We start from the raw sequence: 72,089 nt of genomic DNA, 5'->3' as shown, positions 1-72,089 counted from the left end.
AATTGGACCAGAAGGGGAATTTGACAGGGAAGTTCTGAATCAGGTAGAGGAAAGGCTTTTTAGGGCCATTAATAAATTTGGTAAAAGACCTACAATTGATGTGGGTGTATTTTAAGGAAATTTGAAACCAGATGAGTTGATTGACTAGATCAATGAACTGGAAGAATACTTTGAGTATGAGGATATCAGGGACCTAGACAAGGTTAGGTTTTCAAAGGCCAAACTAAAAGGCCATGACAAAATCTAGTGGCAAGAGGTTCAATTGGAAAGAAACAAAAGAGGAAAGGAGAAGATCACAAGGTGGGATTGCATGGTGGACAAATTTAAGAAGCAGTTCATTCCTGTGGACTACAAGCTTCATTTGTTTAAGAAGATGCATGGGCTAAAGCAAGTAGGGAGATTAGTCCAAGAATATACAGAGGAGTTTTATCGACTTTTGATTAGAGCAGGGCATGTAGAAGCAAATAAGGAGAAGGTTGCTCATTATATCAGTGGGTTGCGACTTAGCATCCAGGAGGAATTAAGTCTGGTAAGAATGACCAGTGTTGAAGAGGCATACCAGTTTTCCCTATGAGTTGAAGAGAAGTTGAATAAGAGATTTGAAGGCAGACAAAGAGGGCATGGCCAAGGAGGAAGGGGAAGCAGTAGATCATTTGGAGGTCGAAATGAAACCCAAAAGAAAAATGAAGATGTGGGTACTAGCAGGAATCAGAGGAATGAGGGTTTCAACCGCTCCCGTGATCAAGACTTTGGAAATCAGAGAGGAAGAGGTAGAGGACATGGACAAGGAAGAGGAGGCTTTCATGGAACCTATTTCCATTGCAATGAAGAAGGTCATTGTGCCTTTGAATGCCCTCAATGACAAGGAAAGATAGATAGGAGAGCTATGGGCCAAGCTAGGGTTGCTCATGTGGATTAGGATGCACAATCATCACATTCAGAGGATGCAAAAAGAGGAGAGACCTTGGTGAATGAAAGGGTCCTACTAAGTGGTGAGATTGAACTAGCACAAAGGGGGAGTTTGTTTTGTACCAGATGCAAGTGTGAGGATAAATGTTGTGACGTGATCATTGATGGTGGTAGCAATGATAACTTGGTATCAGAAGAGATGGTCTCTAAGTTGAAGCTCAAGAGGGAGAAACATACCCAAACCTATCAGATTGCTTGGGTAAAAGATGATCATAAGGTCCTGGTAAGTGAACAATGTCTCGTGAAATTCAAAATTGGGAGTTACCATGATGAAGTTCTCTGTGATGTTATTCCAATGGATGTTTTCCATCTATTGTTGGATAGACCATGGCAGTTTGATAGACATGCAGTACATAATGGTCATGAAAACACATACTCTCTAACAAAGGATGGAGTTCGCCACAAACTGAAGCCCATGAAAAAGGAAGGTGAAGAGGTATGTAGTAGTGCTAGGATTTATCTTGTTGATGGAAGAAAGTTTTTAGATGGAATGAAACATCAGCGTATGTACTATGCTTTGATTCCCAAGAAAGAAAAAAGAAGGTAGTAGTGAAATACCAATTGAAGTCTCAGATTTGCTAGGTGAGTTTGGAGATATTATCTCTAATAATGTTCCAGAAGGATTTCCATCAGTAAGGCAAATCAGTCATCAGATAGATCTAATTCCAGGAGTTAGTTTGCCTAAAAAGGCTGCTCATAGGATGACTCCTACTGAAACAAAGGAGCTAAATAGACAAGTTCAGGAGCTATTGAGGAAGGGCTTGATTCGGGAGAGCCTAAGTCCATGTGCAGTACCTATAGTATTAGCACCAAAGAAGGATGGAGAGTGGAGGATCTGTATAGACTCTCAAGCTATAAATAGGATAACCATCAAATATCAGTTTCCTTTGCCAAGAATGGATGATCTTATGGACTGCTTGAGTGGAGCTTAGTACTTCAAAAAGATAGATCTGAAGAGTGGTTATCATCAGATATGGATTCAAGAAGGAGATGAGTGGAAAATAGCCTTCAAGACCAAGGAGGGTCTTTATGAGTGGTTAGTCATGACCTTTAGATTGACAAACGCCCCAAGCACCTTCATGCGGCTTATGAATGAGGTACTTAAGAAGTTCTTGGGAAAATTTGTTATTGTCTATTTCGATAGTATTTTAATTTTTAGCAAGACATTGGAAGAACATTATTGCATATTCGTAGTGTCCTTGAAAGGTTAATTGAAGAGAAACTATTAATTAATTTGAAGAAGTGTATCTTTGCAAAAAGGGAGTTAGTCTATTTGGGGTTTGTTATATCACTTGAAGGTCTCAAAATGGATCTAGAGAAGGTAAAAGCCATCTTGGAATGGCCTACCCCAAGGTCTCCTACTGAGGTAAGATCATTTCATGGTCTAGTTAATTTTTACAAGAAGTTTATTAAGAATTTTAGTGGCATATGTGCACCCCTAACTGACACAATAAGAGGGGATAGAAAAGAGTTCAAATGGACTGCAACAGCTACAAGAAGTTTTGAATTGCTGAAGAAGAAGGTGACAGAACAACTTGTGTTGGCACTTCCAGATTTTAGAAAGGTGTTCCAGGTGGATTGTGATGCTAGTGGCAGTGCTATTGGGGCTATATTGAGCCAAGAAGGTAAGCCTATTGCATATTTTAGTTAAAACTTGAATGATGCAAAGAAGTATTCTGTTTATGATCAAGAGTTCTATGCAATAGTTCAGGCCTTAAAGAGATGGAGGCATTATTTATTGCCAAAGGAATTTGTTTTGTATACTGATCACCAGGCATTACAATACCTAAATAGCCAAGGTAAATTGAATCAGAGGCGTATGAAGTGGGTAGAGTTCTTGTAGAGTTAGACATTTGTGTTGAAGCATAGAACTGGAAAATCTAATAAGGTTGCAGATGCACTAAGTAGGAGGCAGTTGTTGCTTATAGTAATGCAGGCTGAAGTAGTTAGGTTTGATGAACTCAAGAATTCGTACCCTCAGGATCTTGATTTTTCTGAAGCATGGAAAGCTTGTAAAGAGCCTATTGATGTAGATAGAACTAGGTGGTTAGACTATTTGATTCAAGATGGTATGTTATTCAAGGGCAGCCAATTGCGCATTCCAAAGAGTTCCATGAGGGAAAATTTGATTAAAGAGAAACATAGTGGAGGGATGGTAGGACATTGTGGTCGAGATTAGACTATTTCCATTCTTAGAGAACATTATTTTTGGCCTCAGATTTCATAGGATGTGAAGAAGTTTGTACAGAGTTGCCAGGTTTGTCAAGTTGCCAAGGAGTTTTGCCACAATACTGGACTATATCATCCATTGCCCGTTCCATCAAAGCCATGGAAGGACATAAGTATGGATTTTGTTCTTGGATTTCCATAGACACCAAGGGGTAATGACTCAATATTTGTGGTGGTTGATAGGTTCTCCAAAATGGTACATTTCATTCCATGCCACAAAACTCATGATGCTATCCATATTGCAGACTTGTTTTTCAGAGAGGTGGTAAGAATACATGGTCTTCCAAGGAGTATAGTTTCTGATAGAGATACTAAATTTGTGGGGTATTTCTGGAGGATATTGTGGAAAAAGTTGAGAATAGACTTGAAATTCATTTCCACACATCACCCACAGACTCACGGCCAAATAGAAGTGGTAAATAGAAGTCTAGGTAATTTGCTGAGATGTTTAGTTGGGGATAAGCCCAAGGGGTGGGCTTTGATTCTACCACAAGCCGAGTTTTCTTACAATAAATCTATAAATAGGAGTACTGGTAGATCACCATTCCACATTGTATATACAAGTAGCCCAAGGATTGCACCAGAATTGAGGAAGATAGAGCAAGGAGAAAGGACAAGTGCTGAAGCTGAAGAATTTGCTAAACATATCAAGCGTCTACATGAGGAGGTTCAAGCACACATTACCAAGATGAATCAAGAGTATAAAGCTAGGGCTGATCAAAGGAGAAGACATAAGGAATTCCAAGTAGGCGATCTAATCATGGTGCACTTACAAGAAGAAATATTCCCAGCCGGTACTTACAACAAGCTGAAAATAAAGAAATTTGGCCCCTTCAAAATTTTGAAGAAACATGACTCAGGAAATGCATATGAGGTGGAGCTGCTAGATGGTGTTCACATTTCTCCTATTTTCAACATTGCAGACTTAACAGAGTATCATGATGATGGTGCAGATGAGGAGCTGGTGTTAGAACAATGTCCAATTCCTGCTTCTAAGAAGGAGGAGATAGAAGACATTCTAGATCATCGTGTGGGTAGGAGCACCAGAAATAGGTAGTATGAGGAGTATTTGGTCAAGTGGAAATTATGGTTGATAGAGGACTCAACCGGGATTTCAGTAGCTGAGGTTTCCCATTTGGGATTTCCTCTACCATTCATAAAGTGACAAGGTCACTTTTCAATCTACCCTGGGTGTCTGATGCAGGAGCATCCAGAGGTATAAGGGCAATCCTGTATCACCCAAAAAAAAAAGTACTTAGAATTAGTTTCTGTTTCATGTGTTTTTATTTTTGGATACCCATTTGGGTCAAATAAAGGTTCCAACTCTCACAGTTCCACTATTAGTGTTCTAGGATAGAGTATTTGAATACCTTGGGATACGTGTAAATGGCAAAAAATAGAAGTATGTAATTGAGACATCATTTTGGTGAAATAAGAGGTGTAAATTGGCTAGATGAATGTAATTGTAATTTAGAGCACTCCAAAAAAAGAATCAGGTCAAAAGGTCCCATGGTTTGAAATTTATCACAATTTTTTGAGTTTTTTGAGACCTCCTAAGAATGATTCAGAGTTAGGTTAGGGTCATTAAATGACCTCAAAAAGGGCCAAAAAATGAGGGATGAGGGATTCTGGTCCATAGGGCTATACAGCGCTTTGAGAGCTTTCCGAAAATGTAAACGGTTCATCAATCTGAGCTACGATTCAAAAGTTATTCCTCCCAAAAGTTCAATTACCATTTTTGGATTCTTCTAGATTTGCACCAACTTCTAATGCGGCTTCTAGAGCCTTCTACTCGGTCAGTGGATGCCTACTAGCACTTTCTAGAGTGTATTCCTAATCCTTACCCCTCCAGGGTCTATTTAAGGACATTTATGGCATTGTAAAAGGCAGTTTAGAGTGGAGTTTGAGAGGAGGTACTGAAAGGAGAAATTATCTCCAAATTTATTTTATTGTAAGCTCATAGGGCATGTTATGAATTCTATTTTCTCTGTATGGAATGTACTAGCTTATTTTCACAATTAATACAATTTCCCTTTTCCTGTTGTGTCCATTCTGTGCATGGGTTGTGTCCCCATCAAGTGGTATTAGAGCTAGTTTTCTTGAGTGTGTAGATAGAGTGCCGACTGTGAGGTAGTTTGCACCAGGACTGTGTGGTTGTGGGTTTGAGTTAAGAAGAGGCCTCCACAAAGAGAGCATGGCGGAAGGGCTGGAGCTATTAATCTTGAGGAGGTTAGAGCCCTCCAAAGGCAGGTACAAGCATTGCAAGAGGAGCTCCGTAGAGGAATAAATCGTTCTGCAGGTGACGACAGTGAGGATGACAATGAAGAAAAAAAAATTGGACCAAAAGGGGAAGTTGTAAATCAGGTAGAGGAAAGGCTTTTTAGGGCTATTACTAAATTTTGGAAAAGACCTACAATTGATGTGGGTGTATTTTCAACAAATCTGAAACTAGATGAGTTGATCGACTGGATCAATGAACTGGAAGAATACTTTGAGTATGAGGATATCAGGGACCCAGATAGGGTTAAGTTTGCAAAGGCCAAACTGAAATTCCATGCCAAAATTTTGTGGCAAGAGGTTCAATTGGAAAGAAATAGAAGAGGAAAGGAGAAGATCACAAGGTGGGATCGCATGGTGGACAAATTGAAGAAGCAGTTCATTCCTGTAGACTACGAGCTTGATTTATTTAAGAAGATGCATGGGCTAAAGCAAGCAGAAAGATCAGTCTAAGAATATACAAAGGAGTTTTATCAACTTTTGATTAGAGCATGGAATGGAAAAGCAAATAAAGAGAAGGTTGCTCATTATATCAGTGGGTTGCGACCTAGCATCCAGGATGAATTAAGTCTGGTAAGAATGACTAGTGTTGAAGAGGCATACCAGTTTTCCCTACGAGTTGAAGAGAAGTTGAATAAGAGGTTTGAAGGGAAACAAAGAGGGAATGGTCAAGGAGCAAGGGGAAGCGGTAGGTCATCTAGAGGTCAAAATGAAACCCAAAAGAAAAATGAATATGTGGGTGCTAGCAGGAACTAGAGGAATGAGGGTTTCAACCACTCCCGTGATCAAGACATTGGAAATTAGAGAGGAAGAGGTAGAGGACATGGACAAGGAAGAGGAGGCATCCGTGGAACCTATTTCCATTGCAATGAAGAAGGTCATCGTGCCTTTGAATGCCCTTAATGACAAGGAAGGATAGATATGAGAGCTGAGGGCCAAGCTAGGGTTGCTCATGTGGATGGGGATGCACAATCATCACATATAGAGGATGCAAAAAGAGGAGATACCTTGGTGAATGAAAGGGTCCTACTAAGCGGTGAGATTGAACTAGGACAATGGAGGAGTTTGTTCCGTACCAGATGCAAGTGTGAGGATAAATGTTGTGACGTGATCATTGATGATGGTAGCACTGATAACTTGGTATCAGAAGAGATGGTCTCTAAGCTGAAGCTCAAGAGGAAGAGACATCCCCAGCCCTATTGGATTGCTTGGGTAAAAGATGATCATAAGGTCCTGGTAAGTGAACAATGTCTTGTGAAATTCAAAATTGGGAATTACCATGATGAAGTTCTCTATGATGTTATTCCAATGGATGTTTGCCATCTATTGTTGGGTAGACCATTGCAGTTTGATAGACATGCAGTACATGATGGTCATGCAAACACATACTCTCTAACAAAGGATGGAGTTTGCCACATAATGAAGCCCATGAAAAAGGAAGGTGAAAAGGTATGTAGCAGTGCTAGGATTTATCTTGTTGATGGAAGAAAGTTTTTAGATGGAATGAAACATCAGCATATGTGCTATGCTTTGATTCCTAGGAAAGAAAAAAGAAGGTAGTAGTGAAATACCACTTGAAGTCTCAAATTTACTAGGTGAGTTTGGAGATATTATCTCTGATAATGTTCCATAAGGATTTCCACCAGTAAGGCAAATTAGTCATCGGATAGATCTAATTCCAAGAGTTAGTTTGTCTAACAAGGCTTCTCATAGGATGACTCCTACTGAAATAGAGGAGCTAAATAGATAGGTTCAGGAACTATTGAGGAAGGGCTTGAATCGGGAGAGCCTGAGTCCATGTGTAGTACTTGCAGTATTGGCACCAAAGAAGGATGAAGAGTGGAGGATGTGTACAGAATCTCGAGCTAATAATAGGATAACCATCAAATATCGGTTTCCTTTGCCAAGAATGGATAATCTTATGGACTTCTTGAGTGGAGCTCAGTACTTCACAAAGATAGATCTCAAGAGTGGTTATCACCAGATATGGATTCAAGAAGGAGATGAGTGGAAAATGGCCTTCAAGACCAAGGAGGGTCTTTATGAGTGGTTAGTCATGCCCTTTGGATTGACAAACGCCCCAAGCACCTTCATGCGGCTTATGAATGAGGTACTTAAGAAGTTCTTGGGAAAATTTGTTATTGTCTATTTGGATGATATTTTAATTTTCAGCAAGACTTTGGAAGAACATTTATTGCATATTCATAGTGTCCTTGTAAGGTTAAGGGAAGAGAAATTGCTAATTAATTTGAATAAGTGTATCTTTCCAAAAAGGGAGTTAGTCTATTTGGGGTTTGTTATATCACCTGAAGGTCTCAAAATGGATCCAGAGAAGCTAAAAGCCATCTTGGAATGGCCTACCCCAAGGTCTGCTGCTGAGGTAAGATCATTTTATGGTCTGGTTAGTTTTTACAAGAAGTTTATTAAGAATTTTAGTGGCATATGTGCACCCCTAACTGACACAATAAGAGGGGATAGAAAAGAGTTCAAATGGACTGCATCAGCTACGAGTAGTTTTGAATTGCTAAAGAAGAAGGTGATAGAACAACTTGTGTTGGCACTTCCAGATTTTAGAAAGGTGTTCCAGGTGGATTGTGATGCTAGTGGTAGTGCTATTGGCGCTGTATTGAGCCAAGAAGGTAAGCCTATTGCATATTTTAGTGAAAAATTGAATGATGCAAAGAAGAAGTATTCTGTTTATGATCAAGAGTTCTATGCAATAGTTTAGGCCCTAAAGAGATGGAGGCATTATTTATTGCCAAAGGAATTTGTTTTGTATACTGATCACTAGGCATTACAATACCTAAATAGCCAAGGTAAATTGAATCAGAGGCATATGAAGTGGGTAGAGTTCTTGTAGAGCTATACATTTGTGTTGAAGCATGGAATTGGAAAATCTAACAGGGTTGCAGATGCACTAAGTAGGAGACAGTTGTTGCTTACAGTAATGCAAGTTGAAGTAGTTGGGTTTGATGAACTCAAGAATTTGTACCCTGAGGATCTTAATTTTGATAAAGTATAGAAAGCTTGTAAAGATCCTGTTGTTGTAGATAGAACTAGGTGGTTAGACTATCTGATTCAGGATGGTATGTTATTCAAGGGCAGCTAATTGTGCATTCCAAGGAGTTCCATGAGGGAAATTTTGATTAAAGAGAAACACAATGGAGGGATGGCAGGACATTTTGGTCAAGATAAGACCATTTCCATTCTTAGAGAATATTATTTTTGGCCTCAGATTTCACAGGATGTGAAGAAGTTTGTACAGAGTTGCCAGGTTTGTCAAGTTGCCAAGGGATTTAGCCACAATACTGGACTATATCAGGCATTACACGTTCCATCAAAGCCATGGGAGGACATAAGTATGGATTTTGTTCTTGGATTGACGAGGACACCAAGGGGTAATGACTCAATATTTGTGTTGGTTGTTAGGTTCTTCAAAATGGCACATTTCATTCCATGCCACAAAACTCATGATGTTATCCATATTGTAGACTAGTTTTTTAGAGAGGTGCTAAGACTGCATGGTCTTCCAAGGAGTATAGTTTTTGAAATAGATACTAAATTTGTGGGGTATTTCTAGAAGACATTATGGAAAAAGTTGAGAATAGACTTGAAATTCAGTTCCACACATCATCCACAGACTGACGGCCAAACAAAAGTGGTAAACAGAAGTCTAGGCAATTTGCTGAGATGTTTAGTTGGGGATAAGTCCAAGGGGTGGGATTTGATTCTACCACAAGCTGAGTTTGCTTACAATAACTCTATAAATAGGAGTACTGGTAGATCACCATTCCACATTGTATATGGAAGTAGCCCAAGGACTGTGCCAGAATTGAAGAAAATAGAGCAAGGGGAAAGGACAAGTTCTGAAGCTGAAGAATTTGCTGAACATATCAAGCGTCTACATGAGGAGGTTCAAGAACAAATTACCAAGATGAATCAAGAGTATAAATCTAGGGCTGATCAAAGGAGAAGACATAAGGAATTCCAAGTAGGGGATCTAGTCATGGTGCACTTACGAAAAGAAAGATTTCCAGCCGGTACTTACAATAAGCTGAAAATGAAGAAATTTGGCCTCTGCAAAATTTTGAAGAAACATGACTCAGGAAATGATTATGAGGTGGAGCTGCCAGATGGTGTTCACATTTCTCCTATTTTCAATATTGCAGACTTAACAGAGTATCATGATGATGGTGCAAATGAGGAGCTAGTGTTAGAGCAATGTCCAATTCTTGCTTCTAAGAAGGAGGAGATATAAGACATTCTAGATCATCGTGTGGGTAGGAGCACCAGAAATAGGTAGTATGAGGAGTATTTGGTCAAGTGGAAAGGATGGCCGATAGAGGACTCAACCTAGATTTCAGCAGCTGAGGTTTCCCATTTGGGATTTCCTCTACCATTCATAAAGTGACAGGGTCACTTTTCAATCTACCTTGGGTGTCTGATGCAGGAGCATCTAGAGGTATAAGGGCAATCCTGTGTCACCCAAAAAAAAAATTACTTAGACTTAGTTTTTGTTTCATGTGTTTTCATTTCTAGATACTCATTTGGGTCAAATAAAGGTTCCAAGTCTCACAGATCCACTATCAGTGTTCTAGGATAGAGTACTTGAACACCTTGGGATACATGTAAATGCCAAAAAATAGGAGTATGTAATTAAGACATCATTTTGGTGAATTAGGAGGTTTAAATTGGCTAGATGAATTTAATTTTAATTTAGAGCATTCCACAAAAAGAATCAGGTCAAAAGGTCCCACGATTTGAAAGTTATCATAGTTTTTTGGGTTTTGGAGACCTCCTAAGAATGCTTCAAAGTCAAGTTAGGGGTATTAAATGACCTCAAAAAGGGTTAAAAAATGGGGGACAAGAAAATTTGGTCCATAGGCCTATAGAGCGCTTCGAGAGCTTTTTGAAAATGTAAACGGTTTGTCAATCAGAGCTACGATTCAAAAGTTATGCCTCCCAAAAATTTGGTTACCATTTTTGGATTCTTCTAGATTTGCACCAACTTCTAACGCAGCTTCTAGAGCCTTCTACTTGGTCGGTGGATGCCTACTAGTACTTTCTAGAATGTATTCCTAATCCTTAACCCTCTGGGGTCTATTTAAGGACATTTCTAGCATTGTAAAAGGTAGTTCGAAGTGGCGTTTGAGAGGAGGTACTGAAAGGATAAATTATCTCTAGATTTATGTTATTGTAAGCCCATAGGGCATGTTATGAAGTCTATTTTCTTTGTACTGAATGTACTAGCTTATTTTCATAGGTAATACAATTTCCATTTTCCTATTGTGTCCATTCTGTTTATAGGTTTTGTTTCCATCAAGTGGTATCAGAGCTGGTTTTCTTGAGTGTGTAGATAGAGCGTCGACTGTGAGGCAGTTTGCACCAGGACTGTGTGGTTGTGGGTTTGAGTTAAGAAGATGCCTCCATGAAGAGAGCATGGTGGAAGGGCTAGAGCTATTAATCTTGAGGAGGTTAGAGCCCTCCAAAGGTAGGTACAAGCATTGCAAGAGGAGCTTCATAGAGGAACAAATGTTGCCGCAGGTGACAACAGTGAGGATGACAATGAAGAAGAAAAAATTGGACCAAAAGAGGAATTTGATGGGGAAGTTCTAAATTAGGTAGAGGAAAGGCTTTTTAGGGCCATTACTAAATTTTGGAAAAGACCTACAATTGATGTGGCTATATTTTAAAGAAATTTGGAACCAGATGAGTTGATTGACTGGATCAATGAACTGGAAGAATATTTTGAGGATGAGGATATCAGGGACCCAGATAGGGTTAAGTTTGCAAAGGCCAAACTAAAAGGCCATGCAAAAATCTAGTGGCAAAAGGTTCAATTGGAAAGAAACAGAAGAGGAAAGGAGAAGATCACAATGTGGGATTTCATGGTGGACAAATTGAAGAAGCAATTCATTCCTGTAGACTACGAGCTTGATTTGTTTAAGAAGATGCATGGGCTAAAGCAAGCAGGAAGATCAGTCGAAGAATATACAGAGGAGTTTTATCGACTTTTGATTAGTGCAGGGCATGTAGAAGAAAATAAGGAGAAGGTTGCTTGTTATATCAATGGGTTGCGACCTAGCATCCAGGAGGAATTAAGTCTGGTAAGAATGACCAGTGTTGAAGAGGCATACTAGTTTGCCCTACGAGTTGAAGAGAAGTTGAATAAGAGGTTTGATGGGAGATAAAGAGGGCATGGTCAAGGAGGAAGGGGAAGCAGTAGGTCATCTGGTAGTCAAAATTAAATCCAAAAGAAAAATGAAGATGTGGGTACTAGTAGGAACCAGAGGAATGAGGATTTCAATTGCTCCTGTGATCATGTCTTTGGAAATCGGAGAGGAAGAGGTAGATGATGTGGACAAGGATGAGGAGGCTTTCGTGGAAATTGTTTCCATTACAATGAAGAAGGTCATCGGGCCTTTGAATACCCTCAACAACAAGGAAGGACAGATAGGAGAGCTGAGGGCCAAGCTAGGGTTGCTCATGTGGATGAGGATGCACAATCATCACATTCAGAGGATGCAAAAAGAGGAGAGACCTTGGTGAATGAAAAGGTCCTACTAAGCGGTGAGATTGAACTAGGAAAAAGGAGGAGTTTTTCCCATACCAGATGCAAGTGTGAGGATAAATGTTGTGACGTGATCATTGATGGTGGTAGCACTGATAACTTGGTATTAGAAGAGATTGTCTCTAAGTTGAAGCTCAAGAGGGAGAGACATCCCCAGCCCTATCAGATTATTTGGTTAAAAGATGATCATAAGGTCCTAGTAAGTGAACAATGTCTCATGAAATTCAAAATTGGGAGTTACCATGATGAAGTTCTCTATGATGTTATTCCAATGGATGTTTGCCATCTATTGTTGGGTAGACCATGGCAGTTTGATAGACATGCAGTACATGATGGTCATGTAAACACATACTCTCTAACAAAGGATGGAGTTCGCCACAAACTGAAGCCCATGAAAAATGAAGGTGAAAAAGTATGTAGAAGTGATAGGATTTATCTTGTTGATGGAAGAAAGTTTTTAGATGGAATGAAACATCAGCATATGTGCTACGCTTTGATTACTAGGAATGAAAAAAGAAGCTAGTAGTGAAATACCACTTGAAGTCTTAGATTTACTAGGTGAGTTTTGAGATATTATCTCTGATAATGTTCCAGAAGGATTTCCAACAGTAAGGCAAATTAGTCATCAGATAGATCTAATTCCAGGAGCTAGTTTTCCTAACAAGGTTGCTCATAGGATGACTCCTACTAAAAAAGAGGAGCTAAATAGATAGGTTCAGGAGCTATTTAGGAAGGGCTTGATTCAGGAGAGCCTAAGTCCATGTGTAGTACCTATAGTATTGGCACCAAAGAAGGATGGAGAGTGGAGGATGTGTACAGTCTCTCAAGCTATAAATAGGATAACCATCAAATATCGGTTTCTTTTGCCAAGAATGGATGATCTTATGGACTGCTTAAGTGGAGCTCAGTAATTCACAAAGATAGATCTCAAGAGTGGTTATCACCAGATATGGATTCGAGAAGGAGATGAGTGGAAAATGACCTTCAAGACCAAGGAGGGTCTTTATGAGTGGTTAGTCATGCCCTTTGGATTGACAAATGCCCCTACCACCTTCATGCGGCTTATGAATGAGGTGCTTAAGAAGTTCTTGGGAAAATTTGTTATTGTCTATTTGGATGATATTTTAATTTTCAGCAAGACTTTGGAAGAACATTTATTGTATATTCATAGTGTCCTTGAAAGGTTAAGGGAAGAGAAAGTGTTAAATAATTTGAAGAAGTGTATCTTTTCAAAAAGGGAGTTAGTCTATTTGGAGTTTGTTATATCACATAAAGGTCTCAAAATGGATCCAGAGAACGTAAAAGCCAACTTGGAATGGCCTATTTCAAGGTCTGCTATTGAGGTAAGATCATTTCATGGTCTAGTTAGTTTTTACAAGAATTTTATTAAGAATTTTAGTGGCATATGTGTACCCCTAACTGACACAATAAGAGGGGATAGAAAAGAGTTCAAATGGACTGCAGCAGCTGTAAGAAGTTTTGAATTGCTGAAGAAGAAGGTGACAGAACAACCTGTGTTGGAACTTCCAGATTTTAGAAAGGTGTTCCAAATGGATTGTGATGCTAGTGGCAATGCTATTGGGGCTTTATTGATCCAAGAAGGTAAGCCTATTGCATATTTTAGTTAAAAATTGAATGATGCAAAGAAGAAGTATTCTGTTTATGATCAAGACTTCTATGCAATAGTTCAGGCCTTAAAGAGATGAGGCATTATTTATTGCAAAAGGAATTTGTTTTGTATACGATCACCAAGAATTAAAATACCTAAATAGCCAAGGTAAATTGAATCAGAGGCATATGAAGTGGGTAGAGTTCTTGCAGAGTTATACATTTGTGTTGAAGCATAGAACTGGAAAATCTAATAGGGTTTCAGATGTACTAAGTAGGAGACAATTGTTGCTTATAGTAATGCAGGTTGAAGTAGTTGGGTTTGATGAACTCAAGAATTTGTACCCTCAGGATCCCTATTTTGCTGAAGCATGGAAAGCTTGTAAAGAGCCTGTTGCTGTAGATAGAACTAGGTGGTTAGACTATCTGATTCAGGATGGTATGTTATTCAAGGGCAGCCAATTGTGCATTCCAAGGAGTTCCATGAGGGAAAATTTGATTAAAGAGAAACATAGTGGAGGGATGGCAGGATATTTTGGTCGAGATAAGATCATTTCCATTCTTAGAGAACATTATTTTTGGCCTCAGATTTCACAGGATGTGAAGAAGTTTGTACAGAGGTTCCAAGTTTGTCATGTTGCCAAGGGATTTAGCCACAATACTGGACTATATCAGCCATTGCCTGTTCCATCAAAGCCATGGGAGGACATAAGTATGGATTTTGTTCTTGGATTGCCGAGGACACCAATGAGTAATGGCTGAGTATTTGTGGTGGTTGATAGGTTCTCCAAAATGGCACATTTCATTCCATGCCACAAAACTCATGATGCTGTCCATATTACAGACTTGTTTTTCAGAGAGGTGGTAAGACTACATGGTCTTCTAGGGAGTATAGTTTCTTACAGAGATACTGAATTTGTGGGGTATTTCTGGAGGGCATTGTGGAAAAAGTTGAGAATAGACTTGAAATTCAGTTCCACACATCACCCACAGACTGATGGCCAATCAGAAGTGGTAAACAGAAGTCTAGGCAATTTGCTGAGATGTTTAGTTGGGGATAGGCCCAAGGGGTGGAATTTGATTCTACCACAAGTCAAGTTTTCCTAAAATAACTCTATAAATAGGAGTACTGGTAGATCACCATTCCACATTGTATATGGAAGTAGCCCAAGGACTACGCCAGAATTGAAGAAGATAGAGCGAGGGGAAAGGACAAGTGCTAAAGTTGAAGAATTTGCTGAACATATCAAGCGTCTACATGAGGAGGTTCAAGCGCACATTACCAAGAGGAATCAAGAGTATAAAGCTAGGGCTGATCAAAGGAGAAGATATAAGGAATTCCAAGTAGGGGATCTAGTCATGGTGCACTTACGAAAAGAAAGATTTCCAGTCGGTACTTACAACAAGCTAAAAATGAAGAAATTTGGCCCTTGCAAAATTTTGAAGAAAAATGACTCAGGAAATGCATATAAGGTGGAGCTGCTAGATGGTGTTCACATTTCTCCTATTTTCAACATTGCAGACTTAACAAAGTATCATGATGATGGTGCAGATGAGGAGCTAGTGTTATAGCAATGTCCAATTCCTGCTTCTAAGAAGGAGGAGGTAGAAGACATTCCAAATCATCATGTGGGTAGGAGCACAAGAAATAGGTAGTATGAGGAGTATTTGGTCAAGTGGAAAGGACGACCGATAGAGGACTCAACCTGGATTTCAGCAGTTGAGGTTTCCCATTTGGAATTTCCTCTACCATTCATAAAGTGACAGGGTCACTTTTCAATCTACCCTGGGTGTCTGATGCAGGAGCATCCAGAGGTATAAGGGCAATCCTGTATCACCCAAAAAAAAGATGTACTTATACTTATTTTTTATTTCATGTGTTTTCATTTCTTGATACCCATTTGGGTCAAATAAAGGTTCTAACTCTCACAGTTCCACTATCAGTGTTCTAGGATAGAGTATTTGAACACCTTGTGATACGTGTAAATGGGTAAAAATAGGAGTATTTAATTGAGCCATCATTTTGGTGAACTAGGAGGTGTAAATTGGCTAGATGAATGTAATTGTAATTTATAGCATTCCACAAAAAGAATCAGGTCAAAAGACTCGACGGTTTGAAAGTTATCGCAGTTTTTCAAGTTTTGGAGACCTCCTAGGAATGCTTCAAAGTTAGGTTAGGGGCAGTAAATGACCTCAAAAAGGGGGAAAAAATGGGGGATGAGTGAAGCTGGTCCATAGGGCTATAGAGTAGTTTGAGAGCTTTCCGAAAATGTAAACGGTTCGTCAATCGGAGCTACGATTCAAAAGTTATGCCTCCCAGAAGTTTGGTTACCATTTTTGGATTCTTCTAGATTTGCACCAACTTCTAACATGGCTTCTGGAGCCTTCTACTTGGTCAGTGGATGCCTACTAGCACTTTCTAGAATGTATTCCTAATCCTTAACCCTCTGGGGTCTATTTAAGGACATTTCTGGCATTGTAAAAGGCAGTTCGGAGTGGAGTTTGAGAGGAGGTACTGAAAGGAGAAATTATCTCTAGATTTATGTTATTGTAAGCCCATAGGGCATGTTATGAAGTCTATTTTCTCTGTACTGAATGCACTATCTTATTTTCACAGTTAATACAATTTCCCTTTTCCTGTTGTGTCCATTCTATGCATGGGTTGTGTCCCCATAACCACTTCAATTTTTGCACATCATCAAAAGGAGAAAAACCTTCCTTTATACCACATCCTTAAAATAATTCCTTGAGTTGACCTTGAGGTTTCCCCAATTAAATATAATATGACCACATTATTATAATTAATTATATTACAATTACACAATACTCTTAGCTTGTTGTCTTTACAACTTCTCTAACTTCACATATCATAATTATAAGTCTATTAGGAGATACAAATCAATCATCAAAAATGACTTCTCAAATACTCTATCTACAAGACATTTGCTATAAATCAACCATATCTTTTGCATATCTTTGACTTATTTGATTTGCACTTATCTATCTCATCAAGATACTATGTAGAATAAATCTTTAACTACGCTTCACTTGATCTTCTATACTCCATTTGTATGATCTCATTCTTTGTATGCTACACTACTAGTCTTCATAGAAACATTGCTATATTGACATAAATCACAAGAAAAGTCATGAATGCAACATGTTAAACATGCTAAAAATCTCCCACATGCTTTTACACTGCTTAGGATACTCTCCGAAATGAATACCATCAAAATTCACAGTAACAATGTCTCCCTTTAGCATTGATCATAACATAGATGGAAAAATATTTTCAATATGGATAGGTACAATGAGTTAAGGTTGTCACTTATGGAAACATATATCTTAGGAAGAGATGGTAGAATATACTATTGACTATTCTATAGCCATAGACAAAAAATTGTCTAAGTGATAAATAGTTTCTCTAGCAGTGCATAAATAGTTTTGGTATTGCAAAGGCTAAAATTATATTTGGAACATGCAAAGTTAAGGGAAGGTATATCAGAGTGTCATGATAATGTACCTAAGTGTGTAGATTAGTAAAAACAATACAAACAAAGTTAGAGGCCAAATTAAAGGTAGTATGAACCAAAGGAGCATAGTACAACAAGAAAAAAGGAATAAAGTGTTAAGGAATTATTTTAGTCATGGCATAGTTACTTATTTATGTAGGGACAACATCCTAGATGTTTACCCTAAGTTAGCATAGCATGTGATTGCATCAAGTTGACTGCACAAGAGCTTTGTAAAAGTAAAGAGTATAAGTAAATAATAATTTCATTCAAAGTATGTGGAAGAAAGTTATATGTGATATATGAAATGGGAAGTATATGATGAGTATGAAAAATATGTATATAATATTCAAATTTTTAAGAGAAATCTATGATATAAATTTTGATGTCAGATCAGACTATGCAAAGTACAATAATCAACAATAAAGAGCTTTATGTATCTATCTCACTTTGTATTTAAAGGTACTATATTGTATAATTGCATGTTAGGGAAGTGTGCTCCTCTTGCATATATTTGTAAATTATAATACTAGCTCCTAACAAGGTTGAGGCTTTTAACATGGACTAGTCCTCTAACAAGGACCAAGCCACTATATGTAATTCATGGACTCTCAACACGGTCAATATCTTTCACAAGAAGCTTTTGTTTAGTGGATCGTTTTGTGTGTGCCATCCCCATTGAGGTTTTCCCTTGCAAAGGGTTCCCTAGTTAACAAAATATGGTGTTGTGAGTTCTTTTTTTGTATGGTTTTATTTATTGCTTAGCATTATTGGTTTACTTTGATATGCATGTTGTAAATTAATTAATAATATCTCTGTGGGAAAAAGTTTGTAGAATATTGATTCACCCCCCTCTCAATATTATCTATTTCTAACAATTGGTATCAAATAAAAGTTACTCATAAGAGGCTTAATAACTTGAGTAAGATCCCTATGGATATGGAACAGATAAAGAGAAATCTTGAAGAATCCCTAGAGCAAATTGATCTTGTTATAAAAGAAAGAGACAACTTGAAAGAAAGGTAGATGAAGATGCAAAAGATTGCATTGGAAAATTGAAAGAATTGATTGATTACCTAAAATCTAGAAAAGAATAAAAGGAGAAGACTAATGATAGTGCTGCAATAGTAATCCTTAAGAAATAAAGTGAGATCTTGAAACATGAGTTAAAAATTGTTGAACTTAAGTTGAGTCTGAAGAAAGATGATAGTAAGATTGAACTAGATATGAAATCTGAGAATGAAGACCTACGATCACATTTGACACAAGTAACATATGATCAATATTATATCAAAATAGAGTACACATAATTATAAAAATACAATACTATTATGAAAGGAGAGTTAACTCAAGCTAAGGAATAGATAGATAAACTTTATTATACGAGTGATAAAATTGATGAACAACTACTTTACCAAAGATCTTCTTATGATAAGACATGTCTTGGATATAGTATTAGAGAGAAATTAGCCAAGAAAAATAAAGTTAGGAAGGAACCAGATCTAGTTGTTGAAATCCCTAAGTCTAAAGAAGTTGATTGGAATAGGATTGAACCATGCCTATCTATAAAAGTATCTAAAGAAATTGAGAAAGTTAATCAACTAGATAAATGTGATGAACCAAAAAAAATAGAGAATGTTGAACCTGTTGATGTTTTGAAATGTTATAGGTTTCAAATTATTCTGATGAGAACAAGACACATCTAGGGGTAGCTAACTACCATCCTTAACATATCCTTTCAGACACTGGGCCAATTGTAAGGCTAGACCCTTTTTCTACTTGAGGCTCTGCAAAACCTAGGTAGGTGAACCTCAGATTCAATCTATATTGTACCAATGCTAAACATATTCTTGAATCTTTTATAGTAGATTTAACCCTTATTTCTCCTAATGACTCATGAAATAATATAGATCTGCAATAGCTAAGTGCAAGATAATGGAATTCATAAGCTGAGTGAGGGCATTATTTTAGTTCTTCAACATGAAAGGGAAAGAAATTTGATTATGATGTTGAATATCAGAAGAACCCCAAATATGTAGCAACATGAACAAGTAATCCTATAACTGATCAGTGCCTTATCTATTGGGAAATTACATGAACTCAATACATAAATCTATGATATCTAGGACATATTTCATACATCTAAAAATCATATCTATCCTATTACCTTGTGAATCAGACATTGGTGTTCATAAAACCTCATTCTTATGAATTATCCTTCTCAAATAATCAACAATCCTGTCAAACACATCAAGCATTTACTTGACTCTTTGTTCAAATAGAAAAACATATCTAACATACAACCTTAAAGAGAAGAAAATGAGTCTTAGTTCTTTGTTCCTAGACCACATAAGACTACAAATTACTGAGATAGGAAATGAGAATCAGAATGAAATTAAAGAAATTCTAGCTCATTTGTAATCATTTCTTTGAAATAAAACATTCAAATACATGAAATCAAAACATGAAAAACACCTAATAGATCTAAACTAGCTGAATAATCTTTCCTACTACTATCATACAAGAGAAAATATGCTAAAGAATGAAGGTGGAATCATAGTTCTAGATTCAACAAACTAGTCTCACAAAAAAAACTAAAATTTCAAACTAACAATGGTCTCATAGTGAAAAAACTAGAACCCTTACAATGGATGAAAGAAAGAAAGATATAGAAGAGGATGAATTCTTGGATCTAATATGAGAATGACATGTGTCCACTTGAAATTTCATCTTTTGTAGTTGCAAAACCTCTTTCATCTATCTACCCATTTTATATGATGAAAAATATGATATGATATGATATGATATGGTTTTCATCATTATTCTATAACTAACCTGAAAAATATCTATGTTGAATGATGAAAACTTTTATGTCAACAAAAATCTGAACTATGTCATGAAATGCTGGAATTTTTTTTGATTTAAACTGGATAAAGGTTACCAAAATTGACCCCAACTACATTCCTACCATGTTTTACCAAGCTTGTAACTGCATTTTCAATTTTGGTCCATTTCACTTAGAAGGCCCAAATTTTACATTTCTAGCTATAACTTGAACTAGTGAATTCTTGTGCAAAAACTAACCTCATAATCAAAAAGTTCATCTTCTCTTGACTCTAGCGATATATAATATTTCTATATTTGCCTCTTGAAAACCCCTTAAATCTTAGTTTGAAAAAATATGCCCCCTTGTGAAAAGCTCTAGTCTGCAACTTTGCTAATTAAAAAATTTAAAATATCCTAATGTTTAAACTATAGGATATGTCCTTTTAGATTTAAAAATCATTGTACGTGCCCTTTTGAAAAAAAATTTAAAACTAATTTTTAAATCATTTTTTATTTCTACCCTCACCTTACAACTTTGGGTCAAACCCCTCTGACTTCTGTGAAACTTTGTAGAGCTGCCACCTCCTTAAGAGAGAATAAAAAAATCACTGCTATGATCTACTTTTTACAATTGTATGTTTTATAATAGCAGATTGCAAATAAAATTTTAAAGCTTATCAAGAGCTTAAACTTCCTTTTCAAGACACTATCAAAAGTTTTAGATCTGCCCATATAACTGAAAATCCTTCAAAACTATTAGAATGAGATCAACTAGGAACAAATTGGTATAGAGATTTGAGAGTTTCCACTAACACTTTGTGAGAAATAAAACATAATTTGTCACTTGAAAAGTCTAAACCAGACCTTCAGATGTAGAAAAAATGCAAACCATCAAACCACCTTGTAGATTTACAAACTTGGAAAAGGGAACACATACTTTATGTTCATTCTTGACTCTAATTTTACAACAATACTTTGAAAACAAAATCCGGCTGAATTGATTGAAGATGAATACTTTGATCAACACAATTTACACTCAACCTCAAAGTTGCTACTACAAATGGAATAAAAACTTACTAGGAGACATGAATCTTCAGCAGAGAAATAGAAAGCACCTCACAACCCTGCTGTTGTAGCAAATTCTTACTTATTGTATTGAATCTTTCTTCAAATTCTTAAGGTTTGCCTATTATATAGATTCTGAAAATGCTATGTACACTAGAGATTCTAATACTTTTAAACACCAAATTCCTTCATAGAGTCCCAAGCAGAGTCACCATTTTGTTGGTGTTTTGAAATGTTACAAGTTTCAAATTATCCCAATGAGAACAAGACACATCTAGGGGCAGCTAACTCCTATCCTTAACATATCCTTTTAGACACCAGGCCAACTATAAGGCTAGACCCTTCTTCTACTTGAGGCTCTGCAAAACCTAGGTGGGTGGACCTTAGATTCAATCTATATGGTACCAGTGCTAAACATATTCTTGAATCTATTATAGCATATTTAACCCTTATTTCTCCTAATGACTCATGAAATAACATAGATCTACAATAGCTAAGTGCAAGATAATGAAATTCATAAGATGAGTGAGGGCATCCTTTTTAGTTCTTCAACATGAAAGGGAAAGATGTTTGATTAATGGTGTTGAATATCAGAACAACCCCAAATATGCAACAACATGAACAAGTGATCCTATAATTGATCGATGCCTTATCTATTAAGCAATTACATGAATTTAATACACACATCTGTGATATCTAGGACATATTTCATACATCCAAACATCAGATCTATCCTATCACCTTGTAAATTAGACATCGATGTTCATAAAAACCTCATTCTTATGAATTATCCTTCTCAAATAATCAGTAATCTTGTCAAACACATCAAGCATTTACTTGACTCTTTTTTCCAACAACAAAACATATCTGACATACAACCTTAAAGCGATGCAAATGGGTCTCAGTTCTTTTTTCCTAGACCACATAAGACTACAAATTACTGAGATTAGAGACGAGAATTAGAATGAATTTAAAGAAATTTTGGCTCATTCATATTCATTTCTTTGAAACAATACATTCAAATGCATGAAATCAAAACATGAAAAATACCTAATAGATCTGAACTAGCTGAATTATCTTTCCTACTACTATCATACAAGAGAAAATATGCTAAAGAATGAAGGTGGAATCATAGTTCTAGATTCAACAAACTAGTCTCATAGAAAAAACTAAAATTTCCAACTAACAATGGTCTCACAGTGAAAAAACTAGAACCCTTACAATGGATGAAAGAAAGAAAGATATAGAAGAGGATGAATTCTTGGATCTAATATGAGAATGACATGTGTCCACTTGAAATTGCATCTTTTGCAATTGTAAAACATCTTTCATCTTTCTACCCATTTGATCTGATATGGTTTTCATCATTATTCTATAACTAACCTGAAAAATATCTATGTTGAATGATGAAAACTTTTATGTCACCAAAAATATAAACTATATCATGAAATGCTAGAATTTTTTTTGGTTTAAACTAAATAAAGGTGACCAAAATTGACCTGAACTACATTCTTACCATGTTTTATTAAGCTTGTAACTGCATTTTCAATTTTGGTCAATTTCACTAAGAAGGCCCAAATTTTACATTTCTAGCTATAACTCGAAGCAGTGAGTTCTTGTGCAAAAAATAACCTCATAATCAAAAAGTTCATCTTCTCTTGATTCTAGTGATATATAATATTTCTATATTTTCCTCACGAAAACCCCTTAAATCTCAGCTTGAAAAAATATGCCCCCTTGTGAAAAGCTCTTGTCTGCAACTTTGATAATTAAAAAATTTAAAATATCCTAATGTTTAAACTATAGGATATGTCCTTTTAGATTTAAAAATCATTATACATGCCCTTTTTAAAAGACATTTAAAACCAAATTTGAAATCATTTTTTACTTTCTACCCTCACCTTAAAATTTTGGGTCAAACCCCTCTGACTTCTGTGATACGTGGTAGTATCTAATTGGTTGAACTCTGCACCCACACCTGCCACTAAGAACACCACATGGAAACCTCTCATTAGGTACATGAGTGCCACTAGACTGCCATGTCATCACCTTGGATGCACCCACCATGTCACTGCCACCCGAGCTTGGTGCTTGCCCACATTATTTAACCTCTGAGAAACTTCATAATTCAGGCAAGCACCCACCATAGATTTTGGCCAAGGGTCATGATATGGTGCATCGGTCTTGATCTCTCCATGTTAGCATATTGAGTTGCATATTCATTTAAAATTTTCTCCCAAGTAACCCACTAGCTAGCATCCAACTATGCGCTTTGTCATCATTGGGCCCCATGTGTGAGCTTGGTGCTCACAAAAGCCTTTGTCTTTAAGACATCTCATGTTTGGTGTATTGTTGTATTTAAAGACATAAAACCTTTACTGCATAACAAATGTGGGACAAAAGCCTTTGAAGGCTTTCTACATCCTACACGTTTCCTTCAATTTCTATTCAAGCATTCTTTGTTTTGTTGCAATTTCATCTAGTTAACTTCAATATGGACTACCTCCTCCCTGTGTAGAGCTCCCTACCTACATTCACTTTATCTTGGTGTTATTACAAGATACTATTTCTTCATTCTTACTTCAAGGCTTTGGTTTGTCAATATATCTTTGCGCCTCTTCAAAAATCTATAGGATACCACCTCTAAAATCAGCATGAATGTTATTTCATTGGCTTTTCATGCGGGTGCTATGGGTGGAGATTTTTTTATATGATGCCACCCCTTACTTTTCAAACAACCTCCTACTTAGCATCAGTAGTCCACCAATGAACCTCCCTACAAAAAGCATTATCGAATCCATAACAATCAATGTATTTGATGCCTTTCATAGCCGTATCCTCCAAAAATTTTTAGGACTTCAATGCTGCATAAACTCCTCCATTACCATTTGGAGCCCCTAGGATCTAATATGGGGTTTCCATAATAGTTATACCCACCTTTGAAATACAAGGTAATGTACCTTACTGAAAAAAGGTTACTTGTTCAGACTCTGAGCCAAAATATTTTTGAGTCTCAAAGAATTTATGTGTTGCATCATGTGTAAATGGACTTGTCATAATATAACAGAGTACTCTAATATATCAACCTGCACCATCAGGTGCAGACTAAGCTGCAAGTCTTTGAACATATTAAAATGTGCTCTACTTGAAGTTGGAAGAGAGATTAACCAAAAGGAAGGCCTATGGTGAAGCATCCCTTTGGCTCTAAACTTCCTAATTCAGTACCTTGGCCTCCAGGAAAAAGCACAATTGTGAGCTTGCCCTCACAAATGCCCTTCATTCCCATTTTCCACCATCTTTCTATTTCTTCTATTGTTCTTTCCAAAGTAGTGGTGACACTTGCCTCTGGAACTGGTTCTGGATTTGTTATAGGCTAATCTTACAAAAGAAAAGATTGTTTGATAATTCGATCAACACGGGAAAGATCCAGACTCTTAAGGTCATTGATCAAAAGCTAGCACTCTTACGGATTGAGCTCCTTCCACAATGCCAAGGGTTGTTCTTGACAAAAATCCTTGAGCTGCTCCACCAAAGCCTACAATAGTTTCATTTCCTCAAGAATTTCAACACATTTGTGCAGTTTACCTCCATCACACAAAGATGTAATAAGTGCAATATATGTAGAAACTATCAGAACAAATATTTCTCTCTTGATTTATTCATATAACTCTAGTGCCTTCTGCCAATTTTTTGCATTACAATAGACACCCATCAATGAGCTGTACATAACATTCCCTTTATCTATCTCTTGAGGAGTTCAAAAATCTCTCGACCCAAAACTTGCAACATATCTATCTCAAACATAGTCCTGGCAATCTAATCAATTTAGTTGGACCCCAAAGTGGGTCTAACTAAAAAAAAATTCATTTCTAAACAACTGAATTCTCGTAATTGATCCACTAAGATCTTTAAACTAACTCAAATCAAAATCAAGCATTGAATTATCCTTAAAAACTCATTTTTGCCTTTTACAGCCAATTGTCATTCTAGTGCTAGAAGATCCTTTGATTGGGGCATTTGTTCACTATAATGAGGACAATATAAATCTAGGAATTGGGCTCATGAAAAATAACTGGGCACACTCGACAAGTGGTCAAAGTGGGCTACTCAAATTTTGTAGATTGAAACAATGGCAGAAAAACATTTTTTGCAAACAGAATTGACTAGGGAAAGTGTGTAGACGGATTCGTCAAGACTTGAAAATTAGCACACTTAAAATATTTTAAGATTACAACATAGTGGTATAATCTATTCAATCTCACCTATCATGAATCTCAAGATATGACATCATGAATAGGGGTAATGACAAATTTTTACTTCTTGACACTAGTAAAAGTTAGAAATTGCATTTGGAATAGTGTTTGAAAACTGATCAAATGGATTCATCGTCAGCTAAAAATTGAAACATAGCATGTCTCTGACCTCTACAATGTAGCACAAAAGGAAATTTATCATTTTGGTCAACTAGATCAAATTTATAACAAGTCCAACAGATCCTCCTAGAATTCAAAACAATTTATATCAGCATGACATCAATAAATGACCAACTGTGAGGGATTCAAAACCTAGTAAAACAGATTTGACATGACTCAAAATCTAACACATAGGTTCTCTGGTATGGACACTAATAACTCCCAAAGCAACAAGTCATAAAATTTTACTGGGTGTGAGATTTTCAATTGCAAACATAGCCTCCTATCGCCTCTTGTCATTATTTGTCAGTCAAAAATGTAGATTTGACAAATGCTCAGAACGAGACCTCACGAAATGGTTTGGAATGGCAATTTATCTTCATGGAATGAGTAGACATACTAAATGTAAGGTGTTAGAAACATTAAACACCTCATGGGCCTCAAATGGACAGTCGGGTACATATGCATCAAAAGTGCTTATAGGGATTTATTTTTCAATGGTACTCAAAATTAGGGCTTTGATTTTGAGTCCCAACAGTGGCTCTATCCGATGATGCATGTCTCTTGTAGGAATGCAAAGGATTCAAATCTCTGGAAGAAGAAAATCATTCCCAAAACAACAAAAACTTCTCTCAAACAACTTTATTGAAAGCAAGAAAACTACTGCTACTATGTACAAATGATGGCCTCAAGCCACAGAACTTCAAAAAAAATTTTTACCTCTATCATATACTTGATTTTCATTGACATTCTCATCAGGTAAATTTTAATTTTAATTCTCCTTTGTTTCACCCAACACATCAGCACTTTCAATAACTTCATTAGGCAAAACAAAATTGTCATCATTCTCATAGTGCCTGTAAAACTCAAAGACTATTTCATCATCATGCTCACTATGAGAAAAAACATCAGCATGTTGATGATTGCACAAACTGAATTGAGAATCAAAATCCAACAAGGATTCATGCATGCTGATTGGAAACACAAAAACTTCATATTCTATGCCATTCACCAAGTTGCATGTACCAAAAACTTGCAACTCACCTTGTGTCTCTAGCTACAAAGAGTATGTGAAATCTAATTTTTGCCTACTTGTAGTCATGTCATTCACTAAATCAGATTTATCTTTCACTAAAACCTCTTCACATTCTTCAAAAAAGTGATTAGTTACCAAGCATGAAAACTCATTATGAAAGTGTTGATCTAAACTATGTTGATCACAATCATTTTCTTCATCTAACTGAATGTCAGAATAAACCTTGAAAACCAGCATTATTATGACATTCATTCTTATCATGGAAATCACTACCTCTACTAATTTTACATAATTCATCAACTTCATATTTCCTATAACCAAGTTTATTTTCACTTTCATATCCATCTTCCTTATGCTGATTGCAATTACCTGATTCATTAACATTTGAATCCTTCTCTTCACATTCACAAGACAAATTATCTTTCTCTATGGATTCATTATATTCATTACTAGCTTGAATTTAAGCACACTCATTATTATCATTAGGAGATATGTCATTAATTCTATAATTATCATTTTCCATCTCCTCAATGAATCTTTCAATTTGCAAAAAAAATCGCAATCTTATAGGTTCCAGCCAATTGACTGAATCAATCACTAGAACATCAAAGAAAACACTAGGAAAGGAAGACTCTTAAGGTCTACAATGAAAATGCATCTTGCTAATTACTGATTTAAACCATAAATAATATTGTTTAGTATTTAGACCTTGAGTACTTCCTACTTCAATTCTTATAACACTAACAATCTTTTTGTAGATCAGTTTATTCAACATAACAATGTTGTTACACAGTTTCTAAACTTTCAAAATTTGGCAAACTAAACTCAGATCTAAGATCTGACTCCATCATAAAGTAAAACTTCTACCTCTTCCTTCTAGTGTTGAAAATCACTAAATAGAGGCAACCATGTTTTTAACATTTGACTTCCATGAAAAGAAAACATGAAAACCAAAATATCTCAAGTGTTGATGCAAGATTTTGATTTTCTAATTTTGCATAGGTGCAAGACTAAAAATCCTTTACACCACTGGTGAAACTTTGTGGAGCTACCATCTCCTTAAGAGAGGATAAAGAAATCACTTATCTACTTTTTACAATTGTATGTTTTATAATAGCAGATTGCAAACAAAATTTTAAAGCTTATCAAGAATTTAAACTTCCTTTTCAAGACACTATCAAAAGTTTTAGATCTGCCCATACAACTAAAAATCCTTCAAAACTATTAGAATGAGATCAACTAGGAACAAATTGGTATAGAGATTTGAGATTTGCCACTAACACTTTGTGAGAAATAAAACATAATTTGTCACTTGGCAAGTCTGAACTAGACCTTCAGATGTAGAAAAAATGCAAACCATCAAACCACCTTGTAGATTTACAAACTTGGAAAAGGGAACACATACTTTATGTTCATTCTTGTCTCTGATTTTACAACAATACTTTGAAAACAAAATCCGGCTGAATTGATTGAAGATGAATACTTTGATCAACACAATTTACACTCAACCTCAAAGTTACTACTACAAATGGAATAAAAACTTACTAGGAGACATGAATCTTCAGCAAAGAAATGGAAAGCACCTTACAACCCTGCTGTTGTAGCAAATTCTTACTTATTGTATTGAATCTTTCTTCAAATTCTTAAGGTTTGTCTATTATACAGATTCTGAAAATGCTATGTACACCAGAGATTCTAGTACTTTTAAACAATGAATTCCTTCATAGAGTCCCAAGCAGAGTCACCATTTTGTTGGTGTTTTGAAATGTTACAAGTTTCAAACCATCCCAATGAGAACAAGACACATCTAGGGGTAGCTAACTCCCATCCTTAACATATCCTTTTAGACACCAAGCTAACTATAAGGCTAGACCCTTCTTCTACTTGAGGCTTTGCAAAACCTAGGTGGGTGAACCTTAGATTCAATCTATATGGTACCAGTGCTAAACATATTCTTGAATCTACTATAATAGATTTAACCCTTATTTCTCCTAATGACTCATGAAATAACATAGATCTACAATAGCTAAGTGCAAGATAATGGAATTCATAAGATGAGTGAGGGCATCCTTTTTAGTTCTTCAACATGAAAGGGAAAGATGTTTGATTAATGATATTGAATATCAGCACAACTCCAAATATGCAACAGCATGAACAAGTGATCCTATAATTGATCAGTGCCTTATCTATTGGGCAATTACATGAATTAAATACACACATCTATGATATCTATGACATATTTCATCATCCAAATATTAGATCTATCCTATCACCTTCTGAATTAGACATCGGTGTTCATAAAAACCTCATTCTTATGAATTATCCTTCTCAAATAATCAGTAATCCTGTCAAACACATCAAGCATTTACTTGACTCTTTGTTCCAACAACAAAACATATCTGACATACAACCTTAAAGTGATGCAAATGGGTCTCAGTTATTTTTTCCTAGACCACATAAGACTACAAATTACTGAGATTAGAGATGAGAATTAGAATGAATCTAAAGAAATTTTGGCTCATTCATATTCATTTCTTTGAAAAAATACATTCAAATGCATGAAATCAAAAAATGAAAAACACCTAATAGATCTAAACTAGCTAAATTATCTTTCCTACTGCTATCATACAAGAGAAAATATGTTAAAGAATGAAGGTGGAATTAGAGTTCTGGATCCAACAAAGTGGTCTCATAGAAAAAAACTAAAATTTTCAACCAACAATGGTCTCACAATGGAAAAAATGGAACCCTTACAATGGATGAAAGAAAGAAAGATATAGAAGAGGATGAATTCCCAGATCTAATTTGAGAATGACATCTATCCACTTGAAATTCCATCCTTTGCAGTGGCCAAACCTCTTTCATCTTTCTACCCATTTGATCTAATATGATTTTCATCATTATTTTGTAACTAACCTAAAAAATATCTCTGATGAATGATGAAAACTTTTATGTCACCAAAAATCTGAACTGCATCATGAAATGCTAGTAAATTTTTGGGTCTAAACTAAATAAAGGTGACCAAAATTGACACCAACTGCATTCTTACCATGTTTTATCAAGCCTGTAACTGCATTTTCAATTTTGGCCCATTTCATTGAGAAGGCCCAAATTTTACATTTCTAGATATAACTCGAACCAGTGAATTTCTGTGCAAACACTAACCTAATAATCAGAGAGTTTGTCTTCTCTTGATTCTAGTGATATATTGTATCGCTATATTTTCCTTTCTGAAACCCCTTAAATCTCAGTTTGAAAAAATATGCCCTGTATTAAAAGCTCTAGTCTGCAACTTTGATAATTAAAATTTTTAAAATATCCTAATGTTTAGACTATGGATATGTCTTTTTAGATTTAAAAATAATTGTACGTCCCCTTTTGAAAAAACATTTAAAACTAATTTTTAAATAATTTTTTACTTTCTTCCCTCACCCTACAACTTTGAGTCAAACTCATTTAACTTTTGTGACACATGGTGATATCTGATTGGCTGACCTCTACACACACACCTACCATTGGGCACCACGAGGCACCCTCTAGTTGGTCCACTAGGCACACCATGTGGCAACCTCTCATTGGCTACTTAAGTGCCATTAGACTATCATGTCATCACCCTAGATGCATCAACCACATCACTACCAGCTGGGCCCGCTACCACGTGGCATTCTGGCACTTGCCTGCATTATTTAACCTCCAAGCAACTTCTTAATGTAGGCAATTGCCCATCGTAGATTCTAGCCATGTGTCATGATATGGTGCATCAGTCTTGACCTTTCCACATCAACATATTCAGTTGGATGTTTGTTTAAAATTTTCTCCTAGGCAACCCACCGGCTGGCATCCACTTGTGCACATCCTCATCACTAAGCCCCACACGTGAGCTTGGCTTTCACAAAAGCTCTTGTCTTTAAGACTTCTCATGTTTGGTGTATTTTTGTATTTAAAGACATAAAACCTTTACCACATAAAAAATGTGGGACAAAATCCTTTGAAGGCTTTCCACATCCTGTGCTTTTCCTTCAATTCTTGTTCACACATTCTTCATTTTGCTGCAATTTCATCCAGTTAACTTCAATATGGACTGCCTCCTCCCTATGTAGAGCGCCCTACTTGCATTCACTTTCTCTTGGCATTATTACAAGAGATTTTTTTTTATTCTTACTTTGGGGCTTTGGTTTATTAATATATCTTTGCACCTCTTCAAAACTTTGTAGGTTACCGCCTCCAAAATCGGTGTGAATGTTATCTCATTGGCTTTGCATGCCGGTGCTATGGGAGGAGACTTTTTTATATAATGTTGCCCTTGAATTTTTCAAAGAGCCTCCTACTTAGCATCAGTAGTTCACCAATGCAACTCCCCACAAAAAGCATTGTCGACTCCATAACAATCAATATATTTGATGCCTTTCATAGCCATATCTTCCAAGCATTTTGAGGACTTCAATGCTACATAAACTCCTCCATTACCATTGTTAGGATAAACCACGGAAAGAGATAAAAAACTACATGCAAATATAACTAATAACAGAAAATAATAGAACACACAAAAAGAAATGAACACAAGGCACCAAGATTTAACGTGGTTCACCCAATCCCTAGGCTACGTCCACCAAACATCAAGTCTGATCTTATTACAATCCAGTGATTACAACCTGATTACAATCCATAATCCCTTACAGCTCAATACCGCCGCAAGAACCAATTTCGCATCACAACATTATGAAAAATACCCAACCCTAAGCCCTTTTATACAAGTATTAAACCGCTTTAGGGTTATAAAATGTCGACGATATGTCAGCCATAATATGTCAGCTACCATGTCGGCTACTGCCCAAAAAAAAATTTTCAGGGCGATGCTCCGAACCCCACTATTTATGAAGTATGTACAGTACTTTCTTGATCAGTCACCACAATCTAACAATCTCCCACTTGGGGACTGATCAGGCTCCACACTAAACAACAATCTCCCACTTGGAGACTGATCCTATAGCAATACCACTACCACATGGGGCTCCCACTGGATCAAACCATCCTAGACTCTATTGTTCTTTTATTCATGTTCAGTCTAAAAGACCAACCAAAGCTAAAGAGGAGTTCAGCTTCTCCCTTGTTACAACCTTTGTCAACATATCTACTGGATTGTCATTGGTATGTATCTTCTCCAGCTTTAATTGTCCATCCTCCAAAACTGACCGAATGAAATGGTACCACAACTGTATGTGTTTGGTCTTAGAATGTAGAGCTAAATCTTAGTAAGATGAATGGCACTTTGAATATTTGTGAAAAAATAATTATCCTTCTGAGGATGTCCCAATTCTTCCAAGAAGAACTGAAGCCATATCATCTCCTTGGCTGCCTCTGTAGCAGAAACATACTCTGCCTCTGTAGTGGATAAAGCATTAATCTTCTATAACCTAGAAACCCAGCTCACGGCAGCCCCACCAACAGTAAAGACATAACCTGTAGTACTCCGCCTGGTATCAATATCCCCTACCAAATCTGAGTCAACATAGCCCTGTAAATCAGTATTAGAGTCCCCAAAGTGTAAACACTTATTGGATGTCCCTCTCAAATATCTAAGAATCAACTTGACAGCATTCCAATGCTCAAATCCTGGATGACTCATACACCTACTAACGACTCCCACTGCATGTGCAATATCTGGCCTAGTGCATACCATAACATACATCAAACTTCCTATAGCTGAAGCATAGGGTACCTTGGACATCTTATCCTCCTCTTCTTGTGTCTTGGGACACATCTCCTTAGTCAATTTCAAATGACTAGGTAAAGGTGTGCTGACAGATTTAGCATTCTCCATAGAGAAACATTGCAACACCTTCTCAACATAATCAGCTTGAGATAGCATCAATGTTCTGTTCTGCCTATCTCTACAAATCTTCATACCAAGGATTTTTTTTTCTGCCTCCAAATCCTTCATAGCAAATGCATGGGCTAATTGGCATTTTAGCCCCTTAATATGATCCATGTTAGACCCAACTACAAGCATATCATCAACATATAAACATAAAATAATGTAGCTATCATCATCCAACCTCTTAAAATAAACACAGTAATCTGAATGACACCTATTATATCCATGCTCATGCATAAAACTGCCAAATTTCAGATACCATTGCCGAGGTGCTTGCTTCAAGCCATATAAACTTTTCTTCAATTTGCACACTAAGTTCTCCTTACCTTTGACCTCAAAACCCTATGGCTGAGCCATATATATTTCTTCATCCAAATCACCATGAAGAAAGGTTGTTTTAACATCCATCTGCTCTAAATGAAAATCTTCAGTAGCCACAAGACTTAAAATAGTACGAATAGAAGTCATTTTAACAACAGGAGAAAATATCTAATCAAAATCAATTCCCTTTTTCTGTGCAAATCCTTTTACAACTAACCTGGCCTTAAATCTTTTCTTACCTCCTTCCTCTTCTTTCAACCTGTAAACCCATTTATTCTATAAAGCCTTTTTACCTGCAGGCAACTTGCACAAATCCCATGTCTTATTTTTCAGCAAAGAGTCCATTTCATCTTTCATTGCAGACTCCCACTGAATCTTAGTATCCACCTGCACAGCTTCATCATAACTTTCAGGTTCACCAGCATCAGTGAGTAAAATAGAATACAAAGAGGGAGAAAACCTTTGTGGAGGTCTAATTTTCCTTGTTGACCTTCTAACATTTACTGGTGTGTGTGGTATTTTTTGTTGCAGTTGTTGCACATCATGAGGAATGGCTGGAACATCAGCTTTTGGAGTATCACCCAACACTACATAATCATCTTCTTTCTTCTCATGTTGCTACAACAGATCTTTGTACAACACTTTCTCATTGAATATGACATCCTGACTTCTAATAATTTTAAGATTTTCAAAATCCCAAAGCCTATAACCAAATTCATTAATGCCATATCCAAAAAAGACACATTTCTTTGATTTAGCTTCTAGCTTGGTTCTATTTTTAGATTCTATATGAGCAAAAGCTTCACAACCGAAGGTCTTGAGAAAAGAATAACTCACCTTCTTACCAATCCATGCTTCCTCTAGAATACCACAGCCCAAGGGAGTAGAGGGACCTCTATTAATCAAATATACTGTAGTATTGACAGCCTCCACCCACATGTGTAAGGGAAACCCATCATGCAACCTCATGCTCCTTGCACGCTCCATTATAGTCCTGTTCATGCGTTCAGCCACTCCATTTTCCTGTGGAGTCCTTGGAACAGTTTTTTGTCTACGAATATCATTAGTGGAGCAATAATCTTCAAATTCATGACTGCAATACTCACCACCATTATCAAATCTGAGACATTTTAATTTCTTACCAGTCTCATTTTCAACCAAGCATTTCCATTTCTTAAAAGTTTGAAATACATCAGATTTCTTTCTAAGGAAATAAACCCATACTTTTCTAGTTGCATCATCAATAAATGTAACATAATAATGAGAGCCACCAAGGGAAGATACCTGAGCCGGTCCCCGTACATCTGTATGCACAAGCTCTAATTTCTCCTTTTTTTTTTGCTTCCCTGTCTTTACAAAACTCACTCTCTTTTGTTTTCCATACACACAACTTTCACAGAAATCCATATTCACACATTTTAGACCTAGTAAAACTTTCCTTGAATGAAGTAATTTCATACCTTTCTCACTCATGTGCCCAAGTCTATTGTGCCACAGTGCTGTATCAGAATCTACAACAACTATTTGTTCTCCCTGCTCAACTGCAGTAATTGTTCCTGAATATTCATTTTTCTCTAAAACAATCAAAGTAGAAGGAACAATATGACCTGTACAAAGATATAAGGTGCCTACTTTCACACCTTTTGCTACTACAAGGGAACCTTTTGAAACCTTCCAATTTTTATCATTAAAAGTAACTACACAACCCTCATCACCGAGTTACCCTGCTGAAATTAAATTTCTACTTAGTTTTGGAACATGTCTTACCTCATGTAGTAGCCAATGATTCCCATTCTGCAACTTAATCTTAATTTTTCTCTTTCCAACAATTTGAAAGGGTTCATTATCCCCCAAATAAACAAGCCCAAAATCCCCTTGGACATAATCAATGAAATAACCTCTATGAGGTGTAGCATAAAATGAAGCACCAGAATCTAAAACCCATGAATCATCAACACTCTCTAAAGACAGAAGCAAAGCATCCTCTTTGGATTTGTTACTTACCACATTTTCCTCCTTGTCTCCATCTAATTTATCACCTTCATTTTTCTTTCGATTCCAGCAATCTTTCTTTTTGTGCCCTGGTTTCCCACAGTACCAGCAATCATTTGGTCCTCTCAATTGAGACCTCCTCCCCTTTGACTTTCCTCTTGATTTCCCACGATTCCTAGAGTTACTTCCTCTTTTAGTCTTTCTGCCCCTGCTTTGTGCATTTAAAGCACTTCCTGATGTAGATCCACCTGAGGATTTTCTACGAGTTTCTTCACTTAAAATAACACCGATCACATCATCATATTTTAGGGTACTAGATCCAGGAACAGAATTACTCACCGCCATTACCAAGCCATTCCAGCTTTCAGGCAAAGAACACAAAATCAAGAGAGCCCTAATTTCTTCATCAAAATTGATACCCACAGAAGATAATTGACTAGTAATAGTATTAAACTCATTTAAATGATCTGCAACAGATCCACCTTTTGCCATTTTCATATTAAATAAATGCTTCATGAGAAATACCTTATTTGAAGCAGAGAGCTTTTCATATAGTGTCGCTAGGGTTTTCATCAAATCTTCTATCATCTTTGATTTTGTAATATTAAATGCCACCGATGGTGCCAAGCATAACCGAATGCTTTCGAGTGCCTTTCTGTCCAAAAGATCCCATTCAGCCTCTGACATAGTTCCCTTATTCTTGGCTTTTCCTTCCAATGGCTTCCATAAATCCTTCTGATATAAATAGTCTTCCATTTGCATCTTCCATAACTGGAAGTTCTGCACATTAAACCTGTCAACCCTCAACTTACCCTCATCTGCCATCGCTCCCACTCAACTGTGAGACTCCCACTTAACCGTGAAACTTTCCTGCAGAGAATAACTGAAAGACAACCTTTATCTGATACCACTTGTTAGGATAAACCAAAAATAGAGATAAAAAACTACATGCAAATATAACCAATAACAGAAAATAATAGAACACACAAAAAAAAATGAACACAAGGCACCAAGATTTAACGTGGTTCACCCAATCCCTGGGCTACGTCCACCAAACAGCAAGTCTGATCTTATTACAATCCAGTGATTACAACCTGATTACAATCAGTAATCCCTTACAGTTCAATACCGTCGCAAGAACCAATTTCACATCACAAAATTATGAAAAATACCCAACCCTAAGCCCTTTTATACAAGTATTAAACCACTTTAGGGTTATAACATGTCGGCCATATGTCAGCCATAATATGTCGGCTACCATGTCGGCTACTGCCCAAAAAAAAATTTCCCACTATTTATGAAGTATGTACAGTACTTTCCTGATCAGTCACCACAATCTAACAACCATCTAGAGCCCTTAGGATATGATATGGGGCTTCCATAATAATTCCACCCTCCTTTGAAATACAAGGTAATTTACATTGCTGAAAAAGGTTACTTGTTCAAAGTCCAACCCAAAATATTTCTGACTTTCAAAGAACTTGTGTTGCATCATGTGTAAATGGACTTGTCATAATACACCAATGTACTCTAATATATTGACCTACAAAATTAGGTAAAAACTAAGCTACAAGTCTTTGAACATGTAAAATGCACTTTTCTTGAAATTGGAAGAGAGATTGACTAGAAGGAAACCCTATGTTGAAGCATCCTTTTGGCTCTGAACTTCCTAATCGAGTACCCTAGCCTCCAAACAAAAAAAAAACTATGAGCATGCCCTTACAAATGGCTTTTAGTCCCATTTTCTACCATATTTCCCTTTCTTTTGGTGTTCTTTCTAAAGCAGTGAAGACACTTTCCTCTAGAACTGGTTCTGGATTTGTTATAAGCTGATCTCACAAGAAAAGATTGTTTGATAATGCGACCAACTCGAGGAAGATCCAGACTCTTAAGGTCATTGATCAAAAGCTAGCACTCTTGCAGATTAAGTTCCTTCCATAATGCTAGGGTTTTTTCTTGACAAAAATACATGAGCCGCTCCACCAAAGCCTGCAGTGGTTCTATTTCCTCAAGAATTTCAACACATTTGTGCAATTTACCTGCATCACACAAAGATGTAATAAGTGCATTATATGTAGAAACTATTGAAAAAAATATTTCTCTCTTGATTTCTTCATATAACTCCAGTGCCTTCTACCAATCTTTTGCATTGCAACAGGAACCCATCAATGAGTTGTACATAACATTCCCTTTGTATTTCTTGAGGAGTTTAGAAATCTCCCAACCCAAAACTTGCAACATATCAATTTCAAACATAGTCTTGGCAATCTAATGAATTTAGTCAGGCCCCAAAGTGGGTCCAACTAAAATAATTTCGATTTTCAAACAACTAAATTCTCAAAATTGATCCACTAAGATCTTTAAACTAACTCAAATCAAAATCAAGCATTGAATTATCCTTAAAAACTCATTTTTTCTGTTTACTGCCAACTGTCATTTTAGTGCCAGAAGGTCCTTTGATTGGCCTTAAAAACTAATAAAAACACCTGATCGAGCTCTAAAATCAAACCCATTAATTCCTTGTTCTAATTATTTGTTCACTGTCATGAGGACAATATAAATATAGGATTTGGGCTTATGACGAATAACTAGGTGCATTTGGCAAGTGGTCAAAGTGGGCTACTCAAATTTTTCAGATTGAAACAATGACAGAAAAGTATTTTTTGCAAATGGAATTGACCTAGGAAAGTGTGTAGACAAATTCATCAAGACCTAAAAATTGGCACACTTAAAATATTTTTAGAGTAAAACATAGTGGTACAATCCATTTGATTTCACCTATCACAAATCTCAAGATATGACATCACGAACATGGGTACTAACAAATCTATATTTCTTGACACTAGTAAAAGTTAGAAATTACATTAGGAATTGTGTTTGAAAACTGCTCAAATGGATTTGTTATTACCTCAAAATTGAAACATAGCATGTCTCTGACCTCTACAATGTAGCACACAAGAAATTTTAGCATTTTGGTCAACTGGGTCAAAGTTTTAACAAGTCAAATAGAGCCTCCTATAATTCAAAACAATTCATATCCACATGACATCAATAAATGACCAACTTTGAGGGATTCAAGACATAATCAAATGGATTCAAAATGACTTGAAATTTGAAATATAAGTTCTTTGGTATGGATGCTAAACACTTCCAAAGTGGAAACTCCTAAAACATTACTAGGTATGAGATATTTAATTGCAAACATAGCCTCCTGTCGCTATTTGACACAAGCAAAAATGCCGATTTGACAAATGCTCAAAATAGGACTTCACAAAATGGCTTAGAATGGCAATTTATCTTCATGGAATGAGTAGACATACTAAATAGAAGGTGTTAGAAACATTAAACACCTCATGGGCCTCAAATGGACAGTCAGGCACATATGCATGAAAAGCGCTTATAGGGCTTGATTTTTCAATGGTACTCAAAATCAGTGCTTTAATTTTGAGTCCCAACAGTGGCTCTATCTGGGGATGCATGTCCCTTGTAGGAATGACAAGGATTTAGATCCTTGGAAGAAGCAGACCATTCCCAAAACAACAAAAATTTCTCTCGAACAGCTTTATTGAAAGCAAGAAAACTATTGCTACTATGTACAAATGATGGCCTCAGGCCACAAACCTTGAGCAAAAACTTTTACATCTATCATATACTGGATTTTCATTGACATTCTCAGGAGGTAAACTACAATTTTCATTCTCCTTTGTTTCACCCAATAGATCAACAATTTCAATCACTTTTTTAGGAAAAATAAAATTGTTATCATTCTCATAGTGCCTATAAAACTCAAATACTACTTCATCATCATGCTCATTGTAAGAAAAAACATCAGCATGATCATGATTACACAAACTGAACTGGGAATCAAAATCTAATAATGATTCGTGCATGCTGATTAGAAACACAAAAACTTCATATTCTACACCATTCACCAAGTTGCATGTACTAGAAACTTGCAACTCGCCTTGTGTCTCCAGCTGCAAGGAGTATGTCAAATCTAATTGTTGTCTACTTGCAGTCATGTCATTCACTAAATTAGAATTATCTTTTACTGAAACCTCTTCACATTCTTCAAACAACTGATCAGTTGCCAATCATGAAAACTCATTCTAAAAGTGTTGATCTAAACTATGTTGATCACAATCATTTTCTTCATCTAACTAAATATTAGAATAAACCTTGAACTTATTTTTACAAGACTTAGCAACATATAAAGAAAATCTATAATTTGATTGACAAATTTCATTGTTTTCCTCTTCATCATATGAAATGTCAAAACAAATTTCAGCAAGATCAACATGAAAAGAACCTGAAATAGTATCAAACTTCCCTTCACTAACATCCCTCACATCCAAAAAGTCATCATGTGCAAAGACATTTGAGGTACTATCATCTACACCTCCAAAATCTTATAAGGATTTTTTGGATTCTACATCTCTTTCTACATCAAACTTTGGGGAAGTAACTTGACTAAATAAAGAAATATTGTGACAATAAATATGAGCATCCTTAGAAATACTTATATGCTTTTCAAAATCAAGAGCCAGTGAATCTAAAATTTCATCAGGGCTAAAGAAGACTGCCTCACAAATCTTCTCCTAGCTATGATTATCATCTAGATGACATGAAGAACTTACAGTAGCAAGATCATTAGATCTGGAAATGCAACATTATTATGACATTCATTCTTATCATGGCAATCACTACCTCTACTGCTATTACATAATTCCTCAACTTCATATTTACTGTAACCAAGTTTATTTTCACTTTGATGTCCATCTTCTTTATGTTGATTGTAATTACCCGATTAATTAACATTTGAATTCTTCTCTTCACATTTAGAAGACAAATTGTCTTTCTATACGGATTCATTATAGTCATTACTACCTTGACTTTTAGCACACTCATTATTATCATTAGGAGATATATCATGAATTCTATAATTATCATTTTCCATCTCCTCAATGAATCTTTCAATTTGCAAAATTCTTCATAATCTTATAGGTGCTAGCTAAGGCAAGGAAGATTCCTTAGGTCTACAATGAAAAGGCATCTTGCTAATTACTGATTTAAACCTTAAATAACATTGTTCGACATTTACATCTTGAGTACTGCCTACTTCAATTCTTATAACACTGATAATCTTTTTGTAGATCAATTTATTCAACATAACAATTTTGTTACTCATAGTTTCTAAACTTTCAAAATTTGGCAAACTAACCTCAAATCTAAGATCTGACTCCATCATAAAGTAAAACCTCTACCTCTTCCTTCTTGTGCTGAAAATCACTTAATAGAGGCAACCATGTTTTTAACATTTGACTTCAATGAAAAGAAAATATGAAAACTAAAATACCTCAAGTGTTGATGCAAGATATTGATCTGCTGATTTGGCATAAGTGTGGGACTGAAAATTGGCTACAATATGAATCATAGTTCAAGATAGAACTCAGTACCTATCAGTTTTCTACATGCAACTTACATGATAATAACTGAGAAGGCAAAGGTAAATATGTGTAATATTTTGAAGTACCAATTGTTGGACAACATTGAGAAACTCAAGAAAACAAGAAGTGTGGTGTTCAGGTTTAACTCATTACTGATACAGCTATTCTTCAAAGTAATGAGGCAATTCCTTAGTATGCCTAATAGGGAATGGGAAAAAAAGAATTAGTGCAACACGAGCTTGGTGACACATCACTAAAGAGGACAAACTGAGGAGAAGATCATTGAAGATACCGAAAAAATGATGAAAGGTTTTCATTCTATGATGAAGAAGTGGTATAGAATACCACCCTCACTAGTGGGGAAGTACAAGGATGAAATATGTTTCATGGTTGAAATAGATGTAACATGCATGGAGGTAAGTTGTGCCAAGAGTCAAGTTCATAGACCCTATGAGATATGAGTTAAGTGAAGAAATAATTTAGGGGTATGTGAAGATCATAATCAAGTCTGAAGACAAAAAGGAAACTCCTAGATGGGGAACTTGTGTAGAGAAAATTAGTGAAGTAGAGAGAAAGATCTACAGTAAGGAAATCAAGAAAAATGTTGAGAAAAAATTAGAATTAATTCTCAAAGAGTCAGGAATGACCAGAGAAGAATTCAATGAGATAAAGTGTATAGCCTTGGAGATGAAGGCTAGTGGTCAATCTGAGGTATTGGAAGCTACTCATGTTTCCATAGAAGCACCTTTAGAGGGAATAATAGTAGTAGGATCTATTAGAAATAGATAATACTAAAAGGAGGGAGGGGGGGTGAATTAGTATTCTGCAAACTTTTGCCCACAACTGAATATTTTTAATTACTGTATAACTTCATATGAAAGTAAACCAACAATGTTGAATTGTAAATATAACCATACACTAAGATAACTCATCACACTATTATTTGTTAAATAGGGAAACCCTAGCCAAGGGAAAACCCCAATGGGGATGATACCCACAAGATTATCCACTAAATAGAAAAGAATTGTGTTAAGGATATTGACCTTGTTCAGAGTCTATCAAATACATATAGTATCTCGAGTCCTTGTTGGTGGACTATGCCCTGCTAAAATTGTTAGTAGTTTCTTCAACCTTATTAGGAGTTGGTAGATGAAATAAAATGCATGCAAGAAGAGCCCACTACTTAACACACAATATAAAAATAAGTTTCTTCACAAGAATAGATATACATACAATAATGTCTCACTACTGTATCTTGAACTTGCTCTAATCAGACACCAAATTTTTTATCTCATAAGGCTCACATACTACTTAAGCTTCCTTCACAATAGTTCTCATTATGTACACATTAAATCCACATCACTCATTATCTGCATAAGATATGATCTTTACTTATACCGTACAAATTACCAAAACTCTTCTTAGTCAGCCTTGATGCTTCCACAAACTTGACTAATTAAAACTTAGTATGTCATCTCATCATGATTAAGTAATTATCTTGTTATCAAAATAATTCCTTAAGTCGTACAATTTAGTTTATTGGCATGCTCTATTCTACTTTGTTAATTACCTAAACCAATAATTTAATTGTAATTTTTGTAGTATTGTCCATATAGGTTTGCGCACTAACATATGTCATTATGACATTGTAAGCTATCAATTCTCAACTATGCATGAGATAACTCAAAGTCTATCATCCATATATATTGTATCTATCTCTATACTGCTACAAACTACCTAACACTTGGACAATTTTCTATCTCTAATTACATCATGATATATGAAAAGAATATGTTTCCATAAATGACAAAACTCATATATCTACCTAGCCATATTTCCAAAAATCTCCCCCTTTGGCATTGATGGAAACATTTGGGAAAATTAGGTAAGTCTCAAAATGATGTTGTACAAAACAATAATAAATACAAAAAGTAACTACTCAAAATTGCCTTCAAAACTTGAAAATTTTATTCATGTCTTGATGGATCATTACATCCCTTATCACTCCTTTACAATAATTTCTTAGATACATAGCTAACTGCCCACCTAAATATACATATACAAATTTCCTTACATACTTATCCCTTACATATATATACATATACAATTTTCCTTACATACTTCTCCCCCTTTGACATCAATGAAAAAGGTGTCAAAAAACTGTATAGAAAAATTGTGTTGCCTTCCTCTGATCAACTTGACATTTTGGATATACACTATTTGAAACCAAGTTTCATCTTATCAAATTCCTTTTGGTTCTCTTTTAATATATTAGATATAATTATGAGTGCACAAAGTGCATAGGATGCCACTTCAACTATGCTCAAGTCAGTATGGGAAAAATTGTCATGAGATGCCTTTGCTACAAGACATTCCTTCGATTGCCTCTATTAAATGATGACTTTAGGAGATAAATATTCTCTAAGGGCCAAGAATCTCTTTATTACCTTCTCCTTATCATATTCAATTCCTCTTATAGCATTGTGAATTTTCTCCATTTTTGTTCCAATATCTTCAATGTTTTCCTTTGGTTTTTGTAATCTAACAATGAGTTTGAAGCTAACTCATTTGGCCTTTCATTTTATTATCAATTTTTGATAGAATAATTGTATAAAATTTTGAATTTTCCATACAACATCTTACCTTCATCTATACTCTTCCTCAGTTTTTTAATGCACACATTAATTGTTTTTTAAGTCATTCCTAACATTAGTACATATTGTGTCAAATAGTGATGCATCATGCTTTTTCTATGCTTGTACTGAAGCAATATCAGACAAGGTTGTTAACTCTGCATCAAAAGATTTTACAATATCCTTTGCCTTTTTTTGGAATTCTATTTCTATTATAGTTATGTATACTGTCCTTTGGATCCTTTCCATAACTTCTGCCAATGTTCTCTCCAATGTCTTTGCTAATTCTTCTCAAGTAGCTTTCTCAAGGAGCTCATTAGACCTTTATGACCATCATCATCATTAGATAACACTAGCAATAGTTGAACTATTTTTGCTGAGGTAGCTATTGCAATAGGTATAACTATTGATACAATATAAGGTATGTCAACTTCATGCTAAAAGACTACCTTCCCATATTCAGTTTCTACATGTTTTAGATTAGGAAAGAATGCAGATTCTTGCATCACAATCTTCCATTTTTACTATAGTTTAGAAGTTTCCTTTACTTCTACCTTCTTTCTTTCTTCTTCTAGTCTTGCTTTCTCTATCTTTTCTTTTTTCCTTCTCTCTTCTTCATTTTTATATTCTTATTTCTTTCTTTCCTATTCATCTATCTTCTTCTTCTCTACACTTTTATTTCTTTCTTCATCACCCTCTTCATCTGAGCTAGAATTGGCATTAATATTGCCAAAAATATTGGTCCCATATCTTGCAAAAAGGTTCTCTTTAGCATCTAAAGTTATATGTGTACTATCTACTTGCATGGATTCAATACTAATAACTATATGAGGAGGTGAGTAAGTTTGTTTAGTGTCTTGAACCTCTTGTTCATCATCACTAGGAGTATTGACTTCCACATATACTGGACTAGTTGTCTCAAGCTATGTACTCTCCTTGGTGACTTTAGGCATGGAAGTCATAGACTTCACTATGGCCTATTTAGTTTCATTCTTTAACTCTTCATAGTTTCCCTTCATAAGAAGAATCACTCTTCTTTTATTCCTCAACAAAGGCTCAATGCCTTTCAAAATCCTTTCTACATCCTCATTAGTGTTGACTTCGCCCAATTTCTTAATCATATTCTCTCTTAATTGTGTGTCTTTCTCTATTACCATTCTCTCCCTATTTATAATTGTTTTTTACAAATATTCTAGTATCTTATTTTGAATACTATTAAATCTCTTATTCCTCAAAATCATGTTCCTCACTATAGTATTTTCTAGCCTTCTCCTATCCATGTTACTATACAAACTATAATACTTATTTAAATGATTTTTTTTTTCATTATTTATAATCATCATAGTTATATTTTCAACTTTAGGCTTCCAAGATTTCTTACTAGCTGGTTTCCTTCCTTCTCCAACTACCTATTTCAATGCCTTATCTTTAATCTCTTCATTAGACTCCTTAGACTCATTGATTTGTAGTGGCTTCCTTCTCTTTCTGGGTCCACTGGTGGTTTGGTTGACCCTTTTTCTTAAGGGATTGTGTTGGTTCTTTCTTAACCTTCACTAATCTCTTAGATTTCTTCTATTCAAATGGTATAGTTACCACATCTTCTTTAGATTTTCTCTTTTGCTAACTAGGTTGTACCTTGACTAGTTGAATTTGCATGACTACTACATAAGCTGCAATAGGTATTTTTGAAGTAGACCCTTCTACTATCACTTCTACAAATGGTTCTACAAAGGCAATATGTATGGCTAATAACACCTTACTTTTCCCACTAACCTTCATTTCTAAGGCTATACCTTTAATTTAATTGAACTCTTCTCGTGTCATGCCTGACTCTTTAAGGATGGAGGCAATCTTCTTTTCCACATTCTTTTTAATATCCTTGTTGTGAAGTTAAAAATGAACTTCGCTTATCTTCTCTTCATAAGTTCCCCATCTTGGCCATTAAGTGTCCCTTTCAAACTACAATATAATCTTTGTGTAACCTTCAATGAGTTCTTCACTCATTTCATAGACCATGGGTTCAATAAAATTCACTTTAGGTTCTATTGTCTCCATACAAGTTGTGTCAGTTTCTACCATAAAACATGTTTCATCTTTGTATTTTCCTACTATAGAGGGAGGGATTCTATATTTTTACTTCATCTCATATTGGAATTTTTTCATCATCCTATAAGTGTCTCTATCTTTGACATCTTCTAGTCTATCCCTATAGCACTATGTGACAATCTTCATTGAGCACTCATTACTATCCCAATTCATCATTCTAGGAAATTTCTTGGTTGCGTAGAAAAATAGGTGTCTCATTAAGGATTCAAATCTAAACATTGCATTCTTAGATTTCTTCAACTATGCAATGTTATACAATAACTGCAGTACGATAATTTTGCATATGCTTAATTTCTTCTTCTCAACTTCCATTACATAAGTTGCATGCAAAAATCTTGCTAGCACTAAGTTTACTCTATAGATGTGATTAATTTCATATCCTACAATCTTGCTCCAATACTCTGAGTCCAATGTCCTGGATTAGGTCAACTCTCATGTCTATTTCATCAAACTTAGTTTTCAAGTTTGTTTCAACTATCTTTCTTACATTCCTATCATTTACATGATTATGACCTTCATTACTTAAAATTGTGACCTTATGAATTAGGTAATTGTCAATAATAATAGGCACATCTCCTACCCAAAAAATTTCTTCATGGACTCTACTCAGAATAAATTTTCTCCAGTCATGATTATAAAATTTCATGTTAAACATATATTTAATCAGGTAAGTGTACTCACATTTTAGGGTTAGATCTCCATTTCATATAACTCCTAAAACCTTGTGAATATCTTCATCCTCAATACTCTCAAATTTATAGTGAATGTAGCTTCTAACATCTTCTACATGAAGTACATATGACAGGATTTGAGAAAATGATCTGAATGGATCATCAATGAGAGAAAAAAATGGATGCTTCTTGACCTTACACCTAGGTCTCTCACTAACATCATAAAGTGTCTAGCTTTCTATACTAATAATTATTGATACTAAAAATTCCAACTAAATCTTTATAAAATACCTTTAATATTGTGCATTAGGGCTTCTGCAATTTTTCACTTCAAATGCCTCACTTCACACTTGAATTTGTTGTCAAATCGATCACAAATTGCTCCAAACGCTTTACATGATCAAATGGTATTAAATATCTCTTACTCACAATCCTTAAATCATTTCAAATTTAACTTTGCAATAAATGTGCATCTACTACAACTTCAAAAGATGTCATTGATTAATAGTAAACTTGTTTTCTTCCATACAACTACCTTTGATCATAAAAATGCTTGCACACTTGACCATAGCTTCCTAATGCAAGAGCATCCTAGGTGTAAGAGAAATTTTGCATCACCCAAAAATATTTTATTTTTAGTCTTTTCTATTTTAATAAGGACTAGTAGACAGGGTGGTTACTATTTATGGGAACTTGCTTTTTTTAGTAATTTTTTCATATGAGCTTGGAATGTTCTCATTTTCTATATGAAGGTTCATTTTAGAGTTATAATCCTACCATAAAAAATCTCATTCCTCTAGCTTAAGTATCAGAGAAGTTATTATGGATTTTTGATGGAAACATTTGCAAACAATTCTTCAAGCTCACCATTGGAGGCCATAGAGTGCCCATATGAGGCCGAAAAACTCGATGGAAGGGCACTTGTACTATTTCAAGCTTGTAGATTAGGAGTTGGCATTTCTAAAAAGTGGTTATAATAGCCAATGAGAGTAATGGTTCGAGAATTATGGTCTTTCATAGTTGGGCTACCTAAAATATGTCAAATAATTGTCAAAGATTTATTTGGCCAACTCTATATGTATTGTTTAGGGTTTTTCAGCCCTAGGTATTAAGTTTCATTGTCTAAAACCTTCCCAGGTGGCATGCAATTGTGTATTTAAGAAAGGCTCAAACATTGTTTAGAAGAGTTCTAGGTGATAGTTCGTAGCTTGTCTTGCAAATTATTATAATGAAGGCACCCATGTGGGTTAGCATATTGTACTTTTGAATTCTATACTTCCACATTTGTGGCACAAATAAAAAGTCCATATTTTGTTCTTGAATTTGTTGTTGTTTCTTTGTTTTTTGTTATGGTTTACAGTATTAAGGGGAGCATCCTTCTTCAAGAAGTATCAAAGCTAGAGCTCTTGAGTGTGTGGATAGATTGCCAACTGTGAGGCAATTTACACCAGGATTGTTATTTGAGCTAAGTGTGTAGACAAATTGCCAATTGTGAAGCAATTTATACTAGGGTTCAATGGAAGTACAAAGATAGTGTGACGAAAGAGCTATAGGCGTTACACCTAAGGGTTTCCTAACCTTCCAAAGGAAAATGCAAGCATTGGAAGAAGTGATGTGCAAAGGAATAATCTTCCTGTAAGAGATGAAAGCAAGGATGAGGGTGAAGTAGAAGAAAATGCCAAAGTAGATGAAGTTCTAAACCCAAAGGAAGAGAGGCTTTCTAGGGCCATCTCCAAGATTGGAAAAAGACCTAAGTTTGAAGTTTCTACATTTTCAAGAAATCTTAAGCAAGAGAATTACTTTGAGTATGAATATATTGATGATCCTAATACAGTCAAGTTTGCAAAGGCAAAACTAAAGGGACATGCAAACATCTAGTGCTAGGAGGTTCAGTTGGAGAAAAATAGAAAGGGAAAGGACAAAATCACTAGATGTGAATGGATGGTAGCTAAACTAAAGTGACAATTCATTCCTATGTATTATGAGATTGATCTATTGAAGAAAATGCAAGGGTTGAAGCAAGCAAGAAAATCTATTCAAGAGTATACCAAAGAGTACTAGCAAGTTCTCACTAGAATTGGTCATTCAGAAGCTGATAAGGAGAAAGTGGCTCTTTATCTTTATGGGTTAAGGCTTAGAATTTATGACAAGCTGAGTCTAGTTTGAATGAATAGTATTGAGGAGAAATATTAGTTTTCCCTAAAAGTTGAGGAGAAATTAAGCAAGAAATTTAACAACAAGAAAAGCAGAAGAGGTCATGGTGGAAGATCTAGTGGGTGATCTTATGGAGGCCATAAAGATGATCAAAAGAACAAGGATGAGGCTGGAAGTAGTAGTAAAAACCAAAGGGGAAAAATTTGAATCATTTCCATGATTAGAACAATAGAGATCAGAGAGAAAGAGGCAAATGACAAGGATCTGGGAGAGGAGGCTTCCATGGGAAATGTTTTCACTGTGGAGAAGAAGGGCATAGAGCATTTGAATGTTCCCAGCACCAAGGAAGGATAGATCAAAGAACAAAAGACCAAGCTAGAGTTGCACATGTTGATGCAGATGCAAGATCCTCACATTTTGAAGATGCTAATAGAGTAGAATTCAAAGTTAATAGAAGATTCCTACTGAGTGGTGAGAATGAACCTAATCAAAGAAGCAACTTATTTTGTACAAGATGCAGATGTGAAGATAAGTGTTGTGATGTGATCATTGATCGTGGAAGTACTAAAAATGTAGTATTAGAAATGATGGTCACCAAGTTGAAGCTGAAGAGATAGAAACACCTACATTCATATGGTATTTCTTGGGTGCAAGATGACCACAAGGTCATGATCACTGAGTAGTGCTCTATGAAGTTCAAGATTGGAAGCTACTAGGATGAGGTACTATGTGATATCATACCTATGGACATATGTCATATGTTGTTGGGTAAGCTACTTTAGTTTGATAGGCATGTTGTATATGATGGGTGAGAAAACAATACACTCTAACCAAGGATGGAGTGAAACATAAGTTGAAGCCATTTAATGAGAAAGAAGGGTATGTAGTGTTGCCAGAATATGTTTTGTTATGGAAAAGAGTTTCTCAAAAGTATGAAGCGTGAGCATATGTGTTTTGCTATCATTCCAAAAGATACTAAAGAATAAGTAGAGGAGGTACTTGTAGAAGTTTTAGATATTTTGGGAGAGTTTTCTAATATTATATTAGATAATGTACATGATGGATTTCCTCCAGTGAGAAAGATCAGTCACCAAATGGATTTGGTTCCAGGAGCTAGTTTTCCAAACAAGGCAATGCACAAAATGACACTAGTAGAAAGTGAAGAGTTTAACAGACAAGTTAATGAGTTGTTAGAGAAGGGATTGATTCAAGAGAGTATGAGTCCATGTGTAGTACTAGTTGTATTAGCACCAAAGAAGAATGGAGAATGGAGGATGTGTACAAATTCTTGTGCTATCAACAAGATCACAATCAAGTACAGATTTCCATTGCCAAGGTTGGATGATATTATAGACTATTTAAGTAGAGTTGAATATTTCACAAAGATAGATCTAAAGAGTGGATACTATCAGATTTGTATTAGAGAAGGAGATGAATAGAAGACTTCTTTCAAGACAAGATAAGGTTGTATGAATGGTTAGTCATGCCTTTTGGGCTAACCAATGCACTAAGCACTTTCATGAGGCTTATGAATGAGGTACTGAAGGAGTTTCAAGTTAGATTTTTCAATGTTTACCTATATATTTTTATCTTTAGTAAGACATTGGAGGAGCATTTGATTCATATTCACAAGGTTTTTGATAAATTGAAGGAAGAAAGGTTGTTGATAAACTTGAAGAAATGCAATTTTTTAAAGAAGGATTTGGTGTACTTGGGATTTGTAGTCTCAAAAAAAGGTTTGAAAATGGACTCAAAGAAAGTGAAGGCTATCCTTGAATAGCCTACTCCAAGGAGTGCAACAGAGGTAAGATCTTTTCATCGACTGACTAGTTTTTATAGAAAGTTCATAAGAGATTTTAGCACTATTTGTGGACCCTTGACTGAAACAATGCGAGGGGATAGGAAAGAATTTAAGTAGACTATAGGAGCAGATAAGAGTTTTAATCTATTGAAATAGAAGGCTACTATGTAACCAAGTTTAGCAGTTCTTGATTTTAACAAGGTGTTTCAAGTAGACTATGATGCTAATGGTAATGCAATAGGAGCTATTATGAGCCAAGAAGGTAGACTATTGCATATTTTAGTGAGAAGATGAATGATGCAAAAAGAAAATATTTTGTTTATGATCAGGAATGTTATGCTATAGTTCAAGTATTGAAGAAGCGGAGACTCTATCTTCTTCCAAAGGAGTTTGTTTTGTATACTGATCATCAAACTTCAAAATATTTGAATAGTCAAGGAAAATTGAACCAAAAGAATTTGAAGTGGGTTTAGTTTTTGAAGAGTTGTAATTTTTTTTGAAACACAGGAGTGGGAAGTCTAACAAAGTTGCAAATGCTCTTACTAGAAGACAACTTTTGCCTATAAAAATGTAGATAGAGTTGGTTGGGTTCAAGGAACTCATTACTTAGTATCTAGATGATCCTAATTTTGGTGAAGCATGGAAGGCTTATACAGAACCTATTACACTTGATAGGACAAAGTGGTTGGATTTCATGATCCATGATATTATATTGTTTAAAGGAAGCTAGTTGTACATTCCTAGAAGTTCAATGAGAGAGAATCACATCAAGGAGAAGCATAGTGGAGGATTGGTCGGACATTTTGGTAGAGATAAAACCATAGCTTCAGTTGCTGAGAATTATTACTAGCCATAGTTGTAGCAATATGTGAAGAATTTTCTACAAAGTTGCAAAGTATGTTAGATGGTGAAAGGAGTAGAGTAGTATATAGGGTTGTATCAACCATTACTTATACCAGGGAAACTGTGGGAGGATGTTAGCATGGATTTTGTTCTTGGATTACCGAGGACATAATGAGGGCATGATTCCATTTTTGTGGTGGTTGACAAGTTTTTTAAGATGGTACAATTTATTCCTTGAAAGAAGACTAGTGACAATGTTCATGTGGCAGAGTTATTTTTTAGAGAAGTGGTAAGACTACATGGTTTTGCAAAGTGTATAGTTTTAGATTGATATACCAAATTTGGAGGATATTTATGGCATACATTATGGAAGAAGTTGAAGATAGATTTGAAGTTTAGTTCATCACATCATCCGTAGACTAATGGACACACAGAAGTTGTGAATCACAGTTTGGAAAACTTGCTGAGATGTTTGGTTGGGGATAGCCAAAAGGATGGAATATGATTTTAACACAGGCACAATTTACATATAATAATTTTATGAATAGGAGTACTATTAAATCACCATTCTAGATTATATATGAGAGTAGTCCTAGAAATGCTTTTGAATTGAGGCAATTGGATAAAGGAGAGATTGGTACTACTGAAGCAAAAGAATTTGGCAAACATTTGAAGAACATCCATGAAGAGGTGAGGAAAACTATCACAAAGATGAATACCTAGTATAAACCTAAGGTAGATGTGAAAAGAAGGTATAAGGAATTTCAGATTGGAGATGAAGTCATGGTTCATTTGAGAAAAAAGTATTTTCTAGTGGACACATATAATAAGCTATAGATGAAGAAGTTTGGACCGTGAAAGATAGTGAAAATACATGATTCTAGAAATGCGTATGAAGTGGACTTGCCTACTAAATTGAATATTTCACTAGTATTTAACATTTTAGATTTGATAGATATTATCAAGGAGGTGATGGAGATGAAGTTGCAAAAGTGTAGTGGGGTATTCTAGCAGCTAGCTTGGCTACAAAGGAGATTGAGGAAATACTGGACAGTCATATCAGAAAAATTACAAGGAATAGAACTTATGATAAATACTTGGTCAAATGGAAAGGGAGGCCAATAGAGGATTCATCATGGCTAGCAAGGGAGGAGGTTAACTATCTTGGTTTTCCTCTGAACACCTGAGGCATGATAGAGTTACTTCTCAAATTGCCCCAAGTGCCTGATGCAAGAGCATCCTGGGTGTAAGAGCAATCTTGCATCACCCAAAAAAAAAATTCAATATTTTTTATTTTAATAAGGACTAGTAGACAGGGTGGTTACTATTTATGGGAACTTGCTATTTTTAGTAAGTTTGTCATACAAGCTCAGGATGTTCTCATTTTCTATATGAAGGTTCATTTTAGAGTTATAAACCTACCATAAAAAATAGTATTGCACTAGCTTAAGTATCAGGGAAATTATTATGGATTTGCAGTGGAAACATTTGTAGAAAAATATTTAGGCTCACCATTGGAGGCCTTTGATTGCGTAGATGAAGTTCACATTTCTGAAAAGTGGATATAATAGCCAATCAGAGTAATGGTTCAAGAGTTATGGCTTTTTGAAGTTGGGCTACCTAAAATATCTAAAATAATTGTCAAAGATGTATTTGGCCAACTCAATATGTATTGTTAGGGTCTGTTGGACCTAGATATTAAGTTTCATTGTCTAGAACAATCTCGGTTAGCATAAAATTGCCTATTTAAGAAAGACTTGAACATTTTCTAGAATAGCTCTGGGTGATAGTTCACAGCTTGTCTTGCAGATTATTGTAATGAAGGCACATTAGCATATTGTACTTGTGAATTTTGTAATTCCACATTTATGGTGGAAATTAAAAGTCCATTTTTTTTCTTACATTTTTTGTTGTTTCTTTGTTCTCTATTATGGTTTATGGTATTAAGGGGAGTACCCTTCATCACTTCCTCTTTATGTCCTCTACCTACTGCTAACTTCCTAACTTCAAATTTTCTTTCTAACATCAGTTCTTATTAACTGATGCTCTACCTCTACTCAAAATGCTTAATTCAAATAGGATGAGTCATAAACAATTGTTGACATCAATCTTCCATCAACTGAATCAAAATAATGCTCTTCCAAAGTTGTATGAGAACTTTCTGGATTACTAGCTTTCACAAATACTTCTTTGAATTCATCAACTTTCTTCTTAATTGCTTCCTACTAACATTTTTCATTTCTTATATCATTTATGTTATTGTTCCTTCTATCCATTCTACAAAATATTGTTGTGTGTCCAAAGTTATTGCATATCTGACATACATGTGCATTCCTTCTTTGATTGGTTCCATTCTGACCTTTAGGTGCTCTGCAAATCCTTGCAATATGTCCAAGATTGTTACACTTTTAGCATACAATATTGTTCCTTCCTCCATTAGGTCTTCTCCATCATTGGATCTGCTTTGAGATCTTCCTCTTTCATTACCTCTACACTCTACACTCTAAACACTCTACTATTTCCATTACTACTACTGAAATTAGTTTTCTTATAATCTATTGCTCTTTGTCTATAACCATAAAAATTATAACAATAGAAATTAGTAATAGGTTTAAAATACTTACCTATGCAATCTCTCTTCATATGACCAACTTCATTGCACATGAAACATGTACCTCTAAATTCATGTCTAAATTCCTTAGATGATTCACCTTGCTTAGGTTCATCAGCTTGCTCTTTTTTCTTTGGTTCATCATGTTTCTCAGACAAATCAACTATTTCAACATCTTTATATACTTTTATAGATATCATTGATTCAATTTTGCTTTGATCAATTTCTTTAGGCTTATAGTTTTCAACAACTGAATTTGATTCTTTTCTAACTTTAGTTTTCTTGGCTGATTTCTCAATAAGATACCCAAGACCTATCTTATCATATGAGGGTCTTTGTTGAAATATCTATACATAAATTTTCTCAGTACTTAAATAAATATTTTCTAACTATTGCTTAGCTTGTGTCAATTCTCCTTTCATAATGATATTGTACTTTTCTAGTTCTACATGCTTTGTTTTTAGATCTGGTTCACTTTTACTATCATATTTCTTATGACTCAACTTAAGTTCAGCAATTTTCAACTCATGTTTCAAGATCTCATTTTCTTTCTTGATGATTCTCTCTTCTTCATCATCACTAATCCATTTGTTTGATTCCTTCCTATATTTCAAATCATCAATCTTATCTTTTAGCATACCAATCTAGAATTTTTCATCTTCATACCTATCTTTTAGGTTATATCTTTCTTTTGTAAGAAGATCAGTTTGTTCAAGAGATTCTTCAAGATCTCTTTTCAACTATTCCATATTCATAGCGATCTTACTCATGCTGTTAAGCTTCTTCGAAGTAACTATGCTTTAATACCAATTGTTGGAAATAGATAATACTAAGAGGGTGTGAATCAACATTCTACAAAAAAATTCCCATAATAGAATATTGTTAATTACTGTATAACTTGCATATGAAAGTAAACCAACAATGTTGAATAGTAAATATAACTATACACAAAAAGAACTCATAACACCATTATTTGTTAACTAGAAAAACCCTAGCCAAGGGAAAACCTTGGTGGGGATGATATCCACAAGATGATCTACTAAATAAAAGAATCATGTTAAGGAAATTGATCCTATTAGGAGTATATCAAATACATATAGTGTATTGAGTTTGTGTTAGAGGACTAGGCCCTGTTAAAAGCCTCAACCCTATTAGTAATTTCTTCAACCCTGTTAGGAGTTGGTAGATCAAATACAATATATGCAAGAAGAGCCCACTACCTAACATGAAATATTCAAATAAGTTTCTTCACAAGAATAGATATACATACAATATTGTCTCACTATTGTATCTCACACTTTCTCTATCATACATCAAATTTTTCATCTCATAAGGCTCACATACTACATAAGGTTTCTTCACAATAGTTTGCATCACATACACATTACACCCACATCACTCATTATCTATGCAAGATATGATCTTTACTTATACTTTGAAAATTAGCAAAACTCTACTTAGTTGGCCTTGATGCTTCTACACGCTTGACTAATTATAACTTAGGATGTTGGCTCATCATTATTAAATAATTTTTTTTATCAAAATAATTCCTTAAGCCATAAAATTCAATTAACCAACATGCTCTATTTTTCTTCTTTAATTACCTGAACTAGTAATTTAGTTGTACCTTGGGTCGTACAATGTGTATAGGTCCATGGGATGACATACATCATCATCACATTGTCAACTATCGATCTTCAATTACACATGAGCTAACTCGAAGTCTGTCATCCATACATACCATATCTAGCTTTGTACTTCTGCAAACTATCTAACACTTAGACAATTTTCTATCTCTGATTACATCATGAAATATCAAGATTATTTCTTGCCATAAATAACAACACTCATACATCTACCTAACCATATTTTCAACACGATCCACTTTTTAGATACCTACTTCTCCCTATGCTATAATAGCCCAAGTATAACCCAATATTTTACAATCATTGAAGAAGATTGATAAAGAGGAGGTACAACTTGTAGAAGGAAAAAAATCTACCCCTCCAGCTAAGAGAAAATTAGAGAGACTCACCAAGGTGAAACAAGAGGTTGAGTCACCTAGCAAGAAAAGGACCAAGCAACTGTTAAGTGGCCCTAGAAATAGAAGAAAGACATTATAGATGGTTAAATCAAATGAGTCTAATGAATATGAAGATGAAGAGGATAGACCTACGGAGCATGTAGTTTGAAAAGAAAGTGTTGAAAAAAAATTGATAGAAGTATGAATATGTGTTTCAATCATTGTTTTGTCACTGATGTCAAACATGCTACTTGTTGGTAAGATAATTGCTTAGATGAATTGAGTACTATTATTTGTTTGATTGATGAAGAGGATTTGATCAAATGAGGAAACAATAGAACCCAAAGGAAAGGTTGAGTTATGATATGGGAAAGGAGTAGAAGGATCAGCTAAGATAGTGATATAATAGTGCATTGATAATCTACTTAAGGTTACAAAGGATGGTTATATTGATTAAGTTCAAAAGAATGCATTAAAATAATTGCGTCTACCAAGCTTAACAATATACATAGTAGGTGCCAAAAAAAGTTAGTGTTAGCCAAGAAAAAAATTAGTTGGAGCTAAGAAAAGTCAATTTAAATGTAAACCAAGTAATACAATGTAAGCTGAGAAAAGTTTAGTTGATGTCGAGCACTAGTAAACTTTAGTTCATGCCGAGTGTTTTGATAATGGATGTCAAGAAATGCAGTATTTGTTGAGCATCAAAAGAAAGTTAATGTCGAGTATCATCATTATGAGAAAGATTATGTATTTGATAAATCTAAGCCAACAATTTTGATTTCTTGAATTGTGTGAACCATGTGGAAGATAAGCTTGATGAGCTAGTGGCACAAAATTCAAGATGAAACATTTTGAGGCAAATTCAAAGAGGATTGAAGGAAAACTTTATAGAAGAGAATTAAATTAAATGATGGGTAGATTCATTGAGTCCTACCTAATCCAACCTAACTCTAAAATGGACAAAGGAGGATGAATGACAAAAGATCTTAATTTTCTATTTATAGAAATGACTGGTCAGAAGAAAAGGTTGTCATGTGCGAGAACATAAGGAAGACAAGGAGTCTATGGTATTGTGTCATTTAATGACCTAAGAGAAGAGAATGCATTGGAAAGTAAGGAAAGAGCTTAAGGGTATGGATTCTTGAAGGGTGAACAAGTTGTCAGAGCTAAAGTGTGTAAAAGCCAACCAGAATGGAGGACTAAAATAGAGATCTATAATCTGCATGTGCGTTGTAAGTTGTTAACAAATCAAACCTTACTATTACTTTATAATCATTGTACCAATCTAGGGTGAATCCTTTGGATTAAGGTTGACCTAACATTAATTTGTATGTCTTTTAACTTGGTGACATTCCAAGTGAATGATCTAAAGTCCTCTAACAAAGCTCACTCCTAATAGGGTGATTGAAAATCCTTTAACCATCTTACATTTAATAGTGTGCATTGTAACCTTTAATAAGGTTGGCCTTTCACAAGGCATTGCTTCAGAAGAGTGAGAATGAGTAGCATGTTATTGGTGGTTTTTCTCAAATTGGGTTTCCACATTAAATCATGGTGTCAAATGTGTTATTTAATCTATTATGCTTCATGCTTACATTTCTGCAAAGTTGATTTGATAGTAACCTACAAGTTTAAGTGGTTGTGTGATCTAATGGATGCATGCATGATGAAAATGTTTTTTGGATATGGGTTCACTAAGTTGTGAAAGGTTTTAATTGTACATCTAGAACTTGGATAACTGATTCACCACCCCCCTTCTCATTTATTCTAAAGAATTCCAACAATTGGTATCAAATTCATCTTCTTAAGAGGAGTAGTTTGAAGGTACTAGAAGCAAAAATATCAAGATGTCAAAAAGAGAGGTACCTAAGCTTAATAGAGATAACTTTCTTGCATAGAAAAGTCTGATGAAGCTACTCTTAGGAGGTCTTGGAGACCATGTACAATCTAGCATTACCAATGAGCATGTTGATCCTATTGGAGCTCTAACTACTCAAGATCTAAAAAAGAAGAAATAACACAACTAAGCAATGTTGAAGATTGCCTTTTCCCTAATTTATGTCGAGTTTGATGATATCAAGGGTTTTACCAGTGTAAATAAAATGTGGGATGCTCTACACACCATGTATGGGGGTGATGCAATTGTTTTAAGAGCCAAATCTAAAATTCTTAGAGGTAAGTTTGATGATATGAGAATGCAAGAAGGTGAGAATATTGCTCACTATTGCTCAAGGATAAAAGATTTTGTTAATTCAATAAGAGGATCTATTGCTACGATAGATGATGAGACTATACTACTTTGAGATATCCAATTTTGATAATTTCAAACTTGACAATGTTGAATCTACTTTCAAAGCCAAGCTATCATTGAAGGAACCTAATGAGAAGAAGAAGAAAAGGGTAAAATATGTGTTCAATGACAATGAAATAGATGAGGAAGATGTAGAACAACTTGAAGCACTTCTAGCAAGGAGATTTCATAGAGGTAAAGAAAAATTCAAAGGTAAGTTACCTATCATATATTTCAATTGCAATGAGATTGGTCATATTGTTGCTAGATGTCCAGAGAAGAAGAATTATAGAGGTGGAGACAAATACAAAAGTAGAAGAGATGAAGATAGCAAATATTACAAAGACAAAGGCAAGATGTCTTGCTACATTGCTGAAGAAGAAACAAAAGATGGATCTGACGATCATGATGATGGAGTGGTGTATGTTGTAATAAAGGATGAATCTGATGAGGATGAGGCAACTAAAATGGTGTCTTCTATGAACAAGAATGATAGATGGATCATTGGTAGTGGGTGTTCACATCACAGGATTGGAGATAAAAGTAAGTTCATTACCTTGAATTATTATGATGGAAATAGTGTAAGATTTGATAATGATGCACCCTGTCTGATATAAAGAAAAGGTTCTATCAAACTCAGATAAAAGATTTTATGTAAAAATGCTTACTATATTGAAGGACTTAACTACAATTTGTTGAGTGTGTCACAACTGAATAAGTCATGTTGTAAGGTTGAATTTGAGAACAAGATTGCTAAGATATATGATACTGATGGAAAACTAATTGGAAAAGGTGATCAAACTAGAGGTAATCTATTCTACCTTAATACAAAGGATGCTACTTGTTTAGTTGTAGAATTTGATGATGTGTGTCTATGGCACAAGAGGTTATGCCATATTAATTTTACTAACATGAGAAGAGTCAAAGGTTTGCCTAAGTTGAAGAAACCTAACAATATAATTTGTAAACAATGTCAGTTAGGCAAAATGACAAAGTCAGGTTTTAAGAGTAAGACTCATATCTCTAAAGGAATATTAGAGATTGTTCATACTAACTTGTGTGAACCAATTGATGTCCAAATCTAAAAAGGAGATAAGTAAATTATGCTATTTGTTGATGGTTACTCTAGAATGATGATAGTTATGTTTTTTGAATAGATATCTAATGCTTCCCAAATGTTTAAGTGGTACTTAGCAAGACTTGAGAAGAAATGGGTAAAAATAAACTTAAAGAAAAATGTGTATTGTTGGAAGTGTTGGCCAGCTAGTTAAGTCAACCCAGTGTGCAAATTGAAGAACTTGAACCATAGCTTAGAAAGACTTATGATGAGATAAGTCTACTAGAAGACAGGAAAATAAGGATAACAAAGAGGTTCTCACTTTTGAGAGAACATCTAATTATGAAATTAAGCACAATTGAGTGATAGTTGGAGAAATGTTTGTCAGTCAAGACATCTTTCAATAGTATTGTGTACTCAAATATGAATGAAGTGGAGATGGAATCATATGGTTTGTGTACTCTTCTTAGTATCTTAGAAGGAGTCAAGGACTCATAAGAGAAGAATATGAAGAGTATTGCAGTCAGTTTTGATAATTACATTTCTCACTTGGGAGCTTAAGAAGAGGTAATGAAACACAATTTTGACATGTAAATAGATTTTGACACCGTTTTCATTGATGCCAAAGGGGGAGAAGAAAGAAAATTGTATAGAATAACAATATGTATAGAGAGATTTATATGCTAGGGGGGAGTAAGGTTACTTAGTAATATATCATATTAGGAGATACAAGGAAGATGGTTATGTATAGATTAACAGTATATATAGAGATAGTTATATACCAAGGGGGAGAAAGGTTACTTAGTATTATATTTTATTAGGAGATATAAGGAAGATGGTTACAAGTGTAATGATCCATAGAATTTTTAATTTTTTTTTGCAAAATCGTGAAACCCAATTCTGAAAAATTGTTTGTATAATATCTTGGGACTTAGCCAATTTTCCCATATGTTGCCATCAATGCCAAAAGGGATATTGTTGTAAATATGGATAGGTAGGATGAGTTAAGGTTTTCATTTATGGCAACATATATCTTAGGAAGAGATGACAGAATATACTACTGAAGATCCTACAATCAGAGATAGAAAATTGCATGTGTTAGATAATTTCTCTAGCAGTGTAGAGATAGTTTTTGGTATTGTGAAGACTACAAAGATATTTGGCATGCACGAAGTTAAGGGAAGGTATATCAAAGTGTTATGATGACATACCTAGGTGCACAAATTAGTACAAATAGTATGAACAAAGTTACAGTTCAAATACCAATAAAGGCGGTATGTACAATAGAATAGAGTACAAAAGGAACAGAGGAATAAAGTGTTAAGGAGATATTTTGGTCATGAAATAATTACTTATTTATGTATGGATGGCATCCTAAATGTTTACCCTAAGTTAGAATAACATGTGATTACATCAAGCTGACTACACAAGAGTTTTGTGAAAGTGAAGAGTATAAGTAAAGAATAATTTCATGTGAAGTATGTAGAAGTGTGTTAGATGTGATATATGTGAATCAAAAGTATATGATGAGTGTGTGAACAACCTATATGACATGTGAAATTGTATAAGAGATCCGTGATGTGAATTCTTATGTTAGATCAGACTATGCAAAGTACAACAATCAATAATAAAGAGGGTATTCTATCTATCTCATTTTGTATAAAGGCACTATATTGTATAAGTGCATGTTAGGGAAGTGGAATCTTCTTGTATACAATTGTGAATTGTAATACCAACTCCTACCAGGGTTGAAGCAACTCCTAATAGGTTTGAGACTTTTAACAGGGCCTAGTCCTCTAACAAGGATTGAGACACTATATGTAATTCATAGACTACTAATAGGGTCAATATCCTTAACAGGATGCTTTTGTCTAGTGGATCATTTTGTGGGTGCCATCCTGTCATATCCCTATTTTAAGATAGAATTTTAATAATTATTAGATAATACAATGTTATTAAATAAATAATAAAGTTATATTAAGACTAATACTAAAATAGAAACCAAGAAAATAATAATTATTTAATCTATATTATTATTAAAATAATATTTAGTATGATATTCTAAAAATTTAAAAAATAATAAACTTTCTAAATAGAATTTAATAATAAATAAAATAAACACAAATAAGTAAGTAAATAAATAATATAACCTAAAATAATATTAATTTAATTTAATAAAAATTCAAGAGATGTTTAACAAATAGACATGACTCCTTAAAATTTAGATATAAAAGGGAGGAGAGTTTATTTTAGAGAGTAGAGAAAAGAAAGAGAAGAAGAGAGGAGTTCAAAGAGGAAAAATCGAAGAGGAAAGTAATATGAAGAAAATAAGGAAGTGACTTTCTAAAGAGGTACCAATGGTAATGAAAGGATGCGAACCTTTGAAAGGGTCATAATTATAAATAGTTGTGACTCTTCACAAATATTTTGATTATAAAATATTTGGACTTTTCCAAAGTAATTTAGTTATGAAGTGTCGTGACTTTTTGAAAGTATAATAATTATGAAGTGTTGTGACTTTCCAAGGGATTTGTATTATGCAAGGTTGTGACTCTTGGAAAAAGAGAAACAAAATAGTATATTTTGTCCTTTCCTTATAATTAAAAAATAGAGAATTTTGGAAAGTAAATATAGAGTTGAGATCATCTAGAAGGAATAATTCATTGAAGACCTTACTAAGGATAGAGCCACATGGGCCAAGAAAAGAAAACATAGGCATTGAAAATGGTGGAGAAAGGAGCAAGTCAACACCGCCAACAGTAACCTCTAATTTGCCAAAGGACGAGACAATGTGGAGGGAGTTATTCTGCACATCTCCACATCAACCAAGAACCACATCATCCAACACCCACGAAAAAATGGTAATAAGGTAAGCATTTATTATTTTAAATATTGTTTAATATTAATTATGATAATAATGAGGTAACATAATTATATAGAAATACCAAGGTAATAAGAATGAACATTTTCTTTCATTTGACATAATTAAATAAAAGAAATAAACATCTAATTGATGTAATTGATTAAAAAATGATAATGACTTGAAACAATCCCAAGAATTACATTAATTAATAAGAACTAGGTGGATAAGAGGGTAGAGCTGAGTCCTAAGACAAGAGAAGGAAAATACCATCTCTTGAGCTTAGGTTTATCAAGCTATGGGACACCACCACAATGTTTGAGGATTGAGGTATTGTATAGCATCTAGGCATGGTGAGGGATGGAAATCACTCATTTGAAAGGTAGGGACCAAGGTCTTGTCAAGCCTTTAATGTGGCCTCCTTGTCTAATCCCTGGATGACCAAGCCTATACATATAATGTAATAGATTGGGTAAGAATATATACATATATAAAGAATAATTTTTGATTAAATAATACAATAATAATCTTTGAATTGATTACTTGAAAAAAAAGAGGACAATATTATAAGCCCTTGCAAGTAGGGGCATTACAGTGGTATCAGAGCATGATCTTGCCATCCTATAGGGTTAAAGAGGATCTAGAAAAATAATGTATATGAAAAACTAATGTAGAAAGTTAATGACTATTAGAAAGGATTCAAACATATCCATGATAGCAACCTAATAATTTGGACTAAAAGAAATATATATTTCAACTCAACAAAAGAAATTATCTAATTGCTTGAGGACAACCAATTTGAGGAAGGGCAGACTACCATATCCTCATTTCAAGATAGAATTTTAATAATTATTAGATAATACAATGTTATTAAATAAATATAAAGTTATATTAAGACTAATACTAAAATATAAAATAAGAAAATAATAATTATTTAATCTATATTTTTATTAAAATAATATTTAGTATGATATTTTAAATAATTAAAATAATAATAAAATTTCAATGAGTAAAGATATAAATTAAATGAAATACAAGAGATAATATTGTACAAAGTATGTTAACTTTCTAAATAGAATTTAATAATAAATAAAATAAACACAAATAAGTAAGAAAACAAATAATATAATATAGAATAATATTAATTAACTAAATCTAATAAAAATTCAATAGATGTTTAACAAATAGACATGACTCCAAGAGCGTTTATTTTAGAGAGTAGAAAAAAGAAAGAGAAGAAGAGAGGAGTTCAAAGAGGGAAAATGGAAGAGGAAAGTAATATGAAGAAAATAATGAAGTGACTTTCTAAAGAAGTATCAATGGTATTGAAAGGATGCAAACTTTTGAAAGGGTCATAATTATGAATAGTTGTGACTCTTCAAAAATATTTTGTTTATAAAGTATTTGGACTTTTCCAAAGGAATTTAGTTATGAAGTGTCATGACTTTTCAAAATGATTATAATTATGAAGTGTTGTGACTTTCCAAGGGATTTGCATTATGAGAGGTTGTGACTCTTAGAAAAAGAGAAACAAAATAGTATATTTTGTCCTTTCCTTATAATTAGAAAATGAATAATTTTGGAAAGTAAATATAGAGTTGAGATAATCTAGAAGCAATAATTCATTGAAGGTCTGACTAAGGATAGAGCCACATTGACCAAGAAAAGAAAATATGGGCATTGAAAAAGGTGGAGAAAGGAGAAAGTCAACACCGCCAGTAGTAACCTCTACTTAGCCAAAGCATAGGACAACATGGAGGGAGTTGATCTGCACGTCTCCACATCAACTAAGAACCACATCATCTAACACTCACAAAAAAATGGTAATAAGGTAAACATTTATTATTGTAAATGTTCTTTAATATTAATTATTATTATAATGAGGTAACAGAATTATATAGAAATACCAAGGTAATAAGAATAAACATTTTCTTTCATTTGACATAATTAAACAAAAGAAATAAATGTCTAATTGATGTAATTGGTTAAGAAATGATAATGACTTGAAACAATTGCAAGAATTACATTAATCAGTAAGAACTAGGTGGATAAGAGGGTAGAGTTGAGTCCTAAAGCAAGAGAAGGAAAATACCATCTCTTGGGCTTAGATTTATCGAGCTATGGGATCCCACCACAATGTTTCAGGACTGAGGTATGATATAGCATCTAGGCATGGTGAGGGATGGAAATTACTCATTTGAAATGTGGGGAACAAGGTCTTGTCAAGTCTTTAATGTGGTCACTTCCAAGTAGCTTGAACTCAGTAAATATTGTGTGACTTGGTGAACACTGCTAAACTCGGCATATGTGGAATCATTCAATTGACACTCCATGGCTCGATCAACACTAGATTCATATCACTAACGCTTTTGGATTAGTAGACACTAGAGAAAATAGTTAACACTATGAAACTCAGTTAACACTATGGAACTCAATTAACGCTAAAAATTCCATCACTTGTACTAATCAACTCGGTAAACACTGCTTCGCTTGGCATAAATTATACACAGGTTCTGAAGCTCAATAGCAATTGTATATTGACTATGTGTGAGTCACTAATAGAAAAATTGACCTTAATGTCAACAATCTCCCCCTTTGGCATTAGTGAAAAAACACTTATCATCCAAAAATTGAAGATGCAAAATTACAAAAAAAAATTCTTTTATCTCCATTCTATGTCTACAACTTGGTAACATAATCTATTTTTCAAATTTTTCAAAATTGATTCTGTAAAGGTGTTTTCTACTTATCTATTCAATACAATATTGTTCTCCCATACATATACCTAGAGTACTTCTCCCTCATACATATATACTTTATATATCTTTACATATACTTATCCCACTTTATACATATATACATTCATCTATAGTTCTCCCCCTTTTGACATAAATGCCAAAGGTGTATTTATATGTTAATACCAAAATGTGACAAGAATTCAAAGTATACCTTTAATATTAATGCCATTGTCTTGTCTCAATTTTCTTGTAACACATTTCTTGCATGTAATGCCATCTAAACTTCTTTTGACAACTCCATCATGTGATCAACTATGGAGAGGTTATTGTCATGGATGAGTGTCTTAACATGTGTAATGTGTGTCTATAGTACATCCATGTTTGGAAGAATCATGTCTTGGATTTTTGAAAGTGTGGCCCTGGTCCTAGCTTCTTCCTTTAGTAATGTTGCTTGCAAATTTGTCAAAAATATGATCTTTGAATAATGAGCAAAACTATAGCTTGGGTCAAGTGACAATTGGTGTGCACTTTCCTTCATGTCTTCAACTATCTTTGATAGTTTAGCTTTAATTTCTTATGTGAAGATAGATGTATCACACAACTTAACAAATAATGAAGTGACATTATTTATAGATGTCTCTAATGAAACAATAATAGAAGACAATTCTACTTGGTTTATTGCAATTTTCTAAGCCACTTGTTCTAATACCTTGTTCTCAAATTTTACTTTTGCTCCTTGTAGAAACTTATCATGTCCATTCAAGTCTTCACTAAATTTATGGACAATTTATGGCAACAAATCCAAATAGGTTGTGTACTATCAACCTCAATACTTAGTGCATTTACAAATATGTTCTTTACATCTTCAAGCACTTGGTTTTTCTTTTTCTTCTCTTCTCTAAGCTTTTGTTGCTTAGCTCTCTTTTACAATAATTCATCCACAATGTTCATTTGATCAAAGATTGAGAGTAGAGATATCCCAATTTGGAATAACTATATCCTCATCTAGATCAATATCTTCTTCTTTACCCTTATCCTTATCCTTATTTGAAATTTCAATATCGGTTGAGATTTATTCTCAACTGTCATTGTACTAGCTATATGTAGAATAGAAACTATAGTAGAAATAGAGGGGCTAGAAAAAAAATGTAGATATGGCACTGATAGTATAAAGACCTTGTTGTTGCATAATAAAAATTGATGATGGAGCTACTTGCTGCTCTGTAAATGAAGTGTTGGCCACTTCAATTGATAGAATACCTAGGTGAATAGGTCCAGAGCTTGGTTAGGTGCTTGGTGTTGCAGTGGTAGTCGCAACCAACTTAGTATAAGCTTTCTTAGAGCTAGATTACACTGAAGCTTTTCTTGGAGAATGAGAAAATGAAGCCATTACTACTATTGTAGTATTTTATGCATCAATTTCCTCAATGCTTTGAATCTCTAGAAGACTTCCTTTAGTAGCTTCCTGTTCTTCCTCCTCATCTTCTAGATTTACATCATTTATTTCATCCTCTTCCTTATCACCATCATCATCTTTATCATTAACATGAAAAATAAAATCACTAGGTTGATGTAGCTTCTAAATATTCTTCCATTTTGATGTAGCAACCTTCACAACATATTTAGTGTTCTTGAGAAGTATCATGCAAGTGTTCATCTTTAAAGTGAACTTTGGTTCATTCTTCTTCAAACATTATTTCACCTCTTTTTCACTGAGACTTGGCATCATTTGCATTAGAGTCTATTCAAAGATGTCTTTTATAGTCTTCTTTGCATGCTCCCATCTAGACTTGATTTCTTGCATAAGCTCATTAGGAATTTTTTGAGTAAGCTCATCAGGAGAATACTTCCATTTTCCCAATTTGGTCATTATGGTGTCTTCAATTTGTCTTTTCTTATCTGCATTCCTTAATTCATATTTGAGGAATTGGAAACATACCATGCCATTCCTTCTTCCAATTCCTTTAACTTTTGTTGAAGAGTAGGTGGAGGCCTTTTGAAGATAATATGCTCAGCATCTTCCTCGCCTGACATCAATTTCTTCCTAGATTTTGGTGCCCTTTTTGTGAATATAGTAGTGGATGACTTAGTAGGTTTGGTTATGATAAGCTTGCCTTTCTTTCTTATAAGCTCTTCTTACTTAGATTTTGATTCCCCATCTTCATCCTCTACATTATCTTGTTCCACATTGTCACCTTTTCCTTCTATCAACAGGAGAGTAGAACTTGCTTGCTTTAGTTTTGTTATCCTCTTTCTTCCTTTCACAACTACTTGAGGAAGCTTAATTTCAAGTTCTATTCTTGCGTTGGCTTCTTCATAAGTCCCAAAATATGGTGCCTTAGGATCTATGGACTCATTCAATATAGCATCAATGATATCTCTAGTCTCATCTATGTTAACCTCATACTCCAGAGGTTTAACCCGTGCTATTTTAGGCCTGACTGCCTGAATATATACCTTATCACAATCTATCATAAAATAAATACCATCCTTGTAGTCTTCTACAAGCTTCATAGATATCCTAAATTTATTATACATCTTCTCTTTCAATGTTTCAAAGTAATTTTCAATGATTCTATCAATTTTTTCACCCATTTCTACTATATACTCATTTATTTGATATAAAACAGGGACATCTTTTCTCCATACTACTAATACTTTAGAAGGGGAGAATTTTTACACAAAGAAAAATAAACAAGTCAAGAGTGAACCAAACTTATGTAGATTTCTCTTGGAACCTCTAATGCTCTCCATTTTTTTATTGAATTGATTCAATAACAACTTGGCAAGGTCAAATGACATGTTATTCTTGACTACTTTAAGAGCCAGATCAACTGCTTCACAAGATATAGTGTTGAGATGATTGGAGCTATATATTTTATGAGCAATGATATGGATGCCAAATTTCAATTCCATGTTAGTTACATTGCTAATCTTCATTCCATTGTCATCCCACTCGATAAGGGTTTTCTTCTCTAGTTGCACTTGACCTAGGGTTTTGGTCACTTTTTCTTTGTCCAACATTGGAAGACCAATAATTTTGTGAATCATTTTCCTTGTGATCAGAATGGGTTGGTTTAACCATAACTTTCTATTGTAAACTTAGCTCAAGATAAATCTTATCCATTTTGACTAAAAGTCCCTTGGCATATGTGAAATATGTGTTAAGCCCTTAGCTTCTAGATGTTGATGCTTAGGTTTTAGTATACATTCACACATAACTTGTTCAATGCTTCATTCATCTCATGTATGCCTAGCTCTTGGATGGAAATTTTGTAAAATGAATAGATATTGTGTATGTGAAATACCTTGGGCAAAATTTGTAATTATGCACTAGTAGGGTCTAGCATTTCTGTAATTACCGAACTCAATTTGAAGTTTGGTGCTTTGTAATTGACTCCTCAAACCAACAACCCCTTTTGGTTTTGCTACTAGATGATGCCATGCTCAATTGGGTTTTGGAAAACTCAAAATTTCTTAACAATAAATACTCAAATAGTTCTTAAGCTCTAAAATTACTCTTCTCAAATAGCTCTAGAAAGTCATGGTGAAATAATGCATTCACTTTCTTCCTTTTAACAAATTTCTTCTTTATAATCACCAATAATGTTTGCTATGTTTGTTTACTCAGTGACAAGTTGTCTTCCACTTAGTTCAAATTTAATGCTTGGTAGACATTCATAGCTTGATAGAATCATTATTGCTTGGTAGAGTCCTTAACAACTCGGTATCCACATATAGTACTTTAGTGTCTTCTGATCTTGCTTGGTAAGGTCTTGTGACCCAACCTAACTTGGTAAGGTCTTGCAACCCAACCTAACTTGGTAAGGTCTATGATTTCTGTGGCCACTCGATGATCCTTGTGCATCTCTTTGTCTAGTTGGATGGAATTGATGAGAGATATCTACTTCAGAGTCTCAATTCTAGTTATTCCCATAGGGATTCAACTTGAGATGTTTGAGTCGCCCAAATCTTGAGTGACATCTACTTCATGACTCAAAATTTCATTCACTAGAGATTTTGGTATCCATTGCTACTTCATGTGCTTTCTGATATTGTCAACTTTGGCTTTTTTTTCATCTTCTATTCTTGTTGTGTTCATACAGCTCTTGTCAAGATGTCCAAGTTCTGTACAAATAAAGCATTTGTTAGTGGATTATTTTCCTCATATGATGGTTTACAAAATTTTCTCCAATGTACCCAAATTCACCATAGTAGTGGCATCTACACCATATGTTGCAGTCCCATCCAAATATTGCTTTCACAATCTATTCTGTTAGTTTCAATATCTTAGTTTTCCATTCAGAGGATTTGTGTCCTTATTTCTTGCAATTGTGGCATTTACCTTCAAACTCAGGTTTCTCCTTGCATTCACTTGCTCTATGACCATGCTTATTGCAACTGTAACACTTTCCATTACTCCAAAATTTGTTTGATGTATGACCTATCTTACCACAATGATTGCAAGTAGATCTTTGATTCTTTAGAGCTCTTTGTATGGATGATTCGCCTTCTTCAATATAACCTAATCCTAGTTTATCTTTGTTTCTATAATAATTTTTCTTATTCAACTGAGTCATGCTTTCTTGAGATTTCAACATCCTTTCATTGGTTTGTGTTTCAATGTTTAGATCATTTTGTAGTTTTTCATTTTCTAATTACCTAAGATTCATAAGTTCTTCATTTGTATTTTTGAGCTAATCAATGAAGTCTATTCGGTAAAGGGATAGATGATTTCATTATTCTTTTCTTCTATATCTTCTTTGGCTTTGTATTTTTCTTCCATAACTTCACATAATCTTACTGATTGGATTTCTTGTTCTAATTTTAGCTTTTTAACTTCTTCTTGAAGATTTGAATTATTTTCTAATAGATCTTTGATTTCTTCATCAGCTTCATCTGAGTTTCTTTTTGGATGGATATCTTCATTCGCTTCTTCAATGTAGATATTTTCATTCATTTGTACTACAAGATCTTTTCTTCTTTTCAAAGATTGAGAGAGTTGCTCATTTTCTTTCTTTATTTGCCCAATGGCTAATTCAATATCCAATTTTTCATTTTTCATAGCCTTATCTAGCCTATATACCTCTATTGCCTCTGATCTTTGCTCAAGCTATTAAACTTCTTCTATGAGAAACACAAAGCTCTAATACTAATTTTTGGAAATATGAGGTAGGAAAAGGTTACTAACAAGGGATGAAGGATGAATCAACAACCAATAAAACTTAATCTTATTTCACCAATTAATTATTCATACAATATTATGATCTAATTACATGCATGAAAGAATAAAATAAAATAAACATTCGTAGCAATTTGACACAAGATATGGTGACTTAGAAAAATTCCAAAATAGAAAGTAAAGCTGGAGTGGGGATGATACCCACAAGCTTTAGTACTACAGTATAAAGTTGGCTTGTTAAGGATTGCAATTGATCACTTCTGATGATCTGCCTTGTTAGGGTCCATAAGGACTATGAGGTCCACCTTGTTAAAGGATTTACAAAATATACAATGAAGTATGCACTCGATAAAGAGATTTATCAAAGATTGTTAAGTCTACCCTATTAAAGGATTTGACTAATGCACCTGTTAGGATGAACCAATGGCTGATCTCTAATCTGCAACTTTAATTTACTAGTTGAGATTATGATAGATAATACTTTGGTGTCCCTTATACTACTTGTAGCCTTCTTTAATTTGCACTTTTACTCATCATATTCTTACACACCTTGTTTGGATATGATACAATGCATTACATAAATACCAATCCAAATCACAACTTACTATAGTCAGCTGCAATACAAGTTTCACCAAAATAGATGAAGTTGGCCCAACTATTGTAACTCAAGTTCAAAAGACAGACTCGATGATGTTTTGATACTCAATAACTACTGTCACCACTCGACATCATCTAGTACTCAATTGACAAAGATGTCCAATTCATATTGATAACTTCTAAGTAGCTTGAACTCGATCAACATTGTGTGACTTGATAAACACTATATTGAATCACTCGGTTGACACTTCATGGCTTAGTCAACACTAGATTTATATTGCTAACACTTTTCACTCGGTCAACACTAGATTCATATCACTAACACTTCTGGCTTAATAGACACTAGAGAACACGGTTAACACTATGAAACTCATTTAACACTACGAAACTCAGTTAACACTATAGTTTCCATCACTTGTACTAATCAACTCGGTAAACACTATTGCACTTTACATAAATTGTACATAGGTTCTAAAGCTTGGTAACAACTAAGAAACTCAGTAGCAACTGTATATTGACTGAGTGTGAGTCACTAATAGACAAATTGACTTTAATGTCAACAAAGGCATGTCTCTAAAGTGGTTTTAAGTTATGATGTTGCAATATTTCTTTAGTTACAAAATCACTCTATTATGATCTTTAACTTGTTTAGCAGTTGAGAAGTTGTTAAGGGGTGATCAACATGGTCATCATAGCATCGGAAGTGTTGTTGTTGACTTTCAAGTTTAGGCTATGAAGAGGAAGATTAAGTGAGACAGCAAGGTCATAGCTTGTATTGGGCCTAAAAAAATTTAAGTTGTGAAGGAGTGAGAGATAACCATGGAAATCAAAGTTTAAGTCATCATAGCCTTGCATGTAGTTAAGGTTAACATGTGATTATAGTTGTGAAGTAGCAAAAGCTTATGATCATGGTTTCATGGGGTTAAGAGGCAAGTCAAAGTCTTAAGTTGTGAGTTTTAAAAATGAGGTTAAAGTTAAACTCAAAATGGTCATTGAAACATCACCTGTGGCAAAGCTTGACTCAAGGTAGAGAAGTAGCAAAAGGTAGATCATCATAGCTTCTCAAGGTTTAGCTATGGGTTAGAATTTTAAGGTGCAACGATGTGATGAGAATTTAATAGTAAATAAAGTAGCTATCACACCATCACAAGGTTTGAGTTGTAATCAAAATCTTTGGTCATGAACAAAAAAATAAAGTGGTAGTCAATTAAGATAGTTATTGTAACCTCACATAGTTTAAAGCAACTATATGTTTGGCAATTGCGAAGAGGTGACAAGGTCAAGCTTTGAGTCATCACAACATAGCAAGTGAGAACAATTCTAAGTCATAAACCATGGCAAAGTTGTGAAAATATTATTCCAAAGAATTTTGATTGTTCACAAGGGTAGTTAGTTTCAATGTTGCAAAGGCATGATCATGGTTAGTGTATAGTTATCCCCACTTCATTGTTGTCAATGAAATGTAAAAATGAATAGTTGCAATGAGATGATTAAGGCTTGAATGAAGAGTTGTTTGTCTTGCTGGTCAACATGGTCAATAAGGAAATAAAGTTGCAAAGTGGCAAATGGATTGAAGCACAACATCGCAAGCTCAGCATGGAAGTTAGAAAAATAAGTGACAAAGCTATGAAGTAGTGAAGATAGTTCATTTCATTTTGTAGGGTCACAGCTAGAAACAAAGAAGAATGGTAGATGGATGTGAAATAGAGATAAAAGGGGGATCCCAATGTCACAACCTTTAGTTTTTAAAGAATAAAACAAAATTTAATGGGCATGTATAAGCTGGAAAAAGAGATATGAGCTAGAAGTATGAGCAATAAAAAAGTGAAGATATTGCAAGCTTTTTTAAGACTAATAGGATTTCAAGCATGCTAATTTAATGTCACTAATGCTACACTCTATTTTGTAGAAACAAATAAATTCAAATAAGAAAAAATACATTACTATTTGTATAAGTATTGAAATTCCAAAGTAGAGTTTGAGTTGCAGAGTGAATTTGAGAAAATTTCAATTTATTAAGTTTAGAATTATTGAAGATATGGTGCAAGAAAAAGGTGAATTGATTGCACAAGAACAAATAGAAGAACTTGTAGTGAAAGCCAAAATCTCTAGCCCCTTTTTGCATATGTGGTTACATGGTCTACCAGAGTCATCAAATCTCCAATCTACAAATGATCATGCATTAAGAGACCCTTATAGTTTTTGTAGAGATGCAAAGCTTCTTGATAGGAATGGAAATGAATTGTTCTAGTTTTTCTACAAGAATAGGATATAGAAGATTCCAATTTAAAACCCTTGGACTAGAAACTTGGGAAAACTAATCATGCCTGGGGTCTTTGTGGATTTTGATCTACTTAAGGCATTTATAAAATCTTACAAGTTA

At 34.6% G+C, this 72,089-nt stretch overlaps 2 pseudogenes; both read right to left on the bottom strand.

Annotated features, from left to right (window-relative positions):
- Positions 1 to 23,799: 23,799 nt before the first annotated feature.
- On the bottom strand, positions 23,800 to 24,648 carry LOC149554895 (UDP-N-acetylglucosamine diphosphorylase 2 pseudogene; annotated as a pseudogene).
- A 6,199-nt stretch (positions 24,649 to 30,847) lies between these two features.
- On the bottom strand, positions 30,848 to 53,159 carry LOC149554894 (UDP-N-acetylglucosamine diphosphorylase 2 pseudogene; annotated as a pseudogene).
- Positions 53,160 to 72,089: the final 18,930 nt, after the last annotated feature.

This window comes from Cupressus sempervirens, chromosome 5, assembly GCF_028749045.1.
Source record: "Cupressus sempervirens isolate cs-2001-9-10 chromosome 5, ASM2874904v1, whole genome shotgun sequence".
NCBI classification, from domain to species: Eukaryota; Viridiplantae; Streptophyta; class Pinopsida; order Cupressales; family Cupressaceae; genus Cupressus; species Cupressus sempervirens.
This window is presented reverse-complemented; position numbering and strand designations above follow the sequence as displayed.